This window comes from Juglans regia, chromosome 16, assembly GCF_001411555.2.
Source record: "Juglans regia cultivar Chandler chromosome 16, Walnut 2.0, whole genome shotgun sequence".
NCBI classification, from domain to species: Eukaryota; Viridiplantae; Streptophyta; class Magnoliopsida; order Fagales; family Juglandaceae; genus Juglans; species Juglans regia.
Window position 1 is genome coordinate 6,351,919 of NC_049916.1, and position 71,488 is coordinate 6,423,406.

At 34.4% G+C, this 71,488-nt stretch overlaps 6 protein-coding genes, 1 long non-coding RNA gene and 1 other non-coding gene across 9 annotated transcripts in view; 3 read left to right on the forward strand and 5 right to left on the reverse strand.

The window, feature by feature from the left end:
* Positions 1 to 1,350: 1,350 nt before the first annotated feature.
* On the reverse strand, positions 1,351 to 2,918 carry LOC118344893. Of its 2 annotated transcripts, none has more exons than XR_004798617.1 (3): positions 2,450 to 2,918; positions 2,307 to 2,330; positions 1,351 to 1,489 (listed from the first exon to the last, which is right to left on the reverse strand). It is a non-coding gene; the product is annotated as an uncharacterized LOC118344893 (long non-coding RNA). The 2 variants fall into 2 exon arrangements; XR_004798616.1 differs by having other exon boundaries at positions 2,417 to 2,918.
* Positions 2,919 to 5,029: 2,111 nt separating this feature from the next.
* Positions 5,030 to 6,496, forward strand: LOC109007543 (homeobox-leucine zipper protein ATHB-12-like). The gene is made up of 2 exons (XM_018987246.2): positions 5,030 to 5,630; positions 5,728 to 6,496. The coding sequence occupies exons 1-2, from the start codon at positions 5,253 to 5,255 to the stop codon at positions 6,082 to 6,084; spliced, it is 735 nt and encodes a 244-aa protein (XP_018842791.1). The 5' UTR covers positions 5,030 to 5,252; the 3' UTR covers positions 6,085 to 6,496.
* A 530-nt stretch (positions 6,497 to 7,026) lies between these two features.
* Positions 7,027 to 7,106, forward strand: TRNAL-UAG. The gene has a single exon. It is a non-coding gene; the product is annotated as a tRNA-Leu (tRNA).
* Positions 7,107 to 10,188: 3,082 nt separating this feature from the next.
* On the reverse strand, positions 10,189 to 12,443 carry LOC109007544 (phospholipase A2-alpha-like). The gene is made up of 4 exons (XM_018987248.2): positions 12,163 to 12,443; positions 11,989 to 12,031; positions 11,699 to 11,824; positions 10,189 to 10,649 (listed from the first exon to the last, which is right to left on the reverse strand). The coding sequence occupies exons 1-4, from the start codon at positions 12,289 to 12,291 to the stop codon at positions 10,474 to 10,476; spliced, it is 474 nt and encodes a 157-aa protein (XP_018842793.1). The 5' UTR covers positions 12,292 to 12,443; the 3' UTR covers positions 10,189 to 10,473.
* Positions 12,444 to 28,906: 16,463 nt separating this feature from the next.
* On the reverse strand, positions 28,907 to 30,373 carry LOC109007452 (phospholipase A2-alpha-like). Its single transcript, XM_018987124.2, has 4 exons — positions 30,239 to 30,373; positions 29,848 to 29,896; positions 29,572 to 29,697; positions 28,907 to 29,091 (listed from the first exon to the last, which is right to left on the reverse strand). The coding sequence occupies exons 1-4, from the start codon at positions 30,371 to 30,373 to the stop codon at positions 28,907 to 28,909; spliced, it is 495 nt and encodes a 164-aa protein (XP_018842669.1).
* Positions 30,374 to 39,519: 9,146 nt separating this feature from the next.
* On the reverse strand, positions 39,520 to 41,010 carry LOC109007453 (phospholipase A2-alpha-like). Its single transcript, XM_018987126.2, has 4 exons — positions 40,876 to 41,010; positions 40,486 to 40,534; positions 40,210 to 40,335; positions 39,520 to 39,774 (listed from the first exon to the last, which is right to left on the reverse strand). The coding sequence occupies exons 1-4, from the start codon at positions 41,008 to 41,010 to the stop codon at positions 39,590 to 39,592; spliced, it is 495 nt and encodes a 164-aa protein (XP_018842671.1). The 3' UTR covers positions 39,520 to 39,589.
* Positions 41,011 to 49,728: 8,718 nt separating this feature from the next.
* LOC109007545 (ubiquitin-60S ribosomal protein L40) lies at positions 49,729 to 52,569 on the reverse strand. The gene is made up of 5 exons (XM_018987249.2): positions 52,328 to 52,569; positions 52,118 to 52,204; positions 51,493 to 51,595; positions 50,218 to 50,284; positions 49,729 to 50,113 (listed from the first exon to the last, which is right to left on the reverse strand). The coding sequence occupies exons 1-5, from the start codon at positions 52,428 to 52,430 to the stop codon at positions 50,087 to 50,089; spliced, it is 387 nt and encodes a 128-aa protein (XP_018842794.1). The 5' UTR covers positions 52,431 to 52,569; the 3' UTR covers positions 49,729 to 50,086.
* Positions 52,570 to 70,580: 18,011 nt separating this feature from the next.
* The window catches only part of LOC109007547 (probable 6-phosphogluconolactonase 4, chloroplastic), a 2,880-nt gene continuing 1,972 nt past the window's right edge, over positions 70,581 to 71,488 (forward strand). Inside the window, exon 1 of the mRNA XM_018987250.2 lies at positions 70,581 to 70,955. Coding sequence (XP_018842795.1) covers positions 70,789 to 70,955 — 167 coding nt within the window. The 5' untranslated portion in view covers positions 70,581 to 70,788. The remainder of the gene's footprint in view (positions 70,956 to 71,488) is intronic.

Genomic DNA, 71,488 nt, shown 5'->3' on the forward strand with positions numbered 1-71,488 from the left:
AATGGCGGCAATTAATGATTCATTATTTGAGAGTATTATTACAAAATATTTGAAATACCCGCTGCATCTCTATCATCTATTGGTTTTTGAGAAATAACCAAGATTTGTGATGTTGAGAATTGATAAAAAGTTTGCAACCCATGACAATAAAATCCTATTCTTAGTAACAAATTGAAATTTCTTTGTTGTAACGATAGAAACATACTACATGGAACTTGTTATAGGTAAATCAAAATATTTTGTAACATCAGGATGTATACAACCACTTTGTCTAAAAAATTGTTTCTGATATAATGTAGAAAGCAAGATTTTGGATAAAGGCATGAAGATAATTGTGGTTAACTTACATCAGATATTTTTTTACATGTCATGTATTGTTTGTAACAAAGGAACTAACTATGAACACAATGAAAGCTTCCTTTGTTACCATTGCAAACACCAGAGCATTTCCCAATCACGATTTGTATTCTAATAATTTATGTGACAAATTTAACATATAGTTTTTACCAATTCTAACATAAATTGATATTTTCATCATTTATAGTTGTCGAACTTATGTTGAAGTTGACGATGATACAGGAAGACTAGCTACTGTTTGGTAAAATAAAATAAAAAATAGTCTATTTCATTACATTGTTCTTAATTAGTTTGTCATTAAAACATATTATTTTTACCTACAACATACATAATAATCTAACTACAAACATTGCATTGTAAGATTTCTATTAGTTTACAATACTTGAATTTTCTACATATAGATTCTTTACCTTTTTTTATTAATCATGTGAATCTATTAAATTTTTTATTATGCAGGAGCATTTACCATATATAGATAATGTTGCAGCATAAGCTTCACAAAAAGAATGACCGATTCAACTTGTTGCAAACCCTAATCGATTCAACCAATAGCAGCACAAAAGCTTCAATGTCCTCTCAATTAATCCCATACAAGATGATACAAAATGATGAATCACAAAAGAAAAACCAGCCAATCGAAATTTTTAACTAATGTTTTTGTTAGACTTGTATTAAACTTTTCTTAAACAAGTTTACTAAAACTATCGATATGATAAATTTGTATTAATCTATGTTATATTTTGAACTAGTGTTTTTGTTTTCTAATTTATGCAAACATGTAATTATTATACTCCACTTAACTATCATTATTCAAAAATATTTGCTAGAATTTACATTTTCTTCCCTAGCGTGCGGACGGATTTGAAAGGTGCACCTTGGAGTTGGTTTAACCATTGGTTTTTAGCAATACGCTCATTACTAAGAAAGAGTTGAATTGCAAACTATCATCCAAAATTAATTAATATGATTAATAAAACCATCCAATCCCTTAATCCCTATGATTAGAGGACAGATATTTGATCGACACGTGCCCCTACAAAGCTCCAAAATAAAGCAACAGCAAATGCTAAATGCTGAAACAAGTGGAATGACATTTGAAATATTGAAGTCGGAATTGTTGGGTCATCCACACCTAAAAGAAAAGAAAAAAAAGGAAAAGTTAAATAATGGCCGTACAAGACAAAGAATGAGGTCATTTTCGAAAGCAAATGGATGGGGGAGAGAGGAAAGATGGATGCATGCATTCTTACCTTCTTCACACGCAGTTTCAAGCAAAAGGCGGCCTAGCTACCTAGTCGTACGTACTGGACAAACGACATGATCTGGTAATAATTAATACAGAAAGGAAAGAGCAGTGTGTATAGCCTTTGGCACTTGAAGGAAAGCACCCTTCATCCCGATATTGTCCCTCTAACTTTACCCACTATTTCAGTTCACGCACATACAACCAAAGTGGTAAATCAGTTGGTACCAACTAATATTTTATGGATTTGAGATTAAGAATTTAAGTCACGACATAAATTTAAACTATTTGTGATGGTAAAACATGATCTTTGGATCATGAGATAGGAGTTTTGAACCAGTTGTATACTTTGTGGATGTTGTGGTGACGAATTCACTATTGGAACATTAGTTTTAATTCAAATCAAACATTCTACAGCGGGAATGAGCTTTTATTGTCTCATTCAAAAAAAATTGCTACGCAAATCGCCCCCTCTCTTATTTTGAAAGAATAAAAATATATATATACGAAAGGGATAAAATGTTATATATGAAAGAAGAAAAATGTCACAAATAAAAAAAGATGAAGTGTTCTCGACTTTAAAATTCTATGTTCTTTCATGCTTTTTCAATTTATGATCATTTAACATATGAATGGATGAGGTGATTCTACCAAAAGAATACAGAGTTATGGATGAAAGAAAGAAAGCAAGAGTACTGTTTCTTACCTTTAAGATCCCATGTCCAAAAGGCTGTAAGAAATTTAATTTATTTTAATAATTATAAAAAAAATTATTAGAAAAAATATAGAGCTGACATGACAATAGAAACAAAATACATTAGTTTCCAAATCCAAACGGCGTGCAAGAACCTGTTCTCGACACATGATCATGACCAGGTGCAAGTTTCCTGACATTGGCAAAAAAATCTTCCTCGAACCCTTAAAATTTCCAAAAGTTTGAATTTGCTTTCAAAATATGTAATGCAAATCAGAAGTAAGCAGCTCAAAACTTCGTTGCCAAATTGTAAACCACGACAGACAGCAAGAGCTCCCGTGGCGTGCAAGCCAGGAATCCCAGCCGAAGGCATGCATCTCTGCCTTGAGTCATGTTGACCCACACACTTACGTACCAATTCTTCCTCGATCGATTTCAAGACACTTCACCAAACACGACATGGACACGTACGCCAAACTATATAAGTTGGACAATCAAATAATAGGACCCACATCATTGGACTCAATTTGACATTCATTCCCATACTTATCCTTGAACCCAAGTTGGATACGAAATGAAATGGCCTTTGATATGATCATTAGCTATCATTGTCAAGCAGCTTGCTTTCCCTCTTTTTTCTCCTTGTGATTTAACCCCTTACTTTGTGATCTGTCTGTATTAGGCGACTCAATTCATGTGATCCTCATCTTATGCCAAGGATTTATATATAATGAAGTCTTATTCTTGCACCACCATCTTATCCTACCCAAAGTGATAGACATCAATACGAGAATGATCTACAAATTCATGCCACCACTTGTAAGTCATTCTTTTGACGATCTCTATCTTAAATTTTGTCGTCTTCATTCATATTTAATATGTGATGCATTTTTAAATTACTTTCGTTTTAAGTTATTACGTATGAAACAATCAAGATGTATGCATCAATATGCGTGATGAAAAATTTAAGATAGAGAGTATCATTGCTATTTTACATTATATTTTAAATTACTAGCATTCAAAACCTCTCTAGAAATTCAATCGGATAATTATAAATTTCATATAATTTGTTTTATTTGTTTATCTCTCTCCTGATCTCTTAAAGAGTAATTTAGATTCAGAGATAAGTTGAGATGGTTTGTGAATAATAGAATAAAAGTTGAATTGTTTATTTTATTTTGTGTGAGAATTCGAGAAAGTTATTTTGAAATTTGAAAAAATTGAATTGTTTATTATATATTATATGAGAATTTAAGAAAGTTGTAATGATGAGATGAAATAAGTTGAGATGAATTTTAAATACAAACAAAGCCGTCTTTAGAATTCAGGTAAGAAACTATAGAAAATTCAAATCCTCATAAGTACTTATATATGAAGAAAGAATTTTTCTCCGATGATTTGATTGTCAATAATTGAGTTGGAACTTAGGGGAAGTTTGTAGTAAAAAATTATGCACCGGAAAGTGCATGTAAATTCAAAAGTTCGTTGATCAATCTTAGAGTTTTCAGTATACGATCGAATATGTCACAATCAAATGAATACATTGGATTAAAGCTTTTTAAATCTCACTACTACTCAAAGGGCAACTATCTTTAAGCTATCCAAGCTAACATGACTGCGGAACTACAAGAGGATCCATACCACACAGATCCAGACATGGAAGTTGACATGATGTCACATGAACAATTCGATAAAATAACCCTTTTACATGCGATATTGGAGATCAGATTCTGTCTGGGCTGAAAGAAAAGTGCAGGAAACAATTGATGCACTTCCTTTTACTTACCCAATACAATGTTTTGCAGTCGTTAGTCAAAATAGGGTAGAAAATACAAAGTATAATAGAAATTCATGAGATGGATAAAAGAGGAGAGAGAGAGGGGCTGCATGTCTTATAATTGGTTAAATACATGCAAACCATAAGTCTCTATTTATTTAGAAAATTAAATGAAGATAAGATCAGGTAAATTATCTAATAATTATGAAAATCAAATATTTTAATTTGATAATTATGAAAATCAAATCACTTGATAATTAGGATAATATCCAATCAAATTGTCTCTAACAAAATAATATATCAACCAGGAGAAGCAATATTCTTTTTAACTTCTAAAATGAATAAAACCCTAAATTAAAATCAATGTTACGGATCTACGAAAATTTTATTATCAAGTCAGTATGTAGAGTATATTCAGTAAAGAGTTTACATGATATAATTTAAATAATATAGATACTATGCTTTAGATACTCACTTGAGAATATAATATCGATCTCTACGAAGATTTCTCATGACTAACCAAATGACTTTAATTATCTACTTCTTCCATTTTCCCAACTGAACTGAGCATTTCTATTCCAAAAACAAACAGTAATATATAAGATTAATTATCTTCGCAGTCTGCATGGTGGGGTTGAAAGTGCACTTAAATAGTTGTATTACCATCCCATGTAAATGCTTGCACACCTTTTAAAAGATGCAGAATGAAAAAACCCAAACATTATGGACTTGCAGATGCAAAAGAAGGTGGTTGAGGGCTTAGTTTCATTTTCTTTTTTGTTTCTTCAGCTTGTCCTTTTTCCCATCTCCCCTTCTCCATTAAGAAAGACGCCTAAATGGCAATACTGTATAGGCTCGTGACATGGTGACAAGCATGTAGTTTTATTTATTTATTAAGAAATATCATTGAAATAGAAAAAGGGAGAAGAACACATAAACGACACGAAGGCACCAGAAGGTGAATGGCACACGATATCCGATCCCATTGGTTGGGGTAATCCAAAAGTCCCAAGATATCAACCTTCTTCATGTCCAACTATATATCCTACTGCCCTTCTCCTTCTGCAGAGTTCTAAAGAACTTTCATTTCATCCAGGAGGGAATTGGAGTGATATCTTTCGTTCATATTAGCTGATAGAACTTGATTAACATGAATTCAAATTACAGTTGAGAAACAGAAAATGGAAGGAAGGGAGTGCAAGTCTTACACTCCAGCAGTTCCAGAAGGAAGACATGATGATCAAAACCTCACCTGCCAACAGCCAAGAAAGAGGACGAACAAGAAGATCATGAACAAGAAGAGATTTAGTGATGAACAAATAAAGTCACTGGAGTCCATTTTTGAATCAGATACGAGGCTCGAGCCTAGGAAGAAGGTGCAACTGGCAAGAGAGCTTGGGCTGCAACCACGCCAGGTTGCCATATGGTTTCAGAACAGAAGGGCTAGATGGAAGTCAAAATATATAGAGCAAGAATACAGAACACTGAGAGATAATTACGAGAATTTAGCATCTCAGTTTGAGTCCTTAAAGAAAGAGAAGCAATCCTTGCTCATACAGGTATAGTTCTCAAACTTCTTATTATAATCTGAGAAGGCATTCCAAATATCTCTGCAAAATTGATAACCATTAAGCATGTTACTTGCCATTCAAACAGTTGCAGAACCTAGGTGATCTGCTGGGTGAAAACCATGATGGGAACGGGGAGAGCAGCAGCAAGGGTTTGGAAGGAAACAGCACAGTAGCTGGTAGATCAGATGATGGAAGTTCTGACAGTGAGACTAAAGCAAAGTCGAGTTGCTTGCAGAAAGGAATGGAACACAAGGGAGTAATGTTTCCATATGAAGAGGAGAATGGCGTTGGAAGCTTTGGGGGGGGAGGACACGGATTTCTGAACATGAACGAACCACATGGTCCCTTAGCATCACTCGACGAAGGGTACAGTACCTATGATTCAGGTGGTCTTCTTGATCATTTATGTAGCAGTTCATACTGGCTAAATTCTTGGAGTTGAAAAATGCACCTCGCTCAACTTGAATGAAAGATCAAAAGAAACACTTGCAGGAGAGGGAATGTGAAGTAGATGGCTCAAGTACGTCCAGAATTTTCTGCCAAGCATCCAAAACTATGGTAGATTGGAAATCTTACACTGACAGGATTTGGCCAGAAATTAAGAACAAAGGTAAATTGCAGAACAGAGAGAAGTGAAGCCAGCAAAGAGGATTAGCCACTAATTAGTAATTAGAGGTTCGTTCAGACATGTATGCCAGGTTGAATGTGTGCATGTTTTGTGAGGCAACAATATGTACTTCGTAAAAGCTGTCTGAAGAGCATCAAACTGTAGAGAATGTTTGAGATCATGATTGCTTGAAAAATATAGCATTATAATAATATTTGGTTGTGTGAATTATAGCTTAATTTCGACTTGACTTCTTTGTAGATTTTGGAGTATACTTTAACATAAGATGTTACAAGACAATATATTGAAACCCACAAGCCAATACTGTATCTGGTTCCAACGATTTATTATGTATCAATCACTATTCACACTCGCATCTCATACCTATAATTTTTTTATAGGGTGTGTGAATATTTTTTATAGAATATGAGGATGTTTTTCATAGGATGTGGGATGGTATGGTGAATAATGACTAATGAGAAATATTATATGTAATATGTATGCCCAGAAAAAGATGAATGGGAATTCTCTTCCCCCTCAGACATATATCGCACAAAATCTGCTGTACTATATTTAGTCATGGGAAATTTAAGATGAAAAATTGATCTATGATGTTATTCTCTCATTTTGATAAGGTTTTTCAATGGAAATCACAATTTCTTGAATTGCTTAATTTAGAGAGCAGCCAGACAGAGTGAGACAGCGACATCGGAAGCCATCACAGCTAACCAAGAAAGGAACTTTTAAGTTCAAAGATAACAAAACAAGTGGACGTGTGACAGTTTGGCCGAGTGGTCTAAGGCGCCAGATTTAGGCTCTGGTCCGAAAGGGCGTGGGTTCAAATCCCACAGCTGTCAAAGTGTTTTCATTTTTTTTTTTGTTTTTAATTTTCATTAGGCCTACTCGTATGAATTTGGGCTTTGGAGCTAAACCTGGGCCAGGATCTGACCCATCAGTTCTTGGGGTGGGTCATCAATTTGGGTTTGGTTAGGATAACATTGTGCATTTCAATCAATTTCAGGTGTAATTTTCTTTCCTAAGCCTGGAACAAGATTTTATTGGAAATCTTGTTTTTTTCTAAGGCATGTGATTCATCTGGCATCCCCTTGATTATTATATCTATAAATGAGATGCATATAGATCTTCACTGAGGTAATCTTGTATTTTTTTAAGGCCTTTTTTAAATATCCTATATTTAGAATTGAAGTGTAGTAAATGAGATCTTATACTGCTGGGGAAGAAGAATTTCTTGTGGTTTATAATAATTCCAAGTACTTCAACTTGACTAGTCTTTTTGGTATATAAGCTCAAATGTAGCTTGAATTATTTTTCACCCGTTCCAAATGATTAAAACCTCAGGTATATCATAATAACTCGCTACTATTCATTATTTTATTATTACTTTTTACCTACTTTTTAATACTATTTACTACTATTCAATATTTTATCATTACTTTTTCACTACTATTCACTGAATACCTGAGAATATATCACTACCCAAACACAACCGAAACACACAGGAAGACTGCCCTTGCAGTTTGCCGACTATCAGAAAGGTTATAATATCCCAAATTTAGCATAAAAGGGGGTGAATAGAATCCAAGTTCTTGGAGTATATAACAATAGAAAAAGGCCTCAATTATAAGCTCGGCTAGTCCTAAGTAGTCACAACCTTGCTTTTCAATCAAATTCTTCAGGGATGGGATCCTTTTCTGAGTTCACAAAACAAAATTGTAAAGACAGAATTTGTTGGACCAACAAATTATATGTTTGCAGTGCTTGTATGCTGTACCTCTCATGAACAATGCATTTTAAAGGGCAGGATATGGTCTAAACCTACAACTTTCTGAAAATTCAGTAATCTCAAACTGGTTTTAGTGAGCACAAGTCTCCTTATTGATTTCCAGGTTCATCTGTTATCCTAAAAAAGTAGTCTTACATAGTAACTTATTCTCCAACCCCCGTGACTGATAGATATAGAAGTTGTGGCCCTCAATGAAGAACTTAACAAACCAAAGCTGCACAAACAACAAAAGGATTAAAAAAATGGTGGGTATATATAGCTGGTAATTTCTTTTTTTCCTGAATTACTTTTGTCCTGTTTTGGAAGGTTGATTTACTTCCTGGTCTATCATGCACATGTAGGGGGTCAAGAGCAGACTAGCAGGTCCCTCCTTTTCTGCTGTATCTATCTGCCAAAATGCAGTTCACGAGTTGAATTCATATTTTTCTCATTCTCTGCCATCCAAAGTCATGGCTGTGAGTTGAAACTCATGCTCTCATTTTTTTAAGATTTGCTTACAGCCTAGATATGAAGACAGTACTTCTTAGGTCTTTGCAAGCAAGATTGGGTAGTCTCTATACATTTGTTTTCTCTTATTTTTGGAAGGTTGCACTTTGCTGTCAGTGAATGCCCAACTCTACAAGACTTTGGTTGGCTCATATTTCAACACAGGGCTTGACTTTAAGGAAATGACAACTAATGACAATAATGGCTGGCTCCAATGAAAATGAAAATTATTCATAGCGATAACCTCATCTTTTAGAATGCATACTGGTGTGGAAAATGATTTTCCACTTGAATGAAGAAAGATCTGGGATGTAATCTTGCTTTCTGACTTTGTTAACAAATCGATCTGCTGGCGGGTGAAATCTAACTGGAGCATATACTCCAAAAAAATCTAAAATTAAAAATAAACGAGAAGTGTTACAGTCACAAAGGTTTACACAAAAGTAATTCTATAAATTGACGTGATTTCATATAATCCGTCATATCTATTTTACAATAAAAGTAATTTTATAATCTGATAAATTATATTAAATTACATCAGTTTGTAAGATTATTTTTATATAATCATTTTGTGACTATAGTATTTTTTTTCATCTTTCAAAGCACATAACGTAAAGTCCACTATTTTAATATGACCACTTATTCACGGTACCATTTGTTCATGCATGCTCTGGCAGGCAGACCCCACAAAATTTTATCATTATGGTTTCTATATAATTATACACTCTCGATCAATAGATGGAATTTGCATAGGGAAGAACAGAGAGGTTCCTGCCCAGAAGATACGAATTCACGTGAAAGAGGTTACATATTGCCTACAGCATAGGGCACGGGAAAGGCTTTTTCAAAGATTAGGAACACATAAGGAATAGAGATTCTAACGAGTTGATTATTAATGTTGAAAGTTAAATCCCATACATCATAGGATCAAGAAAATCATCAACTTTTCACTAGATGTGACCTCTAGAAATTGTTTGCACTTCGTATCCTCAAGACCTAGCTAAGCTATTATACATGTTCCTTGATAAAAAACTTCCTCAAAGATGTTTATTAAAAATCCTGAGGGATAGTTCAGGTGGTCCGGCTTGAGTTTGCTTCCCAATAGTCACTAGTTTGAGTCCGCTTAGGGCCACTGGAGGTTTACCTGGTTCTTAATTTCAGGATCCCATGAGATTAGTCGAGGTGCGCACAAGCTGGCCTGGATACCCACGGTTAAAAAAAAAAAAAAGATTTTTATTAAAAATATAGATGCCCCACTCAATGGCTCAGTGAATTGGTGACCTAGCTAAGCTAGTTATTTTCTTAGTGCATATGCTTAATGATATGGAAAATGCTTATTAGTCCCCTCCAGTATACCACTCAAAATTGTCGCTAATGTATTTTATTTTTTATTTTTGTATTTTTTTAAACGTTTAACAAAGTTACTACTAATGAATTTGTATTTTTTTAAAAGTGTTTAAAATGAAAAGAGAAGAAGAATGACATAGCGATAAGAGCTGGGTGGCCGACTAGCATTACCCATAACGATATATTGTTAGAGAGACTGTCTCTATGGAGTTCATAGTTTTTCCCCCATCAAACAAAAAGCTTCTTGATTACAGTGTGCATTGACACTTTGAGAACCGAATGCCAACAACTTCAGGAGAAGATGAGTAAAAAAATAACAATTTTCATTCCAGTACTCTTCAACACTTGCAAGCATTTCAAAGTCTTCATTTTTTATCCCTACGATTTGCAGACAAGCATGTGAAGCATAAAGAAATTGGAATGACAAGATTATTTACCTACAGAACCAAAAAAAAAAAAAAGTTGCCCCCAGCCAAATAACTGGATCAAGTACTTAATTTTCCAACTTTTGAGAGAGGAGAGAAAGGGAAAACAAAAAGAAACTGAACTTGTTTCCTCTCTCTCTAGATGAAGGAAATTTCACCCTTTCAAGGCTTATGAAGATATCTTCCAGCAAGTAAAGCAGCTTCCATGACAACAGAAATAACATCAATAACCTCGTCAACTAGACATTTGTTCCCGTTAAATGTATGGCCTCCGGATTTTTTAAAGTTAGCCATACAGTTGATGAAGTTTTGGCTGCATTCTTGGCTTAGATAGTCATCTGCGCCACAACACAACACAACACCATCAACATTAATATCACTGCAGTCCAAACCCCAGATTATATCATACCATCTTTTGAACACAACCATTATTATATTTTATACACCACATACTTTAAAAATCACAAATAACCCAAGTTTAACAAGCCAAAATATTTAGTATAATATGTCCCCATCCATCATGCTATTGATCAATTTTTCCTATTTCATTTTTGGGAAAAGTATAGTTGGCAACCTTAAATTATTAACAGTTTGCACTTTGCATTCCAAACTATCAAAACTAATTACACACCCCACCCTTCAACTCCTAAAAACTTGTATTTTGCACCCTCGGTCAATTTGACAATTTAAATGGATGAAAAATAGGTGAAGGAAAAATTTTGATGAACGAATCTTAATGGAGATTCTAAAGTGTCAATTGGGCTGGTTTGTATTTAGAGATGAGATGATTTTAGATCAAAGATGAAAGTTGAAAAAAATACCGTTAGAATATTATTTTTTAATATTATTATTATTTTGAGATTTGAAAAAGTTGAATTGTTTATTATATTTTATATGAAAATTTGGAAAAGTTGTAATGATGAGATAAGATGAGATGAGATAAAACACTTTCTGAATCCAAACGGAGTCTTATAGTACGAGGGTGCAATGGTTGATTTTGATAATTTGGAATACAAAGGGCAAATCTGTACCTCCAAAGTCTACTTATCTCCTTGTTTCTGTTTCCATGCCAAAGTTTTGGCCCCTTTATTTCCTCCTAGATTCGTCTTTATCACACTTTCGAGACTACAAACATATTTCTACATTAATTCTACCCTACATACGTCTCTGTCTCTTACCAAAAGTACTAATGAATAATAATATCATTTCTTAGACCCACACGAAACAGAAATAATAAAACAAGATGATTCTTGTCTAACTTCTCACACATCATAAACCAGATAATGACATCAAGTCAAGAACCATGACATCTAAACAAAAGTGCTGCAATGAAAACCCTGAATGAAATAATCATAGAAATCTATTCGTCTTGGATGATCTAACTTACTGTTTTTAGCTTGCACACAAGCATCATGCTTCATGCAGCAAGAGTCAAGGCCATCACAAGGTTTTTCCCCAGGGCATCCACTGTATAAGAGCCCACAGTACTTACCATATCTTAGAAATGGAGGAACTATTAATCACAAAAAGAAAATAATAATAATAACCAAAAGAAAAATTAGTAATTAAACTTAAGAATAAATCAAGAACTACCCTTTAATCATAAATGAAAAAGAGAAACGCACGCACAAAGTATTGACGCTTTAAAAATAAAGCAGAGCCATGAAAAGAGGGTACCTGAACAGAAGTCTGACTCGCATTTTTTACTGCAATCTTTACCCTACAAACAAACAATGAAGTTCGGGAAAAATGAAATTATTATGATGTATCAGACGACAATAATAGAAAAAAGAAAAAGAAAACGAGTGTGAAGAACTTCAGATGGAGTGTGAAAGATTATTAGGAACAAACCACAGTGACAGCAGCACCTGCAGCTCGAACGCCGATGTTAAGGGCATGGACGGGAACACAGAAAAGGTTGAGGACAATGAGGGAGCATGAGAGGAGATGGGCAAACTTCAATGAATGGTATGGAACCATTGTTGGATGGATCGAGCAGAGAAAGCACTGATAAATGAGGCTTGGTTTTGCTTAAAGCACTGATTGCCTTAAAGGAGAGAGAGAGAGAGAAGAAAACAGAGGGATTGCCAGAGGAAAGAAGAGGTTGGGATGTCTTGTAGTGGCTCGTGAAGTGTTCTTGGATTGTAGTTGACGCTACTCACCAAACATGCGCGAACTTTGAATTATTATTGTATTTTTTATTTATGGAATTTACTGTTAACTGAGAACAGTTTTGCTAATTAGTGGTTTGGATTGTGAGATGAGATGAAGTGATTTTATATGAGTTGAATAAAATATTATTTTTTAATATTATTATTTGTTTCAAATTTAAAAAAATTAAATTATTTATTATATTTTATATGAGAATTTAAAAAATTGTAATGATAAGATAATATTTATAAATCTTTTGATGATTTGAAGAAATGTTTATTTGATGATTTGAATAAGCATGCCTAAATATTGTTAGGTAGTTTTATCTATAATTTCAATTGAATTACAGATTTGTTTTTGAGAATATATAGAGGAAAAAAAATTTATTCAGCAAAATTCAGATTTGGATATTATAGAAAATAAAGTTTATTACATCTACTGAATATCATGGATATTAAGAATATCTTAAAATATCTATAAATAATAGTAAAAAAAATTAAATAATTTATAAATAATAATAAAATAATTTAAAAATATAGAATAATTATATTTCCAAACAAGTTCTTAATCAACCTTTACCAAAACTTGTCTGTAGGCGATAACTCTCCCAAATCACCGACCACTGGCACTGCAATTAGAGAGCCTTTCTTATGCTCCCTTCCTCTTCCACTCTTTCAAGTCCATAGTTTGGGGGTAGCAATTTTAATTATATGAGTTAATCTGAACCAGACCAATTAAGCTAAATGGATCAAACATTCAAATCCTAATTTGACCGATTTAAATAACGGATCGTGTCGTGTCACCTATTTTGACTAATTTAATAATTAATTAAAAATAAGTCAACATGATACGACTCATATTAATTTGTTTCACGTAAATGAGTTGAACTAATACGCATAACACATTTGACTTGTTCAACATAATTTCATAAAAAAGTTAAAAATCTATATTTATAAGTAACCACAATATCTAAAAAATAATAAGACTACATGCTAACAAAAAATATCAATATTTTTTGAATTTAACATATAATAAACTCAATATTACAAACCTTACAATAACAAATATGAGCATATGTTCATAATTATAATCACAATAATAAAAGCAGAAGCATATTAAAAAATACCAACATTACAATCCAATAATAATAAAGTTGTAAATTTGAAATAAAAATTAAATGGGTTATTGTAGATTGATTTTGGGTTAGACAGGTTGATATGTTTTGATCCGAATTCATTTATATCAAACTCTAAACCCGCTAATTTCATGTCGTTTTCATATTAGGTTCACAGGTCGTATCACATAATGTCACCTCTAGTCCATACCAGCTATTTTTTTTCAAGTTTTTGTTATTTTTCCTTTCATAGCTCATAAATGGTCCACTCTCCTATTTTATGGTGTCCAAAGCTCTACATGCGCTGCTCCACTATACTCATTGGCTGATTCTTTAGTCCCAAGAGAAGTGCAGTTGGCTGCAAATAAATAGAGTAGTTTGTGAATAGCTTTAGTTCGGCTTATATATACTCGGTTCAAATTCGGTTAATTTAATAAATGAGATGCTCGTAAATATTAATATTGATTCGAATATTAAACAAGCAAAATTGTATAAACTCTACTCGATTTATTTTAAACTCATAAATAAAATTCGTTTAAGCTCGAATTGGCTCGTTTGCGCCCATTCGAAACTCGTCATAAGCATTATATGTGTATACGTTATATTTATTAAATGTTAGCCAAATTTTATATACTTAATTATATATTATTAATTATTTATAGTTTACATTATTTAATATATTTACTATGTTCCCAATGTGTGTATAGGGTATTTTGTATAATTCTTTTTATAGAAGATATTTTATATTATTAGTTATCGATATTTAGTTGTGTATTTTACTATAAGTTGTATGATATATCAAGCTATTTTATATGACAAATAATGGAGTTACCATTGTATGACAACTTGTTTATAATTATGTAATAAAATAATATTATTTTGAATTTTACTTTTAATTTGATGGGATAAAATTTAATGAAAAATATTATTATATTTAAAATTGTCTACAAGTTGTGAATGTTTTGTTACATTAGTAATGTAAGTTATTTTAAAAAATTAGTTAATTATGTATTATGTAATATAACATTAATGTTATATATCAGTTTTTTAATTGTTACATAGATTATAGCCAAGGGTGGAACTGTGTTGTAGATTGGGGGTGGTAAGTTTTAAAAATTAATCTTATATATTGTATAATTACAATTTTAAATTTATTTTTAAAATATTTGAGATTACCCCCAATACTCAAACACACAATATATAATTCAAATATTCTTTTAAGTTCGTTCTCTTAATGGAAAATGCTAGATGCCCCGCTAGGGCTCCCGTTGGGCTCTAGTGTTTTTTTATATGTGTCTTTTTTAGTTTATTTTTTATATAGATATTTTTAATAATTTTAAATATTTTAAAAAAATAAATAAAAATTATAATATTATTAAAAAATACTTCTTTAATCACGAAATAAAATAAAAATTATTTTTTATTCTAATTCGTGATTAAGAAAGTATTTTTTTTTAATAATTTTTTTTTATTTTCTGATTAAGAAATAATTTTTAATAATATTTTAAATTTATTTTATTTTTTAAAAATATTTAAAAATATAAAAAAATTTATATAAAAAATAAATTAAAAAAAAACACATAAAAAAAATACATAATAAGCCATCGAAAGCTCCCAGCAAAGAGCATGACCCTTCTCATAATAGGTTTGATTTGACATACTAAAAAGTCTAACCCCCACGTGACACGATCTGCTTTCAGCTTTCTTACTATTTGAGTCTAAAAGAGTGGCCTAACACAACCAAACAGATTTGAGAGTAGCATTGACACAAAATGCTAGAAAGCCTACCTAATTACCTCCATGCTATGTATCCAGCCAAATGTCATTCCTTTGACCAGACCGAACGAATTTGAGAGAGAGCAGAAACAATTCTTTTTTCAGATTTGAGATTGAGAGGAAGCAAAGCAAAAAAAGAAATCCACATAACTCATGAGTCTGCCCCAACACCATATACACGAAAAGCGGAGAAAGGTAAAATATTTGATCTCTATCTTTCTTTATTTATCTTTCGTGTTTAGTGTATGGTTTGTTTAGTTTCATATTATACAAGTTTTTCTTGTCTTTTTTAGCTTACATAGTTATATAATTTTTTATTTTTATTTTCTTATCTGGGTCATTCTTAACTTCCTTGAATTTCTTGCCTATCTCCTGTACGTAATCTTCATTTTACAGCCTTTGAAATGTTTTTAACCACATATTAAATCAGTTAACTAGCTAGAAGTTTCAAGAGAATTTATATAATAGTTAAAAAAATCTAAAAGATTCTTGCATATGGGAGGCAGCAAATTTATTTAGCTAGGTGATTGATGAGAAGTTTTTAGAGAGACAGAGAGTATGTGAAGAATTTATTTTCTTTTGTGAAGAACAACTGTATTTTATTTCCTTTTGTGAAGAATTTATTTGTTATTCACATGTTTTATTTTTTGTTCACTTATTAATAGTAATACTATTATACAAACTATATAATAAAAATCTAACAACTTTTATATCATTAGGGAATTTTCAAGTTTATTCTTGATCTATAAGTTTTTCTTAAAGATTAGAAAAATATGATGAAGTTGAGAACAATTGATTCGTTTTTTATAATGAAAGAAGTGGATAATTCGGAGATTAATATACATTTAGAAAGTTTGGTAACAACGAAACGTGATTCTTCTATCACTGAGGAGTGTCCTTGTAAAGTTTAAAGAATCCAACTTGAATAGATGTATAATACCTCTTTGGAACGTGATCCATGATTACGTCAACAAATATGAGACTTTCCTACTAACCTATGAGATGAGATCGACGTGCTTATCTTAAAACTGGTCCATATCAACCTAAACTTTCAACATATCAATTTTCAAGAATAGGCAGTCAGCGTCGCCAATTTCAATTTTCTTGGTTTAAAATATATTCAAATTGGTTGGAGTATTCACCATCGAAGAATGTTGTATTTTGTCTTCCATGCTATGTTTTTGCTAAGAAATCAACAGGCTGTTTAGGATCAGATGCATTTACAGATAAAAGTTTTGACAATTGAGAAAAAAAAAGTGAATGATAAAATGAATTGTCCTTTGTTAGGACATGTGGAAAGAGATCCGAGTTCACCACATAAAAATGTTGTGAAATGTTGTGAGGATCTTATGAATCATTCAAGACATACTGACAAGTTAGTTGAAAAACAAGTAACACAATAGATGGAAAATAATCACAATAGATGGAAAACAATCAATTGCTACTCAAGATTTCGATAGATAGTGTTCGAAGACTTACATTCCAAGCTTGTACCTTTAGAGCTTATGATGAAAGCTCTAACTAAAAAAATCAAGGTAACTTCATTGAACTGATAAAACTTCTAACAAGTTATAATGATCAAGTTGATTGAATTGTCATGGAAAATGCCCTACAAAATGCCAAATATAAGTCACCCAAAATTCAAAAGCATATATTTGCAAATAAAATGCGAAATGTGATTCGCGAAGAAATCGAGGATACCAAATTTTGTATTCTCGTTGACGAAGCTCGGGTGCTACTTGTTCAATTATTAATACTATCTTAAATGAGGGATCAAATTATTATCAACATGGTGATGTTGAAGCGGATTGAATGATATTAACATCATTTGAATTTATTTTGATATTACATATGATGAAGAAAATCATGGGAATCACTAACGAGCTTTGCCAATCTTTGCAACAAAATTTTCAAGACATTATGAATGTCATGAGCCTAGTTTCAACTACAAAAATACTCATTCAAAAGCTGAGAGATGGTGGGTGGGAGTCTTTGCTTGCTGATGTTAAATCAGTTTGTGAACAACATCAAATTGATATTTCTAATATGAATGGTCATTATACCAGAGTTCGAGGTAAATCTCGTCATCAAGTTGACAAGTCATTGACAACAATGGAGCAAAATTTTAGGATTGATATATCTATTGCTACAATAGACTTTCAGTTGCAAGAATTGAACAATATATGTAATGACCATACAATGAAACTTATCATTCTTAGTGCTGCTTTAAATCTTAAAGGTGCATACAAATCATTTAAAATTTATGATATATGCAAATTGGTTGAGAAGTTTTATCCACAGGATTTTACTGAGCAAGAAAAACTCCTTTTGAGAATTCAATTGCAGCATTATGAGCTTCATATGCCAGCGCATCCAGATTTTCAAGATATGTCTATATTATTTGAGCGATGCAGAGGACTAGCAATGTCAGAAAAGTCAAAGATTTATTATTTGATTGACAGATTAATTCGTTTAGTATTAACTCTTCCTGTTTCTACTGCTACTACTGAGCAAGCATTTTTTGCCACGAAACTTATAAAAGCTAGATTAGAAACTTGAATAGAAGATGAGTTTCTTACAAATCATTTACTAGTTTATATTGAGAAAGAAATTATCAAAAATTTCACTCAAAGATAATAGTAGACGAATTTTATTCCCTGAAAGATCATTGTCAAGCTTAATTTGAAGGGAAAATTCTAAGTTGACATTTCAATTTCTTTTCTTTTTGTAAAGGTCTTTAGGATTTGATGGGAAAATCCTAATTTATTTTATATAAGTTATATCTTAACATTTATTAATCAAAACTATTTGGTTGAATAGTTAAATGGTTAAAAGTTTTTGTAAAATATAAATTTCTTTTTTTAAAAAAGTTGAGTTCGAGCTACTCAAGCTCGATTCGATCGTTTATTTTTAGTCAAGCTAGAGTCAAATTTGAATAATATTAATGTTTAGCGAGCCAAAGTTCGAATAAGAATATTCGAGTGTTATTCGAGTCGAATATTCTTATTCGAATGAGTATATATGCTAATCAAGCTCGAACACCCTCGTTCAAATTCAGCTCGATTTGATTCATTTGTAGCCCAATGAGCAACACATGTGGGTCACGCATAGTTTAGCCCACGTGTAGAATACATGTGCCACCATTCCACAATTAATACATTTTCTATTGACACATATAGCACTTGAAGGCTCAGTTATTAATTTAACACAACTTCAGTTATTCGGACTGAAAGGAATAAAATATCCCAGGCCATCAAAGGGCCCCCACTAGAAGATAAAAGAATGAGAAAGGAATGGCAGACAAGGAGGGGACAAGGAAAAAGAAGGTGTCAGAGAGAAGAGAAGGAAGAAACGGAAAGGAAAAGAAAAATGAGAAAGTGGAGAAAATAGAGAAGGTTAAACACGCAAGGCAAAAGACTGTTATTCCTCACCACTACCAAAGGCACGCGGAAAGAGAGATTGTATCAGATAAAAGGGGGGCAGAACGACTCTGGATGGGACTTCTTCTTCAGCTTCTTCAACCTCATGACTAGAGCTCTAGTAAGAATATCTCCTCCAGCAAATAGTTTTATGGCTTCCATTGTATAGTGAGAAATAAGAGACTATGAGAGAATGTAAAATTCTCATATTGTAGTGGATTTTCCTTCCCTAAACACCCGTGGATGTAGGCATTATGCCAAACCATGTAACTTTTTGTGTCTCAATTTCTTTATTTTCCTTTCATTTACTTCTTATTTACTACTATGGATATACAAACGGATGCCACACAACTGCACTGGATCACTGCCGAGGGCTCCAGACCACACCAATCGAGGGCCGAATCATCGTAGCGGGCCGAGAATGACTCTTTCTCCCATTCCGACATGTTGTGCAATTTTTTGGTATTAACATTTGGCGGTGTTTATGGGATTTGATTTACTTTCTACAACGGAAAAGGGAGAATGATGATTTTTGCCCTAAATAATCACCAAACGAGCAGATGAGATTCTCCTAGATAAGTGTTCTCAACCTTTTGGATTTTATTTTTATGAGAAACATTATTGTAGAAAATGGGTGAGTGAACCTTTTCTTGCCCAGTGGGGACCAAAGTTACTCGCCAGTTGAGTTGTAAATGCTCAGTGCACTTTGGGTGCTCTGTACAAAAAGATGGGGAGTACATAGAAGAGTACTATGCACTTAAATGCACTCTACGCATGCACGTGCACCTCCTGAGTCATTGGCACTATGCACTACACATGTCAGGCACAACACTGTGCACTTAAGTGAAAAGTGCCATGCAGAGTGCATCACGGCTGCACTTTGCCATGCACCCATAGAATCGCGGTGGCCCACACAGGTTAAACCACCAGCCGTCTCTGGCTCCACCACGACGACCCCCATCTATGGGGGCCTTGAACAATGCGCCTTACGAGTGCACATTGTAATGCACTTGGGAGTCTCATGGCTTCCTCATCATGAGCCCAGTGAGTAGCACCGGCAGTCACCACGTGGTTTGCTAGTGGCTTCTTTCCTCCCCCCGAGGCAATCCATCACTAGGGGATGTGTATGCCTGCACGGTTATGGCCCCATGATGACCACCCAATCGCGTGCACACCCTCCTCAGTGAGGGACTCTTCTTGGCCAAGTTACTTGGTGTCATACTTCTAAGTCGCTGCTCAAACTCCTCGGCCTCTTTCTGCTACTCGGCCAAGTTGCTTGACCATCACATGCATTCTCGACAACCTTACTCGGCATCCCTGTGGCGGGCACACCAGGGACCTTCCTTGGCCATCTCGTGGTGGGCATAACCTCCATGGCCACAAGGCATCTCGACCACACAGAGTTGCTTGCCCAAACACAGATCCTCGGCCGTGAACCAAGTTCCTCGTCCAGGCATGGTGAGCAACCCTTGCCCAGCCAGAAGTTGACCTACCCCTGAGCAGCTCGGCCAGTGCCCTTCCTAACATTACGCGCCTCAGCCACGACCTCCTGGGCCTCACCAGTTCCTCCTTTGCAACTGTCAAAGCTTCCCGGCCATGGTTGCCCGGTCTGAGCATTGCTCAGCCAGAGCTCCCTCACCAATGGCGAGCAACCATCCCGACATGAGCAACTCACTCGACACCAGCACATGCACGGCTACTTGGAATCTTACTTGGACACAAATCATCATAGCCACAAGGAAAGACTTGACCTAGCATGAGCAACCTCCAGCACACGTTGCATGGCCTATGCAACATGCTTCACTAGCCCATGCTCGGCCCCCACATGCATGGCCAGAGCTTCCTGGAGTTGCTTGGCCACAGATCATCACGGCCACAAGGAGAGACTTGACACAACACGAGTTGCCTCCAGTGTACCTTGCACCAACTCTCGCTCGGCCACGATGATGACAAGGTATTGAAGGTGCTCCACCACATGTTGCATATCTCGTGCCACATTCTATGTCTTTATTCGCCCATAGTGATGATCAACAACCAAAAGCCCATCAAACCTACAACAATTGCTAAAACAAAAAAAAAAAAAAAAAAATGAAGGAATAACAACTGATAGTGGACAATTTCAGTCAAGCAAAAATAAGCTATGGTGGCTAAAACACCTCGATTTGTCTCTCTCAAAATTTGTGTGAATTTCATTTTGACTAATAGAATTGATTCTTGTGGCATGAAACACTGGTTAAATAGCCCCACTCAGGTATCGTTCAGGCATCTCAATATGCCTCCATCAAAATAAACTTTTTGGCATCGCGGGCACCCTAATCTTCATCATCTCCAAAACATGGCTACCCACAGGCCTCCTCCACACGCCTCCAACTTTCACCATGCTCTAGTAAAGTGATTCAGATTTGCAAATCTCACATTGACGATTTGGGTTTGTTTACACTAATCGAGTTGGCTTTTTTAAGCATGGGCAAGCATCTTTTTCAACAAAGACGAGTCCTTTGACTCACCGCGATTCAGAAGTTGGACATAAGTCCCTTGACTTGCCAACCCTCACACCAACAAAGCCGAGTCCCTTGACTCACCGTGATGTACGAGTCGAACACATGTCCTTTGACTTCCCGAACAGTTGAACAGAAGTCTCTTGACTTGCCGACCCTCGCGCCAACAATGTCGAGTCCCCTCGCTACAATGTACCAGTCGGACACAAGTCCCTTGAGTTGCTGACTCTCGTTAGAACAAAGTCAAGTCCCTTGACTCGTTGGGATGCAAAAGTTGGATATAAATCCTTTGACTCCTGCCAACACCATTGAAAATAAAAATGACCTCATGCTCTCCTTCAAGTAAATGTCTATACAAATGAAGTCACGGGCAGTAAAGGTCAAGGACCGCTCGACCCTACCTGTTCCTTGTCGAGAGTCAATAGGCAGGTCAAGTCACTCAACAGTCCGATCTCCCTCGCAACGAACTTAAGGCCAGGAAAGGTCAGGGACCTCCTGGCCTTTCAGGCGACCAACGGTCGGGAAAGTCACATGATTCCCGACCCTTACACTTAAAGCCAAGCTCTGCACTCGCATTTTACGTGGTTAAGCCCATCTCTAGCCAAAGTCGCTCTCTGTACTCACACCATACGCTCTCCAGCCGTCTCTTGTCAAAGTCGAGCTCCGCGCTCGCACCTTACGCAGTCGAGCCAGGCTCCCACCAAAAGTCAAGGTCCGCGCTCGCACCTAACATCGTCAAATACATCTCCCAACAAAAGCCAAGCTCTGTGCTTGCACTTGACACCGTTGAGTATATCTCTCGCCAAAAGCGAACTCCGTGCTCACACCTTAGGCGATCGAGTGCACCTCCCAGAATTTATTTCTTACATATTTCAACGGACTATCTCTGTCGCATATTTTATCTTAAAGATCCTCAATGCCTTTTATTGGAGCAAATTGACCTTAAAAATCATGGATAACTAAAGAGAATAAAATATCCCAGACCCAGTCCATCAAAAGGCCCCACTAGAAGACAATAGAAGAAGAGAGAAAGGGGAGACAATGAGGGGACAAGGGAAAAGAATGTGTAAGAGGGAAGGGAAGGAAGAGACGAAAAGGAAAAGAAATAGGAGAAATGGGAGAAAAAAAAAAGAGGTCAGACACGCAAGGGAAAAGGCTGTCATTCCTTACCACTATTGGAGGGGGCAGATGACTACAGGGGAGACTTCTTCTTCAACTTCTTCAACCTTACGATGAGAGCTCTAGTGAGAATATATCATTCAGAAAATAGATCTCTGACTTCCATTGTACAGTGAGAAAGAAGAGACTATTAAATACTCATGTTAAAGTGGATTTCTCCTCTCCAAACACTCGTGGGCGTAGGCATTATGTCGAATCACGTAAATCTATGTGTCTCAATCTCTTTATTTTCCTTGCATTTACTTCTTATTCACGGCCAGGGATGTGCATACTACATACGGATGTCGCATAGCCCCACCGGATCATTGTCGGGGGCTCCAGACCACATTGATTGATACCCTATTCATCATAGTGGGCCGGGAATGATTATTTCTCCCCTTCCAGACTATTCATATATAGTTAAATATTATCAATATATGTTTCCACTACAACTAATCAAGTTAAGGAAATGTTGCTTTGGTCCATTAGGTAGCTTAGAACACAAAATGAAACATTCTTCAAACCACCACAGCTCTTAGTCAAAGTAACACAATCCATAGTATAAAAACCATCAATGGCAACTCCCCCCCTTAGTGAGGATGGGTTGGGATTAACTTGGCCTAGAGTCTTTACTTTTATGTACAACATTAGTTGTGATGGGGTGTTTTGTTAAAGGCTAAGGCCTTGTTTGGTTACATAGATGAATGAGATGAAAGTTGAATAAAATATTGTTATAATTTTTGTTTTAAAATTTGAAAAATTTGAATTGTTTATTATATTTTATGTAGGAGTTTGAAAAAATTGTAATAATTAGATGATATGAAATGAAATAGTTTGTGTAACTAAATGAGACCTAAAGGTTTAACCTTGAGGGATCAATAATGCATGTCTTTGAGTTCTAGGCTTCAGTCCAATGAAAACACTAGGCTACGTTTGGGTAGTGAGGTGACCTCAGATGAGCTGTGAATATTAGTAAAAAAATGGTGAAAAGTAATGATAAAATATTAAATATTAGTAAAAAGTGGTAAAAACTAGGTAAAAAGTAATAATAAAATATTGAATAGTAGTAAAGTGATATCAGATCACTATCCAAACACAGCCTAAATCAGTCCAGATTGTAGGAGAAACAGTCCTTTATTCAACGGGTTCAGAAAGCCCAACTAGCCCAGATAACAAAACCCAATAAAGAGCCATCGTCAAATCTAGGATGAAACTTCCAAACAGTCCTTGAGCTCATGTTCCTCAAGTCATGTCAGGTGAGGGCCGGCCCAATTAAACGAATGTGATGGATATTGCACAATAAAAATAATTCCATTAATTCTAGTATCTAATATTAATTCACGTATATACATCTCTCTGCACATATCAAACCAGTTTTTGACCTACTCCTCAAAACGTCCAAACCTCAAACTTTTCGTCAAATATGATTGATTTAGAGCATTCGTATTGGCATAGCCAAATGCCAATGCCTAACTAAATTATTCCTAACTTTTATTAAAGTAGTTTGTATTGACGCTACAACAAATGTGGGCTTTTGCCACGAATTCTTTTCCCACGATATATGATCGTGGCAAATAGTATGCTGATGACACGAAAATAATCGATGGAAAAAAAGACAAGCCTTTTGCCACGAAATCATGTTGGCAAGTAAAACTTTGTGGAAAAAAATTTTTTGCCACAAAATAAACATTTTTTGTGGCGATTTCAGGTTGCCGAAAATAAATTTACAAAAATTATTTTTACTTTCGTGGATAAATAGTTTTTGTGACAAAGTTAGTTTTTTGCGGCAATTTTGTATTGCCGAATATAATCTTATCAGAAATATTTTCCTCTCATAGGTTAATAGTTTTTGCGACAAGATTTATATCTTTTTGCGGCGATTATTTATCGCTGCAAATAAACTTGCCTATTAAATGTTTTTTGTAATTCTGGGAATTGGTAATTTCGGCGACTAAATACCATTTGCGGTGATAACAACTTGTTGCAAATAGTAATAAGAATTTAAAACCCTTCTTCCTTTCTTTTTCCCCCAACCCCTGCGATACTCTCGTCTCTCTCTCTGTCTCTCTCTCTACAAGTTTGTGCGACTGTCAAGGCTCTCCTCCCCACTGCGCCGCCGCGGAAGGCTCCCTTTGCCGTCAAGCCACCGGAGGCCTTCCCCCTCGCCCTCTCACCAACTCTCTCTCTCTCTCTCTCAGATCCCAGCAGATCCGTGCACCTCCACCGTCTCCAGCCATGGCCATTGCCACCCTCAGCCGCCTATGGCTCCTCCAGTCACTAGTCGTCACTGCACCCCACCTCCTACATATCTCTTCCTCCAAGCCATGCGACCATAGAATGGTTTTCTTCCTCCCAAGCCATGCGATGCCCTCATCCCTCTACCCATTTTACCTTCTTTCCAAGTTTGATTTAAGGTCTTGTTCTCATCTTTCCAAAGGGAAAACTTTGAAGGTAAGACCATTTTGATTCACTTTCTATTATGGTTTCGAATGAGTTTCGATTTCTTAAAGGAAGGTTACCCATTGATGTTTCGGTTTGAGGTTTTTCAATGCAATCACTTGTGTTCTTTCATCTACACGCCTATAGCATTATTTGGTCCTCCATTTTACATCTTGAGAATGAGCTAAGAACAAGGTAAAAACCCTAACTTGACTCTATTTGATTTGGGTATTATTTTGAAGCCAACTGAATTCTTTTATGATGGAAAGCTTGTGTCTTGGGTTGTGTTTATTTATCTATGTTGTAAAATATTATAATGCTCTAATTTGGTCCTAACCGAATGATGATGGAGCTGTTTTACTATATGATTTCCTATGTTTCAAATTTGGTATTTTGCTAATGAGCTTGGTTTTATTCTGAAACAATTTAGTGTGTTGTCACTGGGAAGCAATTTAGTAAGTTTTTATTTTGAAGATTATCTTTAATACCAAAAGTTATATCACATACTAAATATGGACCCGTAGATAGTGTGATATTAATAAGGTGGCCAACCACTTGGTCTCCAAAGGATATTATTCACTTTGGTGAATGTAATCACTCAAGAATCAAGTTTAGATTTGAGAGCATTGATGTGAATGCAACTCATCTATAATGGTTTTTGTAGTAGCATTATTGAACTGTCTTTCTGAAACCTAATGGCAGAGGTCTGAAACATGAAGTTTAAGGACTTTCCCTTCCACAAGATATCCTCGTCAAGTAGGCAACCGTCAACCATTTCTTATTCTTCAAGATATCATTTTCAAATGATATTTATCACATTCTGGCAGCCCCTGGGTTTGTGTTACACATGGGATAATGAGTTGGAGTGTTTGGGCTCTATCTTGTCTCAAGTAGAGAAGCATCTTGTTTTTTCTGGAAAAGGCTATCATTGTGTGTACTAGGCTACTAGCCATGTCCACAATTACTGATGGCACAATAAGAACTGGAAGACCTGTGGGCAGAAATTTAAAAACTTTGCCCCAAAAAGAAGTCATGCAACTTTCTTTTTTTGTGATGTTGTGTTGGCTCTAACCAAATAAAAAACTTTCCTTCCTACAGGAAGATGATAGTATTATAGCGACAAAAATTGCGGCAGGACATATGGCTGCCAATACAATAAGGCTTTTGATTGTTGGGTCCCAAGCAGGTTCTTTAATTGGGATGTTGGGTGAAAACATTGAGAAATTCAGAAATTATTGTGGTGCCACAATTACAGTTCTTGCTGAGGTATGGCAGACATTTATGTTTCCATTGTTCTCACTTCTCCTTACCCACAATTTGTTTGAAAATCTTAAGCTATTATGCCTCTTTCACCTTTAGTATGTGTTGATGATTCTATCGATTTGAGATTTGTGAAGCTATGTAATTATTTGGGTTTGTTGGATATTGAGTTTAAATGGATAATAGATTTAATTTATATGTGTATACTGATTTAGTTGAAGAGTTGGTTAGATTTTTCTTAAGTACAATGGTTTATAGATTAGAACTTATTCGAGGACCATGAGGTCCAAGAATTTGACAGGTTTGAATATGTTGAGTGTATTATACATGAACAATGGATTGTGTGATGGATTTAGGTTGGGCTCACGAGATAAATGAATTAAAAGTCCTTTAGGGCAGCAAGCATGTTGTATGTTTTTGGTTTGTTGGTTGGGCGATAGCCTATTTGGATTGCAATGGAGTGGATGGAATGGAATGGCTTCACTTGTGTTGTTGGAGTGATAAATAATTACTATTGTCTTTGTCTTGTTGAGAATTAATGAACTACCACAACAACAAATTTTTGTGTCATTCTATTAATCTTCCAACATACTTTTGAATTTGATTAATTGTTTCAATTTATTAGATCTTCACATTATTGGACCTTTTATTTCTTACGATTTAGGGTGTAGGGCACAATAATAACAAAGTTCTTTTTCTTGTAGCTACTTTTCTTATCTCAAGCCTACGGGCAGTTTCACCAGTAACCATCCAAGACATTCTTAGCCCCTAGAGTTTTGGTATAACCTTTATTTCCCTATCTTTTAGATTAATAAGCACACTTGATTAAATGATCTTGTATTTGAATGCTTGGACATAGGCAATTTGTGTTATATTGGGCTGGAATTGATTTGAGCCATGAATGAAGCTTATAAATCTTTATGATTGTGTTTGGGCTTGGTGTATAAATAATATGAGCAAATTTATACATTGAATGTGTTGGTTTCAATGAACCAAGAAAAATAATGTGAACGTTGAGAATTGTGTGGAGCCATGAATGAAGCTTATTAAAATTTTGAAATTTGTAATTGTGTTGGATTGATGTAGATGGGCAGCAAATATGTTAGTAAGTTTTATAATTGATAAATTGAGTATGTGTATGAGCGGCAAATATCTTAGATTTTACTTAAATGTAATGGTTTATGGATTTGAATTTACATGAGGAACTTGAAGTCCAAGAATTGAACAGATTTGATTATGTTGAGTGTGCTATGTATGCATGAACAATGAGTTGTGTGATGGGGCTTAGTTTAGAAAACTTATGCATTTTTTCATTAATTAATTAAATTAAAGTTAGTTTAATTATAAACAAATTTTAATTAAATGTAGTTGTTTGGGTTAGTTATAATCTGTCATCGATTCAGATATAATAATTATAGCCTATATTAGACTATTTGTTATGATTATTTTTGGTTCAGTCTCATTTTTTTATTTGACAATTTTTTTTTTTCTGAAATCTCTTAGCACTTGCCGCTAATGAAACTCGTGGCAAATGTTTTTTCGGCCTAAAGTAATTATTTTCCAAAATAAAATTTCTTCATAAATAAGTATTTCCGACGAAATACTTTTTGGAAAATATATATTTCTCAGGAAAGTATTTTATCGGAAAGATCAAAGACCACTTTTTCCATAGAGGTATGTTGTGGGTAAACACTTTTTGCCACAACCTCTTTCCATGGAGAATGATGTTATTTCTCACCACATTATACCAATGAGACCTTATTTGCTCCGAAGAAAAAAAAGTTTTAACCGCCATAAATGTCGTGAGAAATAGAAGGTTTTTTCCATTAACTTGTGATTTGGTAGAAAAAAACTCTTTCTCCACCTATTATATGCCACGAGTCTCCTACGGAAAAAATTGGTAGAAAAATTTTTTTCCCACTAAAAATATACTTTTTCCCACGACTGTCACTCTTGGAAAAAATTAGTATTTGTTCATGTAGTGTGAAATAGTCAGAAGTCTAATACTCCACTTTTGAGTTACAGTAAAGTCAAACTATTCTCCATATTTGGAGTTCTACTGTTCATCTACAAAATACTTTTTTAGTCTAAAAATATTCTCCAAGTTCTACAGTTTTACAATTCTACTGTTTAGTTCCCCTTTTACTTTTTTTTTTTTTTCTCTTCCTTTAGTTGTAATGTATTTGTTGGATAATTAGGTTGAAGAAAAAAATAGTTGAAAAATAATAATTTTAAGTAAAAATTAAATTATTAATTAATATATAAAATTAAAAAATTAAAAATTATTTATTATATTTTATGTAAAAATTTAAAAAAATTATAATAATTAGATAAAATAAAATGAATTGAATTAGAGAACAACTCTCGGTGCAAAGAATGCCCATTGGTCTAACGAATACTTCTAGGAGACAGGCAAAATATTATTTTTTATTTTAGATTTTATTATCTTCGGTCATATTAATTTGCTTTGTGACTCATGTCAGGTGGTTGTAATTTAGTGCTCGGCACGTGATACCAGACAAATATGTCTGCTCAGCAATTATGATTAAATATAATTGGTTGATTCAATCCAATTGCAATACGCACTCTAATTACCATGACTAGCTTACTTTTCAAAGCCTTCATTTACCCATGAATCAAAAACACGAAGAGAACAAAAAACTGTTGCCCACAGTACTGAAATGCCCTCTTAGAGAGAGAGAGAGAGAGATTAAACTTGTTCCCTCTAGATCTCCATGCGCGCAGACCGATCGAGCAAGGAAAATTCAGCCTAGCTAATGCTATTTTGATGGGGGAACAAATTTTCCAGCACCTAAAGCAACTTTAATGACATCAGTAATAACATCGATCACCTCACCAGCTTGGCATTTGCTCCCCTGAAACGTCTCAGCTCCTGACTTTTTTACCTTTGCCATACATTTCAGTAAGTTTCGGCTGCACTCTCTGTTTAGATAGCCATAACCATCTGAGCAAAATAAAAACATGCAGTACCATCAAACTAATTTATTATTTATGATGATCATGATCAGTTCAAACTTCAAATCAATATTCCTTGATATCAACTTCACGACATGCATTTTGAGTTCAACTACTCATTTATGATCATACAAATTAATAAATGCACGAATCTCACACCAAACAGTACTTATATAAACATGGTATATATGTCTGGTCTCCATGATCGATCTGTCAGACTACTGATCATGATCTGTACTAAGGAATGGTCATCCTAATACTCCGGCCCTTTTCTCTCCTTTCTTTAATGGACATCCTAGCTATATGATATATATATATATATATATATATATATATTGACAACATGAAAATAACTAGCTAGATCTTTTTTCTTTATAATTTTATCAAGTGCATGCATGCAGCAATGATAAAAGTTGTGAAAAAAAGGAGTATAAGTTTAGAAATCGTGGACGAGTACTCATGAACATACGGTTTTTATTTCCCACACAAGCATCATGGTCCATGCAGCAAGCGTCGAGGGCATCGCAAGGCTTCTCCCCAGGGCATCCACCGTATAATAGCCCACAGTACTTGCCATATCTCAGGAGTGGAGGAACTATTAATTATATATATTTATCACAAGACAATAGCAGAAAGAATTAAATAAAGCATTTGTTAAACCCTCAAAAGATCAAAATATTAATGAATAAATTATCAATGAATTATCCTTAACGCCCCCAAATTAAAGACTGGTATATATTCTAACCTTTACAGAATTCTGACTCGCATTTTCTACTGCACTTGAAGTGTTTAGCCTACAAAACCAATAACGTCCAAATAATTACAAAAGATGGCAATTCTTCGATGAGAAGTGTTACTAAAGATATAAAGAGATTTCACGTAAAGAAATCTATAAACTGACGTAGTTTCATATTTTACGTTAGATATATTTTATAATAAAAATAGTTGTACTACATCAAGTAACATCAGTTGATGAATTTATTTTCATAAAATCTCTTCTTGAAATGTTTTTACATGATTAATCATGGCATTGAAAAAATAAGAAATTAGAAAAAGATCGTTGGTACGTAAGATGGAGTGCTTACTGCAAAAGATTATATATGTATCTATAATGAGGATAAAGAAGATTAACAAACCAGAGCTTTAGCAGGTCCTTTAAGTTTAAGACCGAGGTCTAGGGAATGGACGGGATCGATACAGAAAAGGTTGAGGACGACAAGGGAGCATGAGACTAGAAGAACATACTTCAATGATTTGTCTGCAGGAGCCATTAATTACTGACAAAAAATTGAAACCTAATGCTTAAATGCTATAATATATATAGAAGATCCAATTAAACAAGCTGCTAGCTGCTGGAGTTTTGGATGTCTTGCAGTGGCGGCAGAATATCCCAAAGAAACTAAATTACCAGAAAGAAATTAAGAGTAAAGGAGATCGATCGAGGTGAATATTCAATGCCTCCATTGCCTTGGAGGGTCAAAGGTTTTTAAGGAGAAAGGATATCCGAGTTCCAGCCTTTTTTTAACCCCTAACACGTCACATTAAAGACAAAACTGGTGTGGATGATCTGTCTATTGACAGCTATTGTTCCCAAATTAGATTTTCTGACACCAAATATCACCTCGTAGTACTGTTTGATCCACCTTCGTTGTACAGTTTTCATACCGGTGTAATAGCATTAACATTCCATTGAAGATTCTATTTTTTAAATTTTGACTAATAAATAATTTTTTTATTTTTAATTAATTATTCAAAATTTAAAATCTATATTAGATCAGTTATCAAACTATCTATAGTAATAAAATATTATTTTTTTAATTAATTTATATTTTATTTTCATAATCTTCAATAACCTCTAACAATCATATTCATTTTTATTTTTAAATCTAAAAATTTATAATATAATAATCTCATATATATATAGATGATAAAATCTCATATGAATAAAAATCTCTTATGAATAAAAATCTCAAAAGACACTTTTAAACTTGGTATAGTTTTTTTCATATTTGAAAAGAAGAATGAATTTACTGTATCTTATATTTTAGATGAAAATAATTTAATTAATTCAATGTGGAGTAAATATGGATGATATTTACTAAATTTGAAGATAAAAAACTATGTGGCTAATCCAATGTCAATGCTGAAAAGTACAACATCAGCAATTCATTCTCACATTCTATATTTATAGTTTTTTTTTTCTTATAAAATATGAAGATATTTTTCATAAGGTGTGATGTATGAGATAATAAATAGTAACTGATGTGAAGAATTTTTCTTGGTGTATATATTGATCTTTTCCTAATCAATAAATTACTTTGATTTGTATGAACATGAAATATAAAATAATTGCTATAAAATATTGACATTTTATAAATTTAAATTCATAAACTGACATGCATTCATATGATATGTTAAATTTATTTTATAATAAAAATAATTTTACAATTTAACGTATTATATCAAACTATGTCAATTTATATATTTTTTTATAGAATCTTTTTGTGACTGATCATCAAAATATTCAGTTCTAGAAATTATTCATACTGATAATAATTAGAAAGTAGTCCTCAAAATGAAAATCACTGAGACATTTGCTCTTCAACTATTCAATGTATATCGATGTATCTTTAATTTAGTACTGATCTAGCCATATATTTCTCTTTTCTTTTTGGAAAAAGAAAATTATGATCAATACTTGAAGAAGATGATATTGATATATTGTGAAACAATTTAAAGTCTATATTATATATTCTTGACAGCTAATATCAGAATCTACACAACTTTGACACAAAGATTTCGCTAGACAGAGCAAGAAAAAAGGGAAAAATGCTTGTCAAAAAACTCTTTTTATAGTACTATGTCTTTAGATACAACTAAATTTGTTGTGATTACAAAATCTAGAATTAGGATTTTGAATTTTCAATATATATATACATATATTTATACATTTATATATATATCTACGCATCTTCCTAATTCTCATTATCCCATGATGTGTCATTAGATGATTAGAAAATATTTATTCTATCTTACTTGTGAACCTATCATCGAATACCATATCATGGGATGATGAAAAAATAGATGATGAATAGATTTTTTTATCTATTAAAACTGAATCAGTTTGCAAAATTTACTTTTATTAGATTTCTTTGTAATTAACCTAATATGTTTTATTTTTATATCGGAACAGACAGCTCATGCATTAGCTTGGCCCCTAAGAACGTTCTCAACGGAATAGGCAAATACAAATAAATTGACCATAAAAATATGAGAAAAGATATTTGTAACCGTAAATTGTGCAACTATCTCGTAATCTCTTTGAAAAAAAATGAATAAAACATAAGATCCACATGAAAAAATTAATTAATTTTTTAATAGTGAACCTTATTATTTTTCAAAACGATTATACGGCGTTTACGTATTTTACGATTGTATGTAAAATTACTTTAGAAATATATCACATTGGATTAGGCAAGTTAGTGGAATAGGATAAATATTTGGCTGAGAACTAGGGCTGCAACCCGAGCTCGTACAACTAGGTTTGTACCAGACCCGAGCGCGCTTGTTTTTGGCGCCAAACCGAACCGAACAGACCCGAAGAAAATAGACTCGGATCGAACCCATATGACCCGACCTTTACCAAAAAAAAAAAAACCCAACTTTCGGCACATCCATTTATCTCAGATTTGAGGACAAATGATAATATAATTTCTCTCAGATTCTTCTCAATCTCAAGAAAAAACCCCAGAAAACAATAAATGAAAAGATGAAAAGAGCTAAACTTTGCGAAAAGTCATTCAGATGCAGTTGTTTGCAGAAGGAAGCCGTCTGCAAAAGCTCGATCCAGTCGTCGAATCGACGATGACTTTGTTGTGGTGAGTCATTTGGAATCTCGGATAGCAGCATTTCAGCCATCTCTTCTTACACTACCAACAGGAGACAAATAAAATAGAAAAAAAAATTCTCTGAGCAAAATAGGCTGAGAAACAAACGATGGCTTTCTCTAAGCAATCTGACGTTTACCAGTCTGAAGAAGAGGAAGTCTACTATGAAAGTGAACGATCTAACCCAGAATATGATCTGTCTAGAGACCCAAGTTACGGCATTCTTAGAGAAACCCTTGCCAAGTAACCTCTCAGAGAAGAAGAAATAAAAGGCTCGATTTGTATCTCATCCATTGTATCTCATAGAAGAAATAGAAGGCTCGACTTTTGAGATTATGATTTAGCATTTATGGGTGGTTGTGGTTGCTGTCGTACGTGCAGAATTGTTGAATATTTGGAATTGGGTATTGAGGGAGAAAGATGAGAAAGATGTGAAAAGCTCATGGGACTTGGGAGTTGGGCGGCAAGTTAGAGTTTGAGAAGTTTCTAATTTATAGTCAGACGGTTTGACACCAACCCGTAACAAGGCGAACTGGAAACCGATTAGATAATGAACTGATAAATGTCGGGTCAGGTCGGGTCATTTTGAACGGGTCTAATAGGTTTTCGAGTCATTTGCACAGCCCTACTGAGAACTGTAGCTCGATCAAAGCCTTTTTTTTTAATATTTTATTTCTCTAGAACACTCTTTCTCTTCAGTCTTTTTTTAGGCGGTTTCTTGTTTTACACTTGATTTCTCGATGGCCGTTCTCTCGGTTTCCCCATAACATCTCTCTGTTTTTCATTTCCAGGCAAGTTTCCTTTTCATTTCCTAACTATTTTTCCTTTCCGAGCAAGTTTAATTAAGATTAATATTAATTAACATATAATCAATAGACTGTAAAATGTGATAATTAAAAAAAACATTAAATAAAAAATTATTAAAAACATTAAGTTAATAATATTTTATTGTTATTGAAAGAATAAATAGATAATCTAATGTGGATGTTGAATTTAAATGGAATAGGCAAAGGCAAACTCATGTGCTATTAGCTAAAAGGTGAGTTTACTTTGACTATTCCAATGATAGTGCTCAAATGTCAAATCTTTTAGGGTTGATTTTTTATAGATGTTTTATAAGATGGATATAATAAAAACTAATCTTGCCCTCCGAAAACAAATATTATTATAATTTTTTGAAGCTAGACAAACCTTCAAATCCTGAAAGAACATACTACGCCGAACTCTAACAAAACAAAACTACGCCGATCTCTCCTTTCTAGACTTCCAAGCCAGCCTAGGTTAGGTTTGTTAAGAAAGAAAACTATTTTTTATTATTATTAATCAAGCATATTATAAAATAAAATTTAAAGATACAAAGTTTCAGGTGGTTGTTTTCCACTATTAGTATACAAAAAGCAACTAGGAATTTTATCTAAGGGTAGGCTTCCAAAAACATAATTGATAGCTACCTATTGCGCCACTGAGTGCGCACATCGATTTTGAGATCGATATATTTTAGTAAATTTTCAATCTTGATAATATTGGGATATGTGATGAATGTCCTCGATGATAGAGACTCATTCTCCGGATGATTGTTGTCAAGTGGTAAATTTTGGTGTTGAGATCCGTTGAGGTAAGCCAGATGAGTCTGGATTTTTGTCTCAATAATATTTCTTCATATTCTCTTTGCTTGTGAAGTCTATGTTGCAAAAATCTTTCTTTTTTCTTGATTGGAATGAGTCATAAGATTGCCTTGTACCTCAAGTATCTCACTTTCAATCTGAAGAATATTGTGGTTGATTTGCCCAAAATGATTTTTGTTCCAGACTTTGAGTGCTTCTTTGGTTGACTTGATTTTCTTGGTAAGAATGTAGGATGGATTGCCCAGATGATGTTTACTCCATGCTTCACTTATTATTTAATGGCTTAAGGGCTCAAGGGTCCAGAATTCTTCAAACTTGAAAGATGGGGTTTAACGAATATTAGCCGTGGTATATAACAAGATTGGATGATAATCTGATGTTGATGATGCTAGGTGTTGTAATGTAACATATGAAAAAAGTTGTCTCCACTCTTGGTTTGCTATAGCTCGGTCTAATCTTTCTCTTATGAGGGCTTGACCCTGTCTGTTGTTGGTCCATGTGAACTTTGGGTCCATATAACCAATGCCTATCAGGCCATTTCTATCCATAAGAACTTTGAGACCCTTATTTGGAGTATAAGAGATACGCCTCCCTCCATATTTTTCAGATTGATCAATGAGGTCGTTGAACTCTCCCATACAAACCCAAGCCTTCGAAAAAACTTGATATAATGAATCTAAGTGGCTCCAGAAGTTAGTTTTGTTGTTCCATTGGGCCGGTGCATATACATAAATAAGCAACCCTGTGATACTCTCGTATCGCTCTTTGTCTCTCTCCCTGCGACTTAGTGCGACTGTCGAGGCTCTCCTCCCCACTACCCCACCTCGGAAGGCTCCCCTTGCTATCAAGCTACCAGAGGCCTTCCCCCACGCCCTCTCACCGACACACACACACACACACACACACACACTCTCTCTCTCTCTCTCTCTCTCTCTCTCTCTCTCTCTCTCTCTCGGATCCTAGCAGATGTGTGCACCTCCACCGTCTCCAGCCATGGCCATCGCCACCCTCAGCCGCCTACGGCTCCTCCACTCACCAACCGTCGCTCCACCCCAGCTCCTGCATATCTCTTCCTCCAAGCCGTGTGACTATAGCAACTAAGCAAATGGTTTTCTTCCTCCCAAGCCGTGCGATGCTCTCATCCCTCTACCCATTTTAGTTTCTTTCCAAGTTTGATTTAAAGTCTTGTTCTCATCTTTCCAATGGGAAAACTTTGAAGGTAAGACCATTTTGATTCACTTTCTATTATGGTTTCGAATGGGTTTCGATTTCTTCAAAGAAGGTTACCCATTAATGTTTCGGTTTGGGATTTTTCAGTGCAATCACTTGTGTTCTTTCCTCTACACGCCTATAGCATTATTTGATCCTCCATTTTACATCTTGAGAATGAGCTAAGAATAAGGCAAAAACCCTAAGTTGACTCTATTTGATTTGGGTATTATTTTGAAGCCAACCGAATTCTTTTGCGATGGAAAGCTTGTGTCTTGGGTTTTGTTTACTTATCTATGTTGTAAAATATTATAAATGTTCTATTTTGGTCCTAACCGAATGATGATGGAATTGTTTTACTATATGATTTCCTATGTTTCGAATTTGGTATGTTGCTAATGAGCTTGGTTTTATTCTGAAGCAATTTAGTGTGTGGTCTCTGGGAAGCAATTTAGTATGTTTTTATTCTGAAGATTATCTTTAACACCAAAAGTTATATCACATACTAAATCTGGACTCGTAAATAGTGTGATATTAATAAGGTGGCCAGCCACTTGGTCTCCAAAGGATATTATTCACTTTGGTGAATGTAATCACTCAAGAATCAGGTTTAGATTTGGGAGCATTGATGTGAATGCAACTCATCTATAATGGTTTTCATAGTAGCATTATTGAACTGTCTTTCTAAAACCTAATGGCGGAGGTCTAAAACTGAAGTTTGAGGACTTTCCGTTCCACAAGATATCCTCTTCAAGTAGGCAACTGTCAACCATTTCTTATTCTTCAAGATATCCTTTTCAAATGATATTTATGACATTCTGGCAGCCCCTGGGTTTGTGTTACACATGGAATAATGAGTTGGAGTGTTTGGGCTCTATCTTGTCTCAAGTAGAGAAGCATCTTGTTTTTTCTGGAAAAGGATGTCATTGTGTGTACTAGGCTACTAGCCATGTCCACAATTACTGATGGCACAATAAGAACTGGATGACATGTGGGCAGAAACTTAAAAACTTCGCCCCAAAAAGAAGTCATGCAACTTTTTTTTTTGTGATGTTGTGGTGGCTCTAACCAAATAAAAAACTTTCCTTCCTATAGGAAGATGATAGTATTACAGAGACAAAAGTTGATACAGGACATATGGCTGCCAATACAATAAGGCTTTTGATTGCTGGGTCCCAAGTAGATTCTTTAATTGGGATGTCGGGTCAAAACATTGAGAAATTCAGAAATTCTTGTGGTGCCACAATTACGGTTCTTGTTGAGGTATGGCAGACCTTTATGTTTCCATTGTTCTCACTTCTCCTTACCTACAATTTGTTTGAAAATCTTAAGATATTATGACTCTTTCACCTTTAGTATGTGTTGATGATTCTATCCATTTGTGATTTGTGAAGCTATGTAATTATTTCGGTTTGTTGGATATTGAGTTTAAATAGATAATAGATTTAATTTATTTGTCTATATTGATATAGTTGAAGAGTTGGTTAGATTTTACTTAAGTACAATGGTTTATACATTGGAATTTATTTGAAGACCATGAGGTCCAAGAATTTGACAGGTTTGAATATGTTGAGTGTATTATGCATGAACAATGGATTGTGTGATGGATTTAGGTTGGGCTCAAGTGATGAAATGAATTAAAAGTCCTTTGGGGCATCAAGCATGTTATATGTTTTTGGTTTGTTGATTGGGCGACAGCCTATTTGGATTGCAATGGAGTGGATGGAATGGAATGGCTTCACTTGTGTTGTTAGAGTGATAAATAATTATTGTTGCCTTTGTCTTGTTGAGAATTAATGAACTGCCACAATAACAAATTTTTGTGTCATTCTATTAATCTTCCAACATACTTTTGAATTTGATTAATTGTTTCAATTTATTAGATCTTAACATTACTGGACATTTTCTTTCTTACGATTTAGGGTGTAAGGCACAATGATAAGAAAGTTCTTTTTCTTGAAGCTACTTTTCCTATGTCAAGCCTACGGGTAGCTTCACCACCAACGATCCAAGACATTCTTAGCCCCTAGAGTTTTGGTATAACTTTTATTTCCCTATCTCTTAGATTAATAAGCACACTTGATTAAATGATCTTGTATTTGAATGCTTGGACAAAGGCAAGTTGTGTTATATTGGGTTGGAATTGATTTGAGCCATGAATGAAGCTTATAAATCTCTATGATTGTGCTTGGGGATGGTGTATAAATAATATGAACAAATTTATACATTAAATGTGTTGGTTTCAATAAACCAAGAAAAATGATGTGAAGGTTGAGAATTGTGTGGAGCCATGAATGAAGCTTATTAAAATTTTGAAATTTGTAATTGTGTTGGATTGATGTAGACGGGTAGCAAATATGTTAGTAAGTTTTATAATTGATAAATTAAGTATGTGTATGGGCGGCAAATATGTTAGATTTTACTTAATTGCAATGGTTTATGGATTTGAATTTACATGAGGAACTTGAAATCCAAGAATTGAACAGATTTGATTATGTTGAGTGTGCTATGTTTGTATGAACAATGGGTTGTGTGATGGGGCTTAGTTTAGGAAACTTGTGCATTTTTTTATTGATTAATTAAATTAAAGTTAGTTTAATTATAAATAAATTTTAATTAAATGTAGTTGTTTGGATTAGTTATAATCTGTCATTGGTTCGGATATAATAATTATAGCTTATATTAGACTATTTGTTATGATTATTTTTGGCTCAGTCTCATTTTTTTATCTGACAATTTTTTTTTTTTGAAATCTCTTAGCATTTGCCGCGAATAGAGCTCGTGGCAAATGCTTTTTTGGCCAGAAGTAATTATTTCCCATGATAAAAATTCTTCATAAATAAGTATTTTCGACGAAATACTTTGTGGAAAATATATATTTTTCAGGAAAGTATTTTATCGGAAATACCAAAGATCACTTTTTCCATGGGTAAACACTTTTTGCCACAACCTCTTTCCATGGAGAATGATGTTATTTCTCACCACATTATACCAGATGAGATCTTATTTACTACGAAGAAAAAAAGTTTTAACCGCCACAAATGTCGTGGGAAAAAAAAAAACTTTTCCCATGAACTTGTGGTTTGGTGAAAAAAAATTCTTTCTCCACCTATTATATGCCACGAGGTCTCCCACGGAAAAAATTGGTGGAAAAAATTTTTTTCCCACTAAAGATATGCTTTTTTCCTACGACTGTCACTCTTGGAAAAAATTAGTATTTGTTGTAGTGTAAAATAGTAAAAAGTCTAATGCTCCACTTTTGAGTTACACTAAAATCAAACTATTCTCCATATTTGGAGTTCTACTGTTCATTTCCAAATTAATTTTTTAGTCTAAAAATATTCTCCAAGTTCTACAGTTTTACAATTTTACTGTTCAGTTCCCTTTTACTTTTTTTTTTCTTCCTTTAGTTGGAGTGTATTTGTTGGATAATTAGGTTGAAGAAAAAAATAGTTGGGAAATATGTCTGCTCATCAATTATGATTAAATATTATAAAATTTAGGAATGTAAAGTATCATTGCTCGCTCAAAGTTGATATATAATTGGTTGATTCAATCCAATTGCAATACGCACTCTAATTACCATGACTAGCTTACTTTTCAAAGCCTTCATTTACCCATGAAACGAAAACTCGAAGAGAACAAAAAACTGTTGCCCACAGTACTGAAATGCCCTTTTAGAGAGAGAGAGAGAGATTAAACTTGTTCCCTCTAGATCTCCATGCGCGCAGACCGATCGAGCAAGGAAAATTCAGCCTAGCTAATACTATTTTGATGGGGGAACAAATTTTCCAGCACGTAAAGCAACTTTAATGACATCAGTAATAACATCGATCACCTCACCAGCTTGGCATTTGCTCCCCTGAAACGTCTCAGCTCCTGACTTTTTTACCTTTGCCATACATTTCAGTAAGTCTCGGCTGCACTCTCTGTTTAGATAGCCATAACCATCTGAGCAAAATAAAAACAGTACCATCAAATTAATTTATTATTTATGATGATCATCATCAGTTCAAACTTCAAATCAATATTCCTTGATATCAACTTCACGACATGCATTTTGAGTTCAAACAGTACTTATATAAACATGGTATATATGTCTGGTCTCCATGATCGATCTGTCAGACTACTGATCATGATCTGTACTAAGGAATGGTCATCCTAATACTCCGGCCCTTTCTTTAATGGACATCCTAGCTATATGATATATATATATATATATATATATATATATATAAATATAAATATATATTGACAACATGAAAATAACTAGCTAGATCTTTTTTCTTTATAATTTTATCAAGTGCATGCATGCAGCAATGGTAAAAGTTGTGAAAAAAAAGGAGCATAAGTTTAGAAATCGTGGACGAGTACTCATGAACATACGGTTTTTAGCTCCCACACAAGCATCATGATCCATGCAGCAAGCGTCGAGGGCATCGCAAGGCTTCTCCCCAGGGCATCCACCGTATAATAGCCCACAGTACTTGCCATATCTCAGGAGTGGAGGAACTATTAATTATATATATTTATCACAAGACAATAGCAGAAAGAATTAAATAAAGCATTTGTTAAACCCTCAAAAGATCAAAATATTAATGAATAAATTATCAATGAATTATCCTTAACGCCCCCAAATTAAAGACTGGTATATATTCTAACCTTTACAGAATTCTGACTCGCATTTTCTACTGCACTTGAAGTGTTTAGCCTACAAAACCAATAACGTCCAAATAATTACAAAAGATGGCAATTCTTCGATGAGAAGTGTTACTAAAGATATAAAGAGATTTCACGTAAAAAAATCTATAAAACTGACGTAGTTTCATATTTTACGTTAGATATATTTTATAATAAAAATAATTGTACTACATCAAATAACATCAGTTGATGAGTTTATTTTCATAAAATCCCTTCTCGAAATGTTTTTACATGTAATCAAGGCAATGAAAAAAACAGAAATTAGAAAAAGATCATTGGTACGTAAGATGGAGTGCTACTGCAAAAGATTATATATATCTATAATGAGGAGAAAGAAGATTAACAAATTACCAGAGCTTTAGCAGGTCCTTTAAGTTTAAGACCGAGGTCTAGGGCATGGACGGGATCGATACAGAAAAGGTTGAGGACGATAAGGGAGCATGAGACTAGAAGAACAAACTTCAATGATTTGTCTGCAGGAGCCATTAATTACTGACAAAAAATTGAAACCTAATGCTTAAATGCTATAATATAGAAGATCCAATTAAACAAGCTGCTAGCTGCTGGAGTTTTGGATGTCTTGCAGTGGCGGCAGAATATCCCAAAGAAACTAAATTACCAGAAAGAAAGAAAGAGTAAAGGAGATCAATCGAGGTGGATATTCAATGCCTCCATTGCCTTGGTGGGTCAAAGGTTTTTAAGGAGAAAGGATATCCGAGTTCCAGCCTTTTTTTAACCCCTAACACGTCACATTAAAGACAAAACTGGTGTGGATGATCTGTCTATTGACAGCTATTGTTCCCAAATTAGATTTTCTGACACCAAATATCACCACGTAGTACTGTTTGATCCACCTTCAATGTACAGTTTTCTTACCGGTGTAATAGCATTAATATTGCATTGACCATTTTATTATTTAAATTTTGACTAATAAATAATTTTTTTATTTTTATTTAATTATTTAAAATTTAAAGTCTACATTAGATTAATTATCAAACTCTCTATAATAATAAAATATTATTTTTTTAATTAATTTATATTTTATTTTCATAATATTCAATAATTTCCAACAATCATATTCATTTTCGTTTTCTCAATCTAAAAACTTATAATATAATAATCTCATATGTATATAGATGGTAAAATTTCATATGAATAAAAATCTCAAAAAATACTTTTAAACTTGTTATAGTTATTTTCATATTTGAAAATAAGAACGAATTTACTGTATCTTATATTTTGGATGAAAACAATTTAGTTAATTCAATGTGGATCAAATATGGATGATATTTGCTAAATTTAAAAATGAAAAAATATTTGACTAATCTAATACCAATGCTGGAAAGTAATACATCACCTTTTCATTCTCACGTACTATATTTATAATTTTTTTTCTTATAAAATATGAAGATATTTTTCATAAGATGTGACGTATGAGATAATAAATAGTAGCTAATGAAAAGAATTTTTCTCGGTATATATATTGATCTTTTCCTGATCAAGAAATTACTTTGATTTGTATGAACATGAAATATAAAATAATTGCTACAAAATATTGACATTTTATAAATTTAAATTCATAAACTGACATGCATTCGTATGAGATATGTTAAATCTATTTTATAATAAAAATAATTTTATAATTTAACGTATTATGTCAAACTATATCATTTTATAGATTTTTTTATAGAATCTTTTTGTGACTGATCATCAAAATATTTAGTTCTAGAAATTATTCATACTGACAATAATTAAAAAGTAGTCCTCAAAATGCAAATCACTGAGACATTTGCTCTTCAACTATTCAATGTATATCGATGTATCTTTAATTTAGTACTGATCTATATATGGCTACAAACCAATTTTTCTCTTTTCTTTTTGGAAAAAGAAAATTATGATCAATACTTGAAGAAGATGATATTGATATATTGTGAAACAATTTAAAGTCTATATTATATATATTCTTGATAGCTAATATCAGAATCTACACAACTTTGACACAAAGATTTCGCTAGACAGAGCAAGAAAAAACGAAAAAATGCTTGTCAAAAAACTCTTTTTATAGTACTATGTCTTTAGATACAACTAAATTTGTTGCGATTTCAAGGTCTAGATTTAGGATTTTGAATTTTCAATATATATATATATATATATATATATATGAGTAATGCTACTCATCTTCCTAATTCTCATCATCTCATGATGTGCTATTAGATCATTGGAGAATATTTATTCTATCTTACTTGTGAACCTATCATCTAATACCATATCATGGGATGATGAAAAAATAGATGATGAATAGATTTTTTTATCTATTAAAGCTGAATCAGTTTGCAAAATTTACTTTTATTAGATTTCTTTGTAATTAACCTAATATGTTTTATTTTTATATGGGAACAGGCAGCTCATGCATTAGCTTGGCCCCTAAGAACATTCTTAACGAAATAGGCAAATGCAAGTAAATTGACTATAAAAATATGAGAAAAAGTATTTGTAACCGTAAATTGTGCAACTATCTCGTAATCTCTTTAAAAAAAATGAATAAAACATAAGATCCACATGAAAAAAATTAATTAATTTTTTAATAGTGAACCCTATTATTTTTCAAAACGATTATACGGTATTTACGCATTTCACGATTGTATGTAAAATTACTCTAAAAATATATCACATTGGATTAGGCAAGTTAGTGGAATAGGATAAATATTTGGCTGAGAACTAGGGCTGCAACCCGAGCTCGTACAACTGGGTTTGTACCCAACCCGAGCATGCTTGTTTTTGGCGTCAAACCGAACCGAACCGACCCGAAGAAAATAGACTCAAATCGAACCCATATGACCCGACCTTTACCAAAAAAAAAACCTAAATTTCTGCACATCCATTTATCTCAGATCTGAGGACAAATGATAATATAATTTCTCTCAGATTCTTCTCAATCTCAAGAGAAAACCCAAAAAAACAAAAAATGAAAAGAGCGAAACTTTGCAAAGAGTCATTCGGATGTAGTCGTTTGCAGAAGGAAGCCGTATGCAAAAACTCGATGCAGTCGTCGAATCGTCGATGGCTTCGTTGTGGTGAGTCATTCGGAATCTCGGATAGCAGCATTTCAGCTGTCTCTTCTTACACTACCAACAGGAGACAAATAAAATAGAAAAAAAAAAATCTCTGAGCAAAATAGGCTAAGAAACAAACGATGGCTTTCTCTAAGCAATCAGACACTTACCAGTCTGAAGAAGAGGAAGTCTACTATGAAAGTGTATGATCTGACCCAGAATATGATTTGTCTAGAGACCCAAGTTACCGCATTCTTGGAGAAACCCTTGCCAAGTAACCTCTCAAAGAAGAAGAAATAAAAGGCTCGATTTGTATCTCATCCATTGTATCTCATAGAAGAAATAGAAAGCTTGACTTTTGAGATTATGATTTAGCATTTATGGGTGGTTGTGGTTGCTGTCGTACGTGCAGAATTGTTGAATATTTGGATTTGGGTATTGAGGGAGAAAGATGAGAAAGATGTGAAAAGCTCATGGGACTTGGGAGTTGGGCGGCTAGCTAGGGTTTGAGAAGTTTCTAATTTATAGTCGGACGGTTTGACACCAACCTGTAACAAGGCGAACTGGAAACCGATTAGATAATGAATCGATAAATGTCGGGTCGGGTCGGGTCGGGTCGGGCCATTTTGAACGGGTCTAACGGGTTTTCGGGTCATCTGCACAGCCCTACTAAGAACTGTAGCTCGATCAAAGCCTTTTTTTTAAATATTTTATTCCTCCAGAACACTCTCTCTCTTCAGTCTTTTTTGAGGCGGTTTCTTGTTTTACCCTTGATTTCTCGATGGTTGTTCTCTCGGTTTCCCCACAACATCTCTATATTTTTCGTTTCCAGGCAAGTTTCCTTTTCATTTCCTAACTGTTTTTCCTTTCCGGGCAAGTTTAATTATGATTATTAATTAACATATAATCAATAGACTGTAAAATGTGATAATTAAAAAAAAACATTAAATAAAAAAATTATTAAAAACATTAAGTTAATAATATTATATTATTATAGAAAGAATAAATAGATAATCTAATGTGGAAATTGAATTTAAATGGAATAGGCAAAGGCAAACTCATGTGCTATTTGCTAAAATGTGAGTTTACTTTTGACTATTCTAATAAGGGTGCTCAGATGTCAAATCTTTTAGGGTTGATTTTTTATTGATATTTTATAAGATGGATATAATAAAAACTAATCTTGCCCTCCGAAAACAAATATTATTATAATTTTTCAAAGCTAGACAAACCTTCAAATCCTGAAAGAACATACTACGCCGATCTCTAACAAAACAAAACTACGCCGATCTCTCCTTTCTAGACTTCCAAGCCAGTCTAGGTTAGGTTTGTTAAGAAAGAAAACTACTCTTTTTTTTATTATTATTAATCAAGCATATTATAAAATAAAATTTAAAGATACAAAGGTGGATGTTTTCCACTATTAGTATACAAAAAGCAACTAGAAATTTTATCTAAGGGTAGACTTCCAAAAACATAATTGGTAGTTGCCTATTGCGCCACTGAGTGCGCACATCGATTTTGAGATCGATATATTTTGGTAAATTTCCAGTCTTGATAATCTTGGGATATGTGATGAATGTCCTCGATGATAGAAACTCATTCTCCAAATGATTGTTGTCAAGTGGTAAATTTTGGTGTTGAGATCCGTTGAGGTAAGCCAGATGAGTCTGGATTTTTGTCTCCATAATATTTCTTCATATTCTCTTTGCTTGTGAAGTCTATGTTGCAAAAATCTTTCTTTTTTCTTGATTGAAATGAGTCATAAGATTGCCTTGTACCTCAAGTATCTCACTTTCAATCTGAAGAATATTGTGGTTGATTTGCCCAAAATGACTTTTGTTCCAGACTTTGAGTGCTTCTTTAGTTGACTTGATTTTCTTGCTAAGAATGTAGGATGGATTGCCCAGATAATGTTTACTCCATGCTTCACTTATTATTTAATGGCTTAAGAACTCACGGGTCCAGAATTCTTCAAACTTGAAAGATGGGGTTTAACGAATATTAGCCGTGGTATATAACAAGATTGGATAATGATCTGATGTTGATGATGCTAGGTGTTGTAATGTAGCATTTGAAAAAGTAGTCTCCACTCTTGGTTTGCTATAGCTCGGTCTAATCTTTCTCTTATGAGGGCTTGACCCTGTCTGTTGTTGGTCCATATGAACTTTGGGTCCATATAACCAATGCCTATCAGACCATTTCTATCCATAAGGACTTTGAGACCCTTATTTGGAGTATAAGAGATAGGCTTCCCTCCATATTTTTCAGATTGATCAATGAGGTCGTTGAACTCTCCCATACAAACCCAAGCTCTCGAAAAAACTTGATATAATGAATCTAAGTGGCTCCAGAAGTTAGTTTTGTTGTTCCATTGGGCCGGTGCATATACATAAATAAGCAACCATGGTTGATGTATAGGATCAGAGTAGACTAAAACTGAGAATGCATTAATATTTATATGTACAGGTTCTATTTCTACACCGTGTCTCCACAAAAGTAATAGGCCCACTTTTTACAAACAGCTAGAAAGTGAAAAAAATGATGGAAACTTATACTATTTACAATAGATATGGTGCGATCATCTGTCATCAAGGTTTTCGACAAAAAAACTACATCCGGGTTATATTTCCTAATATTAGCCCTTAAGCTTCTAATTGCTTTGGGACAAGCTAACTCCCTGAAATTCCATGTCATTGCCTACACTTGACTTGTGGATGCATTTTTAAGCTTTGCATTGCTAGCTGATTTGGATTTGCCTTCGAAGTGTGATGGTTGTCTGCTGTAGGGATTGTATTTTGCTTTCCCTTTTAGTTTTTTTTCCTTGCCTAAAGAGCTTGAATGCATTTCCAGGAGGGTTAGAGCCATTGAAGCTTCATATGTTTGTAGCTCTAGAGCACTACTCTCATTTGGATCATTTTTCTCCACTTTGATTAGGCGTTGGGATTTATCTTTTGGAGCTTTAGTATGCTCAACATTCTGTTGCCTTCTGGAGGGGAGGATTGCTTGAGTTGTTTGATGGACTTGTGTAATGTGTGTAGCTTGGTTCTCTCTGGGACGGATTTCACTTTACATGGGACTGATTTCACGTTGAGGACTTAAATCTTCAATTAGTTGAATATTCATATGATGTTGAGGCAATTTTGTAACATTTGTAGGAGCTAGACTCGAAGTAAAAAACATGGAGGAGTCGAGTGGATCACATGAAGCTGAGGAGCTATACACCTAGGCCATTAACAAGCTGAAATCTGATGAAGATTTATTGAGATAGTCGGCCTTATTACCAAATAGGAGATGCTGAGGCCTTTTAGGGTAGATGTCTTGGGGGTCCATAAACAATGACATTGTCTCCCGTTGGGATTCAGAATTAGTCATGGGTTCAATAATATGGCCGGTCTGATGAAGCCCAAGCCCATATTTTTCCTTCTGAGGTTTATAGCGTTGCATTGCCGAGTATATTTGTTTCCATCGAGATTGCCATGGTGGGTGATTTCTCGTTGACTCGATGGCTGAGATGAAGCTTTGAGGACCTTGCACCCATGGGTTAAAATCTTCTACCACCTACGCCTCTGAACTAGAAGACAAAAGGGATATTTGGCTGCGATTTGAAGTGAGGTTGTTGGATTCAATGGTTGGCTCAACAGTGAAGATATTAACTCTTCTTGGTGAAAGAATTAATGAGCTTGGATCACTGTAGCTGTACTATGTTGCTGTTGTTGTTCTCATGGAATTTTTGCCTGGCTTCTGGGAGCTCGAAGGAGATGGAAGAAATTCTGGTTTGTTGGCAGAGGTTTTCTCAAAATGACCACTGGTAAGACTATTCTGGCCTCTCACAGCAATTTCTTCATGTTTACTCGCATCGCTTATTTGTTTTCCTTTGTTGTAACTGCCAAAGGGTGAGACCAAAGGAGTAAGATTTTCTATATCCTCGGTTTCTTCATACTGCCCACTATCTGTTTGATGAAACGCCTGAATGTTATCAAGACTACTATTGAATTCTGCTCTGATCAATGGGCCATACTTTAGCCTTGTTGGGGTGAGCTTAGAAAACTACATAAAATTTGGAAATAACCAAATCTTCCACATGCATGGTAAAAGTCTGATAAATTTTCATATTTGATAGCCATCCATATTTCGTGGTTGCCGAGCCTTGGCATCACGAACCCTTGTTCGAGTGGTTTTGTAATATCTAGCTCAACTTTGATTCTAATAAATTTTCTGAAAGCTAATCCATAAAGAAGGTCTTCCTCCACCTTATTCAAATTACCAAGTGTTTTCCCAATTTCTATTGCATTATTGAGAGTTATATGATCAAGGGCTAGACCATGGATTTGTACATTGAAAGTTGCATGATTTAACTTGATTTCATGAAGAATTGCACCCAGGAACCAAGGTTTTAAAATAAGCAGGTGCCCTTTGATATTCCATGAGGGTTGGTTAAGCACTCTGAACTTATCATGAGGGGATCTAAAGGTGAATATAAATTTTTTTATATCCATATCTTCAATGAGAGTTTTGGATGAAGTTCCAAGAGGCTTTAATACTAAATTGAATTGCATATTTGTTCAAGGGTCTATCTACTACTAACCTTCCTATCAGGATTTTATCTGAAGTAGCTCTTTCTATCTCTAGAGCAGGTTGAAGATTAAGATTGTGCCATGACAAAGCTTTCATTTGAAGGATGAGAGAGTCCATATCCATCTGGAATTGAAGCTGTAACTGAAGTGGTTGATGGTTGGAATGAGGTTGAGAAGGGTTTGATCAAAACTATTAGTGCAAATGTTTAGAAACCTCTTTTGTGTATTAGATAATTACGTGAAAACTTAGCAATAAGTGCAGGATTTGTTTCCCACCTCCTAGATAGAGAAGCTTTGACTTGGTTTGAGAGTTAGCAAGAAAGAAAACTACTCAACAAGTCTGTCTACATAAGTTTGACCAAAACTCTAATCCGACTTTGTTCATTAACTTCATTTACCAAACAATCTGACATTAATTTATACATACAAGAAAAAGACTTACCATTTCTCTCTCTCTTTCTAGTTATGACATTAACACTTTCATTTATAAAAGAGAAAAACTACAAACAGGATGGGTGTTAAGAATAGATTTACACCCTCCAAAAATATTGTGACACGTATATTTTTCACAAAAGATAAATAAAACTGACTATAGACAAGTATTTTCTCATATATCTTCCGCGTTGCTATCTCCCTTTCTTTCTCCTCTCTCTCCTCAAGGGACTGCGTATTTTCGTCCTCTTTATCTATATCATACATGAATCCTTCATTTACTCTTATTAAAGCTTCGTTGTCATTTATAATTTTTTTGATAAGAAAAAATATAATCAGTAGAGATCAATTCACAACAAAAATCACAAAAACAACAATAAAAAAATGTCAAAATGAGAGCTTTTGTATAAATAATCAAGGATGGAAGAGATATGGCAGTAGGGACAAACCCAGATCTGGGACTTTTGTATAAATAATCAAGGATGGTTTTCCTCAAGGAGCAGAGTTTGAAGTTATTGAACTCATTGAGATATGAAAACCTTGTTAGGTTGAGTGGTTTCTGTTGCTCAAGGACTAGCAGGGGTGAATGTTTTCTCATATATGATTTTGACCTAAATGGAAACCTGTACTGATACCTTGACTTAGACGATGGAAGAAACATAAATCTTAACTGGTCCAAGAGGATTTCTGTCATTAGTGGAATTGCAAAAGGTCAGTCTAAAAATGCAGCAATGCGGGGAGAGAGGACAGAGAGAGGGACGAAAATCACTGAGGAAAGAGAGAGGGGAGAGAGAGCAATAAAGGAGGTGTATGGGAGAGGTAAGCTGCAATCAGTTTTATTTTTTCACTGTAAAATATCATACGTGGCATAATATCATTGAAAGGGTGTAAATCTACTCTTATCACCCGTCCGGCCCCAAGCGTCTCTCTTTATAAAACATGAAAAAGTTAAATTTAAAAACCAAACAAAACCTTAATCTACAACATACTCGAGCGACTTTCCAAACAAAGCAGCATAAAAAGAGAACACTCAAAGTCGTCGTGATCCTTGTACTTGGAGAATAAAATCCAGCATAAAGTTTAAAAATAGCATCCAGCGACGAACTTCAAATTAGGGGGCATGCCATTTTACTAGGGAGAGATTCAAATCAAGAGGATTGACGACTCAAGATTCCCACAAAATCCGTCTTACACAGTCAGACAGTCTTTCATTCCAACGCCTCAAAATTGAAGAGCTCAAGGACCAAACAAACATAATTAAGCAACAGAACCCACATAAAACTAAACAAAAGCATAGGTTTGATTTCATCACCAAAAAAAATGACTCAAAACGTCACGGCATATTCAACGCCCAAAAAGTTCAAAGCATATTAAGTAACACTGTACTACATGTCGGATTTCTAGAATTCTACTAGCGAACTGTTTGATGCTACCATCGTTCAGATAAGACATCCAGCGACCCACTACAATGGTTAGCAATTTTTCCTCACACCAACTACTCTACTTGATCTTCTTCTTTGGCCTCAGCTGCAGTTCAAGTAGTATGGAACATTTTTTCAGTTTTTTTTTTTTTTTTTTAAATTATGAGAGAGAGAGAGAGAGAGAGAGAGAATGCAAAATAACTGTTATACCTGGTTGCTGTGTCCACACTTCTTTTTCCTGCAGTTGACAGCACGTGGGTGCAACCGTGCATAACATCTGTAAAATCGGATTTAAAAAATTCAGAAATAAATGTATCGCATAACACATGGGAGCAAGACAAACAGCACAGCATCAAGCATTTAAAAAACCAAGTAATTACAAGGTTGTGCAAGCGTTAAAATAGGGATTTTTGTTGCTCTAGAAAAGAAAGAAGCTGGAAACATTTTATCAAGACAATTCATTTTCAAAAATTAACGTATAGAACCTGATAACTTCTAGACATACAGGTAGATAGCGCATGTCAAACTCAAAAAACACAGTAAGAATAACTTTCAGGATACAAAACATGAGATAAATGAATTGCACAATCATTTAAAATTAAAAGCATTTAAAATTGCATCAAGCATTTAAAATTAAAAGCATAGTCAGATCAATTGCATGTATACAGCATCAATCATAGACATAAAATGGACAAAAGAGCGGCAAAACTGCATTTGGCAAACAGCCAAGAATCAATAAATACTAAGTAAAACAAAAGGGATTACAAAGTTAACATGGCATAAAGTGTTGTAGTCATTTCACCATGAAGCCATAATCAATTACTCTCTTTTTTTCAATGAGCCATGAAGCACCATAACCATTTACAAATTCATTGTTAGGAGGAAAACTTGGCTTATTTTTCTTGGGAAAATTATACTTGGCCCCCATAAGTCTGCCTCCTCAAAATTACTGCTCCGGAATTTTATTTTATTTTTTATTTTTTCTTAATGGTTAAGGAAGTGACAATTAGTGAAATGGTGTATTTTTTTTATTTTTTAAAAGAGTTAAAAGATGTTTAAAAAATGTTTGAAAGAAAAAAAATAAAAAGTACAATTTGTACTAGTGGTAAGTTTGAGGGAGCAAACTCATGGGGCTGATAGCAGCACCCATTTTCTTATGAGGAAAATTTCTGGAAACCGTGCAAAAACAGCTTTTAAGCACATAATTCTGACCATCAAGTGACACGTATTCACAAATCCGTTTATTGAGACTAGTTTAAAACACAACCAATCTTTATATCCATTAAACATACTTCACCAGTCGAGGCTTAAGACAAGAGATCATTACAATTATTCAATAATGTGGTTTTCGTCACTAATTCCAACAGGTTAAGAATAGCCCTGAGTGCCAAATAGAAAGAAATCATTGCCAACTATGATTATAAAAATATAAAGCTCAATCAGTCTTGACTTGTTAATAAAATAACAAACAAATGATAAACATACTTGCGGCAGATCATTTTCTCCTGGTTGTATTTCCTGGCCAATGCCATCAGAGATGGTTCAATAATGCCACCTCGAAGCCTCAGAACAAGATGAAGAGTTGACTCTGCACAAGGTCATTTAAATTGAATTAAGAATTTTAAAAAAATGAAAACAGAAGATTTAGAAATCAATCACATAACGTAATCCTTCACATTACAACTATTTGCTTCGGAATGAAATCTCCTGAAACTAAAAAACAGAAGACATCATATCAATCCACCACCAGTTTCACCATTCCCTTGGTTATATAAACTTCCTAAGAGGTGCTTCAACTATAAAAATCTGAACATTTCTAAATTAAAAGCATCCAAAGATTTCCTTCATCAGAGGTAAACTCTATCCATCACCTCATCAAGTTAGTAAACTCTAAGATAAACAGAAACAAAATACCTTGCAGCCCTTACTTCAAATCTATCTGGCTTTTCTTCTAGACTCGCATCGTTACATAGCTCAATTACGTTTTTTCATAAGTAACTTAAAACAATATATTACAGCAATCGCTTTCGTTCTCTTTCCCTCTTTTTCCCCTCCAACCAAACAGATTCTTGCATTAATCCAATCATACACGCCCGAAAAATGAACTAACCTTTCTGGATGTTGTAATCTGCGAGGGTACGGCCATCCTCGAGCTGCTTCCCTGCAAAGATCAGCCTCTGCTGGTCCGGCGGAATACCTGAGAAATTAACAAGCTATAAAAAATTAAAAGAACAACAACAACAACAACAACAACAACAAAAACCAGTTCGATCCGATAGGGAACCGATTCCTTGAAAGAGAAAATGAAGGAGTACGGTACCTTCCTTGTCCTGAATCTTGGCCTTAACATTGTCGATGGTGTCGCTGGATTCAACCTCGAGGGTGATAGTCTTCCCAGTTAAGGTCTTCACGAAGATCTGCATTTTCTTGGTCCTTCTCTGTCTGCTACGCTCGGGGGCTACGAGGGTTTTGCTTTGAGGTTGTTTATATGGGGACGGGAGCGCAGCCGCGCAGATTAGGGTTTCTGTTGTGGCGGGTTCTGTTTGCTATATGGATTATGCGAGTCCGAAGCATGGATAAAGTGCACTTTGTTTGATGGATTATGCTATTCCGGAGTAGGGACTAGGCTGTGTTTGGCTAGCATCTATTGTTTTTTCAAAAAATAAAAAATAAAAAAATTTCAACTTTATTCCAAACATTTTTCAATCTCAAACAGATTTCCTATTGTAATTTTTATAACTTTTCATCCGATCATTTTCTTAGATTTTAATGAGAAAACAAAAATAATTTTTACAAAAGAAAAATTATATTTACAAATCAGCGTCAAGGAGACACCCTTTACACTGATGATATGACATAATTTATTTATACAAAAAGTTTAAATTTTAAATATTACAAATTAAATATTGTCACACCAATAATAGGGATAATGTATCATCCATGCCTGCTTACATATAAAAGAACTCTATACGGAATAACAATCACTCTCAGATTTTGATTTTTTGCACAAGTCTCCTCTTATGTCTCCTATAGAGAAGGAAAATGTGGAGTTTTTTGAGCTTTACGGCCTACTGTCACAAGATGTAAAAGTATTTTCATGATTTTCTGAATTAGTTGGGAGTATGATGGAGGAACTAACTGAATACTGGGACTAGTTGACATTAAACGATGAGAAATTGTCATTGATTGATCTTGATCACGGCAATTTGGAGGAGGTGGTTCGAAAAGGGAAGCATTTTTTGGTGGGTAAGCTATATTCAGAAAGGCAAATTAGCAAAAAGGTGGTAAGATCAACAATGATGAAAATATGGAAAGTATCAAAGCCTTTCACATTTAAAGAGATTAGGCGAAATGTTTTCGTAATCACTTTTGCTAATCACATTTAGTGAAGCTAATAAGGATCGCATTTTTTTTTTGGGGGGGGGGGACCGTGGCTATTTGACAATTATCTTTTCATCCTTAACTTTGATGAATTTTTATAGGTTTTTTGAATTCAGATGCATAACCTACCATTAGTTTGTATGAACCAGGAAACATGTAGGCATTGGAGAAACAATTGGAGTAGTGCAAGAGGTCAATGTTCAAGAAGATAAGATAAACTGGGAGAATTATCTACAAGTGAAGATAAGGATTGATTTGAGGAAGGTGGTGTCACGGGGAAGAACAACCAATCTAAAAGGGAATAAAATGTGGATTTTCCTTAGATATGAAAAGCTTCATCGGATGTGTTTCAAGTGCGAAAGGGTTGTGTATCACAATTAGGCCTGCTAACTTAGCAAAGAGAATTGATAACAATTGGGAGAAACAATTGGGGACTTGGCTCAAAGCATATACCAGTTCTAATAAAAAGGCTTTCATAAAAGTCATTGATGTTGAGAAGGAGAATACTTGGGACGGGAAGCTATCTCCACAACGAAAGTGTTTGACTCCAAGGGCCTCTGGTGACAACGGAGATGAATTGAGTGTCGCTAGTGAGGGGTGAGTTACCCATTTGGGAATGAACAGATTTAAAGTCGAAAATATGGAGAATTTGAATTTGAAAAGACTAATATGATGTATGAGGCACTGTTAGAAGTGAGTGGGAACTCTGATTATGTTAGGATCAGTCCTACTGAATTCATGGAAAGGGTCTCAGAAAATGATAAACGAGAAACATATCAAATACCAAATAGGGATAAGGGGCTATACGAGGAAACAATGTCTTTAAAGTATATGGGCCAAGTCAATCTAAAAGGTTCAATCCATTAAGAGGCTTAACTATGGAAAAATCCTCAAATGAGATCGGTAGCCATGAAAGAATAGAGACAATCAAAGGTAAGAAGAATGAGGGCAGAAGAAGTTGGAAGAGAAGAGAAAGGGAACAAGGCACAAATCCTATGTTGTCTTCTCTCTTTACTCATAAACGTAAATGCTCTGTTGAATTGGTAATTGATTATGAGGGTTTTGAACCAAAAAAGGGTAGGAGGGATCAGGCACAAGATGTTGGGGCATCAACATGATCATTGGTGATGGCTGCTAGGTAGCCCCACCAAGAGCCATGAATATCCTAAGTTGGGATTGCTAGGGGCTTTGAACCCTCGAATAGTTCAAGATATTTGCCTTTTGGTGAAGAAAAAGTAGCCCAAACTAATTTTTTTAATTGAGACAAAACTAGTAACAGGTAGAATTAAAGGTTTAAGGAGGAGACTAGGTTATGAATGATGTTTTGTTGTTAACCCGAGGGGTAGAAATGGGGGGGCTAGCTATGCTTCGGAAGATGGAGGTGGGTGTGGAAATAAAAAAAAAAAAAAATTCTTAGAGACACATAAATGCACTGATTAGGGGGAATCCGAATAAACCTAACAAGACACTGACATGATTTTATGGGCATCCTAACTCAATTAAGATAAAGGAATCATGGGCCCTATTACATTTATTGAAACTATATGATGATCAAATGTGGTGTGTGATAGGTGATTTTAACGAAATATTATCATTAGATGAACAAAGGGAGGAAGACAAAGAGCTAATAATTATATGGGGGGTTTTAGCGCTGCAGTAGTAGACAACAATCTTTTTTTATCTAGGTTGGAGGGATAACAAATATACATGGAGTAACAAACATAAGAATTATTCATTTACAAATGAGAGATTAGATAGAGTAGTGGCAACAACTCAATAGGCAAATAATTATAAGGATGCTAAAGTAGAGGTAATGGTGGTTAGGAGCTTGGATCATAAGCCATTATTGACATCCTTTAATATGGGTGAGAAGAGTTCAAGTGGTAAAAAGAAATTGTTTAGATATGAGGCTTGTTGGACTACTCAGGAAGAATGTGAACAACTTGTACAATTTGAGTGGATGAAGGGAATCACTTCTCAAAGAGCTATGGAAAGAGTGTAAGCTTGTCCGAAGTCATGCAGTGGGCTCCTAACCAAATGGAGTTCTCAAAAGTTTAGAGCAAATGAGAGGAATATTGAGATAAAAATAAACCAGCTCAAAAAATTGCAAGAGAATGAATGTCTGCTCAATGTGTTAGAGATTAAAAGACTTCAATAAGAATTGGGTATTCTAGTAGAACAAGAGGATATAAGGTCGAGACAGAGTTAAAAAAAATTTTGTATCAATTAAGAGATAGAAATACCAAGTACATTCATGCATGTGCAAACCAAAGAAGAAAGAAGAATTGGATTTTTCAAATGTATAATAGTAATGCATTGGTAGTGCAAGAGCAGACTGAGATTGAAAGGACTTTCATCAGTCATTTCTCTGAGATATTCAGATCCTTAAATCCCACAATAGAGATATAGCAGACAACTTAGGCCATGTAGAGAACAAAGTAACAGTTGAAATGAATAATGAACTACATAAACCTTTTACAAGAGAAGAAGTAGAGGAGACTCTCCATTAAATGACTCATTTTTAAAGTCACCAAAGCCATATGGATATGGAGCATGCTTCTACCAAGCCCACTGGAATATTTTTGGAGATGAGATATGTGAGACTGTGCTTAGTTTTCTTAGAGGCGAAGAAATGGATCATACTTTAAATTACATTTATATTGCTCCAATCCCCAAAGTGTCTAACCCAAAGCTGGTCAATGACTTCAGGCCTATTAGTCTATGTAATGTCCTTTACAAACTGATATCAAAAATACTAGCTAATAGACTAAAAACAGTGCTTCCAGCCATTATATCAGAGAATCAAAGTGCATTTATACCGAGTAGACTCCTAACAGATAATTTCATGGTTTCTTATGAGATCCCCCACTCGATGAAGTATGGGAATTAAGTTAGATATGTCAAAATTTTATGATAGAATGGAGTAGAGTTATTTGAAGGCTATCATGGAGAAAATGGGCTTTGGTGAGGTGTGGATGAAGTTGATTATGACCTATGTAATGATAATATCTAATTTAGTGCTTATAAATGGTAAACATGGTGACATGTTCCATCCCTCTAGAGGTATTAGATAAGAAGACCCATTATTTTCTTATCTCTTTATCATATGTGCTAAGAGGCTTAGTTCTTTGTTAACCAACTCTGAATTAAGAGATGACAATAAGGGGGTAGCTGTAGCAAGATGAGGGACAAGGATAAGCGATCTTATGTTTACAGATGACTATCTCCTATTCTGTAGAGCAAGCTTGAATGAATGAACAAAGTTGTAGAAAGTTTTGGAAAGGTATAGGACTGCCTCGGGATAATGCTTAAATAGGCAGAATACACTAGGGCTGAGCACCAACAATGTCCGAGTCAAAGTGCCCTACCTCCGACTCTGACTCCGACTTTGATTCACATAGCATCTGATCCGACTCCGGCTCCGACTCTGAAGTGGAGTCGGATTTGGGATTTTTTATTGGATTTTTTTTCTTAGCCCATTTAAAATTTCAATTTGACAATTTTGAGCTATCACTAATCGGATTTGGGCTTCCAGATTTTAGTTTTTTTTTAAATATTTTTTTAATCTCAATTTTATTAAAACATAACCAAAATGGAAAAAATAAATCATTCCACAAAGTAATGTTATTATACATTAGTATTATATGTTAATGTTTATACATTAGTATTACATGTTATTATTCATTAATTATTATATATTACTAGTACATGTTATTATACTTTAGTTATCATATATTAGTATTACATGTTATTATATATTAGTATTTATACATTAGTTTTTATTATTGATTAGTGTTATATGGTAGTAATAGTTAATAGTATAGTGTTTACATATACTAAACTATTATTAGTCAATTTATTCTATTTATATTATAATATAAGCATATTATTTTATAATAATTTGCTCAAGTTGAGAAGAGAATTCATTGGAGAAGCTGGGTAAAAATGGGAGATCCAAAACAAATAGGAGGTATGGGGTTTAGAGACATTAATTGCTTTAATAAAGTTTTATTGGCAAAATAATGTTGGAGACTATTGACCAATTCAACTTCAATGGCTAGACAGATTATGAAGGAAAAGTATTTCAAGCAAACCCATCTGTTGGAGGCAACACTTGGTCATGGACCATCACTAGTTTGGAGAAGCTCATGGAATTCCATTGATATGCTGAATGAAGGATTGTTGTGGAGGGTTGGAAATGGTGAGAAAAATAAGATATAGGATAAAAATTGGTTCCCTATACAATACACTTGCAAAATTCAATCACTTATAAGAGTATTAGACAAAAATGCAAGAATTGTTGAACTGATTAATGTTGAAACTGGTTGCTGGAATGATGAAATCATTACTGAGATATTTAGTCCTCAGGAGGCTGAGGTGAAATTGAGTATTTCTATTAGCAGACATGTGGCTGAAGAAAAAATGATATGGAATTATATAAAACATGGTGGGTTCTCAATAAAAAGTGCATACCGTCTAGAGATGTCTCGATAAAGGGCCAGGAAAGGTGAATCTTCAAAGCCTAGTGAGGGTGTACCTACATGACAGTAGATATGAGATCTAAATGTCCCAGGATTTGTTAAACATTTTATGTAGAAAGCTGTTCATGAGACATTACCTACTAGGAAGAATCTTTGATAGAAAGATTGTGGACTCCCAAAACTACCCTATTTGTGTGCATGAAGAGGAATTGATTTATTATGCATCGTGGAGCTATATTGTTGTTAATGATGTGTGGTCTAATATCAAAAGTCATGTCCACAAATGAGCTACATCTGATAATAAGCTTATGAATTTATGGATGAAATTAATAGAGAAGTTGAAAAATGATGATTTAAACTTGGTGGTATTTATAATAAGAAGAATCTAGACAAGAAGAAATGTTGTGATATTCAACAATCAGTTTGAAGCTCCTGACAGGTTAGTTACTACAACAATAGCAAGGTTAGAGGAATGTAATCGATTATAGTCTGAGCCTGCTGAAAACTAACAAGTACAATGGATTGAAAGAAAGATGGAAAGATAGAAAAATATATGGGCTAATAGAGATAAAAGCCAACTAGGATGCAATTGTAGATGCAAATAGAAGAAACGTGGGGCTTGGTATAATCCTTAGAAACTCAGAGGGTGATATTTTGGTCACCTTATGTACAAGCTACAATATTCAGGTTAGCCTAGTCTAGCCAAAGCTTATGCATTAAGAAGTGCAATAGGATTGTGTAATGAGCTATGTCTCTCAAAAGTGACTTCTGAAGTTGATGCAAAAAATGTCATTCAAACCACAAATAGCAAAGAAAAGTGGACACGCCATGGACAGATAATTGAGGACATATGAAGAATTCTACTTAGAATACCTATGTAGAAAGTTAAATTTATTTATAGAGAGGCAAATGTAGTAGCACATAGGCTTGCAAAGTTTGTTATTTCAAATATAAGAGTCATTAATCTAGAAGCAAAATAAAATATAAGAAACTCTTGATTAGTTAGTCAATTAAAAAAAATATATAAGTTGTTGAAATAAAGGGAATATTGGAAAAAATATTTTATTAACTCCGCTAAAGTATATTTGCTATCCTATGTAAATAAAAAAATCGAAACAAAGTTGTAGTCTTTTCACATATATGATGTAGGTTCTTTTTTTGTTTTTCCCCTTATGTTTTTCAATATTGTTACTATCTTTTTTTAAGGACTAAAAATGTAATGGTTGGGAATTGTAAGTTTGAGAGAGCAGGTTACGTGATGGGAAGCTGAGCATCAAGGTAAAAAAGAAAGAGAAACGATGCGTCTCATTTAAATGGAGTTATGCGTTTTGAAAGCAACCGTATTAACAATTCTGGAAGTATGAAACGGTGTGTGTCGAATTTAAGTAATACGGTGCATTCTAGGATTGGAACAAAGGGAATCGAAGGCCAAGTTCTTAGGCGAACACATCTTCGTTTTATGTTCTTGGTGAAACATTTGTATAAACGCTGTAGTTGAACTCTAATAGTTGGGTTGAGAATTGTACAGACTTGATTTTACTTTGGAGGTTGAAGGTTCCTCGAAAACCTTTTCCAAGAATTAATACAAGGGATTCATTTCTCACTTGTTTCCGTTATTCTTATTTTTGGGTGAATTCTTGTTGTGTTCTTGAAGATTTACATTTATAATTGGCATCAGAGACAACGATCCTCTCATGGCAGAAGGGACACATGCAGCTTTGAAATTGCAACAAGATGGGTCGCAGAAGCAACATGAGGTTTTGCAAAGACAACTAGATGATCATCATCATGCCATTCACGACATTATTGATAGGTTAGAACAACTTTCTAATATGATCAAGACTTTGGTTAAGAGTCGTCAAGTTACTCCTTCTGTGAAGAATTTTCATGAATGTAATAGTGGTATTCATGGGGAAAGATCTTTTATACCTTGTAGTGTGGGTCTAGATTTTTCACACTTTGATGAAAACAACCTTGCTGAAAAGCCACCCAAAATTTTGAATTCATCAAACTCCCTTAAATCAGAGACTTTGATGTCATCTTACCATATGGAAGGTGAGGCCTTGGTGTGGTACCAAGATGCCATAGATTGAGGAGTCTTTACTGGGCGGGACACTTTTCGAAAAGCCTTAAAAGTTCGATTTGGCCTTAAGGCCTATGATTATCCTATGGGGGCTCTTACACACCTCAAACAGACCATATCAATAACAAGTTACAAAGCTCAATTTGAAGCGTTGTGTAACAGACTTAAGGGCTTATCTAATAGACACAAATTGAGTTGTTTCCTAAGTGGTTTAAAGGATAAGATTTGGTTGTCTGTTTGACTGTTCAATCCTATTAATCTCAATATAGCATTTGGATTGGCTAAAATCTAAGAGGAATATGTGTTGGAAACAAAGAAGTCATGGAGAAGTGGAGTAGTAAATACTGAGAGGTTAGCATCTGAGTCAGCTTGGGACGGTAACGGGCCACAAAATTCATTTGTTCCAGTTAAGAAAGTTTTTTCTTCTCAAATGGATGAAAAGAGAAGAAAATGGTTTTGCAACCACTGTAATGAAAAGTGGAACACACCACATGTGTGTAAAAATCCAAAGGTGTATCTTTTGCAAGGGGAAGAGGGTGAAGTTGAAGATGCAGTTGTTAGGGATGAGAGTGAAGAAGATAGTACCTTGGGAGAGAAAGCAGAGAATGAGGATGAAGGCTTGGAAATCTTCATTCATGTCCTCTTGGTTGTCCTAACAACAATGTCATGAGATTGCTGGGTAGGATTGGGAAATGTTTAGTAGAAATTTTAGTGGATTCAGGGAGCACTCATAATTTATTGGATCCATTAGTGGTAAGGTCAGCCAAGTTGTAAGTTCATAATGAAGCCAGCTTGCAAGTGAAAGTGGCTAATGGGGATAATGTTTTGAGCGAGGGCAGATGTGAGAGACCATCAAGATTCAAGGCTCCAAATTCACCATTCCCTTCCATGTTTTAACATTAGGGGGTTGTGATATAGTCCTTGGATCTAGTGGTTGAGGACTTTGGGGCCCATTAATTAAGATTCTTTTACTATGTCTATGAGTTCTATGATGGGATAGTCAAGAGTGGTAATGCATGGGGTAAAGAATGTTGATTCATGTGTGCATAGTGGGGAGCGTTGCTTGAAGTCTTCTCTAGTTAGTCAGCATGGTTGGTTTTTGCAGCTTGTGGAAGAAAAACCATCTCTCCATCTTGGCAGTTAAATTGATGAGATTGTTGCAGTTGTTGAACAATTTGCAGATTTATTTGTAGAACCAGTGGGGTTACTTTCGAAAAGAAATTTTGATCATCAAATTCCTTTAAAAGAAGGTACTGGACCTATTTCAGTTAGGCCATATCGATATCCTCATTATGAAAAGACAAAAATAGAGAACATTGCGCAGGATTTACTGAAATCAAGTTGAGACCTGGCCAAAACCTTCTTCTCACCTGTCTTGTTAGTTAAAAAAGAAGATGGAACTTGGAGAATGTGTGTGGATTACCACGCATTGAATCAAGAAACTATCAAGGACAAGTTCCCTATACCTGTCATTAATGAATTAATTAATTTTTGATCATCAAATTCCTTTAAAAGAAGGTACTGGACCTATTTCAGTTAGGCCATATCGATATCCTCATTATGAAAAGACAAAAATAGAGAACATTGCGCAGGATTTACTGAAATCAAGTTGAGACCTGGCCAAAACCTTCTTCTCACCTGTCTTGTTAGTTAAAAAAGAAGATGGAACTTGGAGAATGTGTGTGGATTACCACGCATTGAATCAAGAAACTATCAAGGACAAGTTCCCTATACCTGTCATTAATGAATTGCTTAATTAATTGTTTGGTGCAAAAACTTTTTCCAAACTGGACTTGAGTTCAGAATATCGTCAGACAAGGGTGAAGGAAAGTGACACGGAGAAGATATCTTTTAGAACTTATGAGGGCCACTATGAGTTCTTAGTAATGTTTTTTGGCCTTACTAATGCCCCTGCCACTTTTCAGGGGCTAGTGAATGAGCTATTCAAGCATTTTTTAAGAAGATTTGTACCGGTCTTCTTTGCTGACATTCTCATTTATAGTAGAAATTTGGTTGATCATTTGGAACATCTGAAACTGGTATTGCGGGTGTTGAGACATACTTTGTATGCAAAGACATCCAAATGTAAATTTGGCATGGAAGAAATTGACTATTTGGGCCATGTGATATCTACCAGGGTTGTTAAAACTAATTCTTTGAGAATTGTTGCTATGCTTAAGTGGCATATTCCCTATTTTTTTAAAGCCTTAAGGGATTTTTTAAGCCTTACTGGCTACTATAGAAAATTTATAATGCATTATGGCATTATAGCAGCCCATTGATTGAATTGTTTAAGAAAATGTCTTTGTGTGGTCTAAAGCAATAACTAAAGCTTTTATGCACCTCAAGAAAGCAGTAATTGAACCTCCTATGTTGAGGTTGCCTAAATTTTCTAAAAGCATCACTATTGAGTGTGATGCTTCTGGAGTGGGTTTGGGGGCTTTTCTCATGCAAGAGGACATACCTATTGCTTTTTACAATAAAGCCTTGAAGGGTAAGGTTCTATTGCTCTCTACATATGAGAAGGAGTTTTTGGCTCTTGTATATATTATTAGCAAGTGAATCCCTTATTTGTTTGGGGCAAACTTTCAAAATCAAGACTAATCAACAAGTTTTGAAGTATTTGTTGGAGCAAATGGTGGATACTGAGTTTCAGCAGAAGTGGTTGTCTAAGTTAATGGGTTATGATTTTACCATTGATTATAAGAAGGGTATAGAGAATGTAGTTGCTAATGGCCTTTCAAGGAAGACTAAAGAAGAAGCAGCCAGTGTAGCCTTGATCATATTTCCTACTCTAGTATGGATTTAGGAATTAAAACAAAGCTACCAATTTTCCTCCACAGTAAGTGAAATTTACTCTAAACTACAACAAGGGTTGTAGGGTCCGAAATATTATACCCTTCACCAAGGTCTTTTATTGAGGAAAGGGAAACTTCTTGTAGTTCCCAACTCTTCTTTCTAGACCACGATCTTACAACATATACATAACGGCCCTTAGTATGGACATTTGGGGTACAAGAAAACAGTGCAAAGGGCTAAACTAGATTGTTTCTGGGAAGGGATGCACAGTGACATCAAGAAGTTTGTCAGGGAATGTGTGATCTGTCAGGCCAATAAACATGAGACCATTCATCCAGTAGGGCAGCTGCAACTTTTGCCAATCCCTCATTTTTCAAGGTTGGATATTTCCATTGACTTTATTGAGGGGTTGCCTTTGTCTAGTGGGTTTGTTGTTATATTTTTGGTGGTGGATAGGCTGACCAAGTTCGCCCATTTCTTTCTATTGGCTCACCCCTATACAGCAAGTAAGTTGGCCCAAGTTCATTGTCTCAGATGAATATCCAATCTTCACAAGTTCATTCTAGAGTGAATTGTTTAAGTTGCAGGGAACTTCACTGAATTTTAGTTCTACCCATAATCCATAGTCAAATGTTCAAATTGAGGTATTAAACAAATGCTTGGAACGGTATTTGAGATGATACATCAATTACAAGCCAAAGGAATTGAGCCTTTGAATTCCTATAGCAGAGTGGTTTTATAACACCACTACTCACACTTCAATTGGAATTTCTCCTTTTGAAGCTCTTTATGGCTATTTGCCACCAAAGTTATTGTCTTATGTCTCTAGAACAACTGCCAATACAGTTGTAAATCAGCAGTTGAAGTCTAGGGAGCAACTTTTGGTGATGTTGAGGGACAATTTGCAAAAAAATAACAAAAAATGAAGTTTTATGCTGATAAAAAGAGAATCGAGAGGTCCTTTGAGATTGGTGATTGGGTGTTTTTTAGACTTCAGCTTTATAGACAAAAGTCAGTTGCTATGCGCCACAACTTGAAGTTCTCTCTAAGATTTTATGGACCCTTTCAAGTGCTTACAAAGGTTGGCTCAGTAGGTTATAAGCTAAATCTACCAGCATTCTCAAGGCTACATCCAGTTTTCCATGTTTCATGTTCGAAAAAGAAAATTGGGTCAGAGCATCACTCCATTGCCAACATAGCCTCCACTGGATCCACAAGGACAAATTCAACTTGAACCTAAAGTAATTTTGGAGAGGAGGATGAAGAAGGTTAGGAATCAAGTAGTAACCAAGGTACTTGTCAAGTGGTTGGGGGCACCTATTAAGGACAGTTCTTGAAAACTGTTATGGAAATTACGCAACCCTTACCCACACCTTGTGAGCAAGGTTATTTGATAAGAAGGGAGGAATTTATCAGGGCCTAGAGGATAAGGTCCTTAAAGCGGAGGAGATTGTAAGGGCTGGAAATGTAATGGTTAGGAGTTGCAAGTATGAGAGAGCAGGTTATGTGACGGGAAGATGTGCATCGGGGCAAAAAAGAAAGAGTAAAATGGTGTGTCTCATTTAAATGGAGTTATGCGTTTTGGAAGTTACGGTATTAACGTCTTTGGAAGTATGAAATAGTGCATGTCAAATTTAAGTAATACGGTGCATTCCAGAATTGGAATAAAGGGAATCGAAGACCAAGCTCTTAGGTGAATACGTTGTCGTTTTATGTTCTGGGTGAAACACTTGTATAAAAGATGTAGTTAAACTCTAATAGTTGGGTTGAGAATTGTATAAACTTGATTTTGCTTTGGAGGTTGAAGGTTACTTGAAAACATTTTCCAAGAATTAATACAAAGGATTCTTAGGTTTCTTTTTCACTTGTTTTTATTATTCTTATTTTTGGGTGAATTCTTGTTGTGTTCTTGAAGATTTACCTTTACACTTTTCTTCTCCACTCTTATTTTCTCTTCTTTGTTTCTCACTCATCTTTCTTCTCATTCTCTATCATTTTTGCTTTTAGATGAAATGATTTATCTAATTTGTGCCTCGATTTTTTTTTTTTTTTTTATGGTGTTGGATGTGTGTCAATTCGTAGAAAGAATGCTTTGTTTCCATGGCTACTGCAATTTTCATAAAGGTTTGATTTTAATTTCTTCAAATTTATTTTACCATGATTTTTGATATGTGAGTTCGATTTTTCTCAAGTGTTGTAGACTTTAGATTATGGTTTCAATTTTGATTTAGTTGTGGTATGGGAGGGCAAATTTTATTCCACACCAATTAGTCTATATGGTAGAGACAACCAAATTTTTTAAGATAAGGGTCGGGATGGAAGGGTGATGCTGTCCTCCCACTAGGGATGGGATGGAGGCAAAGATAGGACACTACCTACCCATTAGGGACGGATAGCAACCAATACCAAGTAAATAGGAAGCATTTTCCAAGGGGGCAAGTTGATTTTGTTGAAGCATGTGTTAGCTAGTATGCCAATACATATTATGTCTATCTTTCAATTGCCAAAAGGGACCTTGAAGAATCTGAACAAGCTTCTTAGTTCATTTTTTTGGGGGGAAAAAGATGGTAAGGATAAAAAGAAATGGGTTGCTTGGAAGTCAATGTGCAAGCCAACTAATGAGGGGGGAATTGGGATTCGAGACTTTGATGAGGTACAAACTTCTCTTCATATGAAATTTGCATGGAAGGTTTTGACTGGGGAGGATCTTTGGTCAAAATTTTTTCGGACTAAATATATTGGGGATAAACATGTTTCTTTATTAGATCCTAAAAAAGGTTCAGGGTTTTGGAAGATGGTGGTAAAGTGCATCCCGGAGGTTTTGAAAAATTCGATATGGAGGGCACGGGATGGTAATATTTTTTTTTGGTGGGATCATTGGTTGAATGGAGGTCCTCTTGCTAATTCTTATCCTGTGGTTGATGTGCCAAAGTTGATGTTGGCTGATTTAAAAATTTCTAATGGTTGGGATGTTGAAATTTTAGAGAGACTAGTGGGAGTACAAAAAGCGGAGGAGATTTGTAGTTACTTAGGTGCGCATAAATCTGCTCAAGATATTCTGGTTTGGCTTCATAATAAAGATGGTTGCTTTTCTACCAAAAGTGCGTGACAATGTATTAGGGTCACGGCACCAGTGGCACCTTGGGCTAAATGGGTGTGGCATGAAGCTATACCCAAAAAAATTTCCATTCTTATGTGGAAGGCTTTTCATAATGGTTTAAGTGTGGATGATAGATTGAGGAGATTTGGTATTCCTATTACTTCTAAATGTAATTGTTGTGTGCAAGGAAGATATGAAGATTTGAATCATGTTCTTGCTGCAGGTGACTTTGCGGCTGGGATTTGGAAGAGGTTTTCAAATATTTTGGGTGTGCCTTATGACCCAAATAAGCGTTGGTTTGAGTTGGTGCTACTTTGGTTTTGACGTGCGTCTACAAAGTCCCAGGTGGGTTGTATTTTGGGCCTGCTACCTTCTATTATTGTTTGGAAGTTGTGGCCTCGTAGGTGTAAGGCAATGATGGAAGATAAATGCATTTCGGTGGAAGTGCTTTGGAGGTCTATTTGTGTGTGGTTAAGGAAAATGCTAAGTAGCATGTTTAGTTTTACTAAGCTTGCTTTTGCCGATGAGGAGAGGTTGAGAGAATTGAATATTCCAGTTAGCCAGATCAAATTGAAGCCAATTAGTTTGGTTTATTGGGTGAAGCCTAGATATGATAGATTCAAATTAAACATTGATGGATGCAACCTTGGCAATCCAGGGAGCTTAGGTGCCGGAGGGGTTATTAGGGATTTTAATGGTGAGATGGTGCTTTCCTTTTCTTGTTATCTTGGGGTGGGATCCAATAATCTTTCTGAGTTGAAGGCATTAATAATTGGGTTAAAATATTGCCGTTCTTTGGGCTTGCTTCATGTGGATATTGAATCTGATTCTTTGGTTTGTGTAACCTGGATTCAGAAGAAGCATTGTGGAGTGTGATATTTAGAAGATTTTTGGGAGGAGGCAATGGGTTTGTTTGAAGGTGAAGATTATGGTATCAATCATATTTATCGGGAAGGAAATACACCAGCTGATTATTTAGCTAAAATAGGAGCTCAAGGTTCGACCTATGTTTGACATTTTTTATTGAGAGTTCCAAAATATCTTAAAGGATTGCTGCGCACGGATAAATTGTCATTGCCTTATCTGAGAGGTCTTTGACTTGTTGGTCTTATTATTTTTTTCTTGGTTTAGTCTTTTTGGTGAGTTGTGGTTTTTTGTGGCATATTGCTTGTGGTGTATTTTTTATATACTTGATTTTTAACCAAGGTATTCATCCGCCATAAGTGAGGGTTTGTTCTTAATAAATTTGAGAATGGATCACTCTTGGACATGTGACCCTAACTCTTTCAAAAAAAAAAAGGAAGCATTTTCCAAATTATTGCAACTTCTAAGTTCCCCCATATGACCCACTCCAAGGGTAATAAAAGATCCATGATACCCAAACTAATATGTTTGGAAAAGTTACTCCATACAGCACTAGCCATCAAACAATGTAGTAAGAGACTCTGAATCAACCCGATCCTCAATCACCACATTGTATCTCTTCCTTGAAAAAACCAATTATAAGAATCTTTCTTATAATAGTTGTTGTTCATGGCAACTTCAAGCAAAAAATGTAACTTTCAATAGAACTTTGTCCACCAAATACCCTTCCATGTTATGAAGATTCTTAATGCTATTAAAGTTATACATCGGGTTTGAGTTTCATTAAAATTTATCTTTCAGATCAAATTATGTAATATAATATTTTATTAGTGTGCTCTATACACTAACTTGAGATCAATAGAATTTTTCAAAAAATAAGTTGTAAAATAGTTACAAAAGAGTTGTAAGTGTGTTATTACCATTTTCATATGGTGATAAGGCAACACTATAGAGATAGTGCAACAATTTCTTAAGATTGTAGCTCTTAAGGTCCAACTCAATTGTTCGAAATCGATCCACCCCAACTGCTCTCGCAAAAACTATCTTGACCCCTCTGTCACATTCCTTACTATTTTTCTTTTCCATTTATGTCTCTCTAAAATCTCTCAATCTCCATCGATTTTTTTATGGAATCTAAATTCTCCAGCCAAATTTTTTTTATCGTTAAGATATATCTCTTTGCTATTTTTCTAAGTTGATATATCAAATACTCGTTGCTGTGAGATTTTTCAAGTCCAAAGGTTTTCATCACTATAAAAAAGAGAGAATTTATCCATAAATGATGGCTAGAGAATAATTTCTGTTGTCTCACTTTTCTTTGTGAAAAGTAGATTTCGTATGGTTTACTTTTTGTATACCATTTTTTTTGTTTTAATTTTTTGGCTTTCAATGCCTTTTGATTTGGCATATTCCATCCTGCTCTCTACAATAACTATTTTTTATCCCTTCGGTGTGGAATATTTGTTTCTTTCTAATGTAGCGTTTTGGATTTTGCAATTTCTTGTGAATTGTATATATTTATGGCCGAAATGTGTGCTTAGTTCTTAAAAACGATTGATATTAGATGCTTCAGAAATATTTGCTATATTTTTTAGGTATAATGGGTTTAATAAAAATATTAAGGTGCCGTTTAGATAGTGAGTTAAGTTTATATGAGACGGTTTTAGATAAGTTGAATAAAATTTTGTTAGAATATTATTATTATTATTTTAACATTTGAAAAAGTTAACTTATTTATTATATTTTGTGTGAAAATTTGAAAAAATTGTAATGATAAGTTGAGATCACTTCTCAATCCAAACGGCCCTATAAAAGCATTTTTTGAATGAGAAATGGTTTAGCAATAAAGTGATTCCACAGAAAATAAAATTTATAAACTAACATGATTTGATCTTATATGTTAAATTGAAAAACTACTTTATTATAGATCTTATGTATTATATAAAGTCATGCCAAATTATAGATTTATTTTTGTGAGTTCTCTTTGTGACTGTATTCTTCTTTTTTTTTAAATAGTTATTTCCTATCTTTTTTATGTGATCAGATGTATATAACTTAATAAATGTGTGTTTTAAAGTGAATGTTATTTTTTAGAGTTTATATCCAAAGTCTAGGGTATATCGTGGAGGAGAGATACGTACATAAAGTAGATCTACATTTTTTATTGTTATCCAAATGAATTTCTCGACATTATTAAGTACTCAATAAATATTATAAGAATCATTTTGAGTGGATGTTAAATTAAGTTGAATTGAGTTGAGATAATAAAATATTGTTAGAATATTATTGTTTATTATTATTATTATTTTGGAATTTGAAAAAGTTGAATTGTTTATTATATTTTGTGTTAAAATTTAAAAAAGTTGTAATGATGAATTGAGATGAGTTTAGATTCTAAACAAAGCTTAAAAATCTAAATTTGTAAAAATCAAGCACATAACAAGCCGTCCTCACTAATTTCAAGTAAAATGCGGGGGGTCATTATCTTAATGTCATGGACAAAAATATTGCTAGATTCTTAAGGAAAATGAACATATTTTGTGAGATGCTTAATTCAAGAACCAAAATGCTAGCCAAATAAATTGAGGTCATATTGGCACCAATGTATTGGATCAATCAAAACTCTCAAGTTAATTTTTTTTTAAAAATATGATATTTAAGTGTGTTAAATTGTGCAAATCTCGTATATTTATTTTTTAAAAAAATTAAAAAATTTATATAAAAAATTTATTTTTTTAATAATAGATTTTATTTTGTTTTCAAATAAAATACGCAATATTTGTAATTCTAGCATTATCCAAAAAGGTAAGATATGACTAAACTTACTTCAAGATCTTTCTCCCGACCCCAGTGTTGCTCAGCATCGATGCCTATGCCAAAGTCACCCAAGCGCACTAAAGATATTGGAAGTGGACAGAGGTGTCAATGAACAGTAGGGCTGTACACCGATGGGTTCGGTGTCGGTTTCGGTGCAAAATCGAGACACCACCGACGTCTGCTATGGGTCGGTTGAACCGGTCGAAACCGATGGTTTGGGGATAAAAAACCGATCATATCGGTCTCGACGTGCGTCGGCGCGGTCTTCGGTCCACCGTCGGCGTCTTCTGTGAAGGAGGAGGAACTGAGGAAGAGTGAAGAACTGTCTCGCCGTCGCTGCCATGGAAGAAGAAGAGAGTTGCAGAAGGTAGAGAGAAAGAAGATGACGCGGGGAAGAAGAAGAGGGGCCTGGGGGGTTATTAATTCATCTTAAAACGGCGCCGTTTGGCTTAAAAGCCAAACGGTGCCGTTCTATTTTAATTTTTTTTTTAACTTTCAAGCTTTAAAACGGCGTCGTTTCACTTATAATAAGTGAAACGGCGCCGTTTTATATACATATATTAAAAAATATATATAAATAGACCGGATCGGCCGGTTCAGCGGTTTTCCAGGGGTTCAAACCGACGCCGAACCGCCGATATCGGTTTTCCTTCCATTTCTCTCGACCGCCGACCGGTTCTTTGCCGGTTCCGTGCTCCGGCGGTCGGTCTGATCGGTTCACGGTCGGTTCCGACGGTTCCTGTACAGCCCTAATGAACAGTATTATTTAATGGTGGAATTCAATTATTTTATATCTTTTTATAAATATATTTTAATTTATTTTAATATTTAAAAATATTTTAAACTCATTTTAAATAAATTTTATCAAATTCATTCAACTATTTCAATTTATTATTATTTATAAAGAATTAAAAATTAAATAAAATATTATTATAATATTATTTTTTAATAATATTATTATTTTTTAATTTAAAAAAAATTAAATTATTTATAATATTTTATATAAAAATTTAAAAAAATTATAATATGAAATGTACGTAATGAAAAATTTTCCACCGTCCGAACGGGGCAACAAACTGCCAAACTCTTATAAAATCCCCACATGCGCGTGGTCCTCCTCCCAGCATCTTTCCCTCGCCCTCATCATCCGTAAGACAGATCGACAAAAACACTCCCCCGCCACGCTTTCAGATCAGAAGGGAGCTTCTCTGGTTGGCGAGAAGAAAAACCTGGGTTGATTTCAATCGAAGGCTTCAATGGCGACGCCATCAACTGACAAGAAGAACGTTGAGGTGTTGGATACGGAGGAGGATCAAGCTGTTTCTCTGGCTAAGTACACGGCCAATCTATCTAATCAGTTTTGCAAAGAAAGAGGGGCTTTTTCTGTCGTTTTGTCTGGTGGGTCTCTCATCAAGTCCCTCAGGTAACAACTCCCCCAAGGGGTTTTGTTTCTTGCACCGATTTTACTTTACTGTTACGGATGGGAATCTGTGTGGAAATGGAAAGAAAATGGAAATTTAGCTTTGTAACCGGATATGGATTAGCTAACAATTAAATTTATTGAGTATTTAATTATTAGAGAGTAAAATATGCTATAATAAATTAGCTAAATTTAAAATATTTTATTATAATTTAACTACAGTAACTTTTAAAATTTTAATTATAGTAATTTTTAAAAGTGACTTTCATATTTTTTTATTATATAATAATAAAATAATAAATGATAAATTTAATTTTTATTATTCACATCAAATCTCCATATTAGATTATACATTTATTTATTATATAGTAATAAATAATTAATAATTTTAAAAATATTTATTTTTTTAATTATTAATTTATTTTATAGATTTAGGTGAATGAAATAGTTAAAAATCAAATTTATCTTACATTCATAAAAAATGTCATTTAAGTTTGGCTAATCCAAGGAGAGTAACTAGGCTACTTGACCGCTTT

What these genes read in the sequence shown, in the direction of transcription:
- LOC109007545 (XM_018987249.2), bottom strand. Translation starts at nt 52,430, where the DNA reads ATGCAGATCTTCGTGAAGACCTTAACTGGGAAGACTATCACCCTCGAG. An exon ending in CAAGATTCAGGACAAGGAAG is followed by an intron (nt 52,205 to 52,327) that starts GTACCGTACTCC and finishes TTAATTTCTCAG; the next exon opens with GTATTCCGCCGGACCAGCAG. An exon ending in AGATTACAACATCCAGAAAG is followed by an intron (nt 51,596 to 52,117) that starts GTTAGTTCATTT and finishes GACCTTGTGCAG; the next exon opens with AGTCAACTCTTCATCTTGTT.
- LOC109007452 (XM_018987124.2), bottom strand. Translation starts at nt 30,373, where the DNA reads ATGGCTCCTGCAGACAAATCATTGAAGTATGTTCTTCTAGTCTCATGC. An exon ending in CGAGTCAGAATTCTGTAAAG is followed by an intron (nt 29,698 to 29,847) that starts GTTAGAATATAT and finishes TATAATTAATAG; the next exon opens with TTCCTCCACTCCTGAGATAT. An exon ending in TTGTGTGGGAAATAAAAACC is followed by an intron (nt 29,092 to 29,571) that starts GTATGTTCATGA and finishes TATTTTGCTCAG; the next exon opens with ATGGTTATGGCTATCTAAAC.
- LOC109007544 (XM_018987248.2), bottom strand. Translation starts at nt 12,291, where the DNA reads ATGGTTCCATACCATTCATTGAAGTTTGCCCATCTCCTCTCATGCTCC. An exon ending in CGAGTCAGACTTCTGTTCAG is followed by an intron (nt 11,825 to 11,988) that starts GTACCCTCTTTT and finishes TGTGATTAATAG; the next exon opens with TTCCTCCATTTCTAAGATAT. An exon ending in TTGTGTGCAAGCTAAAAACA is followed by an intron (nt 10,650 to 11,698) that starts GTAAGTTAGATC and finishes GTTGTGGCGCAG; the next exon opens with ATGACTATCTAAGCCAAGAA.
- LOC109007543 (XM_018987246.2), top strand. Translation starts at nt 5,253, where the DNA reads ATGGAAGGAAGGGAGTGCAAGTCTTACACTCCAGCAGTTCCAGAAGGA. An exon ending in AGCAATCCTTGCTCATACAG is followed by an intron (nt 5,631 to 5,727) that starts GTATAGTTCTCA and finishes CCATTCAAACAG; the next exon opens with TTGCAGAACCTAGGTGATCT.
- LOC109007453 (XM_018987126.2), bottom strand. Translation starts at nt 41,010, where the DNA reads ATGGCTCCTGCAGACAAATCATTGAAGTTTGTTCTTCTAGTCTCATGC. An exon ending in AAGGACCTGCTAAAGCTCTG is followed by an intron (nt 40,535 to 40,875) that starts GTAATTTGTTAA and finishes TTGGTTTTGTAG; the next exon opens with GCTAAACACTTCAAGTGCAG. An exon ending in CGAGTCAGAATTCTGTAAAG is followed by an intron (nt 40,336 to 40,485) that starts GTTAGAATATAT and finishes TATAATTAATAG; the next exon opens with TTCCTCCACTCCTGAGATAT.